Raw genomic sequence first — 72,089 nt, 5'->3', positions numbered from 1 at the left:
TATTCTTTTCCTAAATATTAATGATGTATCCTTAGGAATGTCTATCCTTGTGTAATTGGTAGCCGACAATCAGCTGAATGAAGGGACGCCATGTCTACCCTGGACACAATGTATCATTTTCCCTAACAAGATGCATAATTAGAGTAGAATTGCATCTTGTTCCATTGTTAAGCTGTTTGTAGAGGAGAGTTTTTATTCTGGGAATAAACTGGATATAATATAAATGATAAATGCTAGAAAGACTTAGTAAATAGAAAATCATGGACCTTTAAAACTGCTGATAAACACAGGCCTGTCAGCCAGGCTGATGATGTTACAGGTACCCATGTCACCTTTGACAGCCAGCCATGACACAGGTACCTCTGTAAAGTCATGTGACCTTTAGAATGTGGTGATGTCACAGATGCCTTTGTGATGTCATATAACAATTGATTCTAGCTTTCTGCAGCCTGACTTTCGGCCATATTTCTTCATCACTTGACGGGTGAAGGCGACTTTTACTTGCGTTCAGCAAATTTTGGTTTTGTTCAAAGACCAGAAAAGAGGGCCTGTAAGCCAAGCCGTTCCAAGTGTTATCATGGAACGCGCTGAAGGCGCACAGGACCATCCTCAACCCAGTGACATCTATGGGCTGAACATGGAGATTCCAAAGAATCTTCCCAAAAAAAGAAAAAGGAAGAGAAAGAGGAGAGTTCAGCCGCCAAATAAGAGGAGGAGAATAGAAACATCAGAGAAGGCGAAAGATGGCGGCAAAGAAAAAATGATCAAGGCTTCGAAAAGATCTGGAAGCCCTATACAGGAGAGTATCCTAAAAAAGAGGAAGAGGGGAGAAAAGACAGGGGGAAAAGCTGAAGATGGACCCAGCACATCCTATAACACTGAGATGGAACAGCTGTCAGGTTAGTGCAGATCTAAGACACCATAACGTAATTACTATTGGAGGCCAAACGCAGGAATATTAACTATAATGTCTCTTCTCTCTAACAGTGACAACCCCAGCAGAAACCCCCATCATTGTGACTGGACTGGAAAGCTTCACCTTCCATAAAATTCTTGGAGAGGGTGGTTTTGGTAAAGTAAGTATCAGGAGTTGTTGTCACTTTTTCCTTATGTGTAGTAATATGACTATAGCAAAATCAAGATTTCACGTCTTCTCATGGAAGGATGCGCCGTTCCTCAAGTTCTAATGTTCTGTCTCCTCTAGGTCATGCTGGCCACACATCCCGACTGCCAACAACAACTGGCAGTGAAGCTGGTGAAGAAGAGGGTCCTGCTTCAGAACTTTAGAAACAACGTTCTGATTGAGCGACAGGTCCTGGAGGTGACTGGGAAAAGTTCACTATTCACCCATGCTTATGCCACCTTCCAGACCAAGGTAAGAGTCTTATTCACTACTGGGTTTTGTGAGTAGGTCAGTTCTTTCCAACCCCATCCTACTTTTGCCAACATTGTTGTACTTAAATGAGTTCCAAGACTTGCACTATGATGGTAGGTCAACCTGAACCTCTGGCTTCTTCTACTTGAGAAGCATAAAATCTCCAAAGCAGGGTATATACAGCCAGGTCCATAAATATTGGGACATCGACACAATTCTAACATTTTTGGCTCTATACACCACCACAATGGATTTGAAATGAAGCAAACAAGATGTGCTTTAACTGCAGACCGTCAGCTTTAATTTGAGGATATTTACATCCAAATCAGGTGAACGGTGTAGGAATTACAACAGTTTGCATATGTGCCTCCCACTTGTTAAGGAACCAAAAGTAATGGGACAGAATAATAATCATAAATCAAACTTTCACTTTTTGATACTTGGTTGCAAATCCTTTGCAGTCAATTACAGCCTCAAGTCTGGAACGCATAGACATCAGCAGATGCTGGGTTTCATCCCTGGTGATGCTCTGCCAGGCCTCTACTGCAACTGTCTTCAGTTCCTGCTTGTTCTTGAGGCATTTTCCCTTTCAGTTTTGTCTTCAGCAAGTGAAATGCATGCTCAATTGGATTAAGGTCAGGTGATTGACTTGGCCATTGCATAACATTACACTTCTTTCCCTTAAAAAACTCTTTGGTTGCTTTTGCAGTATGCTTTGGGACATTGTCCATCTGCACTGTGAAGCGCCGTCCAATGAGTTCTGAAGCATTTGGCTAAATATGAGCAGATAATATTGCCCGAAACACTTCCGAATTCATCCTGCTGCTTTTGTCAGCAGTCACATCATCAATAAATACAAGAGAACCAGTTCCATTGGCAGCCATACATGCCCACACCATGACACTACCACTACCATGCTTCACTGATGAGGTGGTATGCTTAGGATCATGAGCAGTTCCTTTCCTTCTCCATACTCTTCACTCCCCATCACTCTGGTACAAGTTGATCTTGGTCTCATCTCTCCATAGGATGTTGTTCCAGAACTGTGAACACTTTTTTAGATGTTGTTTGGCAAACTGTAATCTGGCCTTCCTGTTTTTGAGGCTCACCAATGGTTTACATCTTGTGGTGAAACCTCTGTATTCACTCTGGTGAAGTCTTCTCTTGATTGTTGACTTTGACACACATACACCTACCTCCTGTAGAGTGTTCTTGATCTGGACAACTGTTGTGAAGGGTGTCTTCACCAGGGAAAGAATTCTTCGGTCATCCACCTCAGTTGTATTCCGTGGTCTTCCGGGTCTTTTGGTGTTGCTGAGCTCACCGGTGCATTCCTTCTTTTTAAGAATGTTCCAAACAGTTGTTTTGGCCACACCTAATGTTTGCTATCTCTGATGGGTTTGTTTAATTTTTTTTAGTATGATGATGGCTTGCTTCACTGATAGTGACAGCTCTTTGGATCTCATCTTGAGAGTTGACAGCAACAGATTCCAAATGCAAATAGCACATTTATCCTTTTATCTGCTCATTGTAATTGGAATAATGAGGAAATAACACACACCTGGCCATGGAACAGCTGAGAAGCTAATTGTCCCATTACTTTTGGTTCCTTAACAAGTGGGAGGCACATATGCAAACTGTTGTAATTCCTACACAGTTTAGCTGATTTGGATGTAAATACCCTCAAATTAAAGCTGACAGTCTGCAGTTAAAGCACATCTTGTTCGTTTCATTTCAAATCCAATGTGGTGGTGTATAGAGACAAAAATGTTACAATTGTGTCGATGTCCCAATATTTATGGACCTGACTGTATATGCACTCTAATATTCCATAGTTAAGTTTTTTGAAACTTACATGATATGCTCCATCTTTATCACAGGACTATGCCTTCTTCATCATGGAGTTTCTCAGCGGAGGAGACCTAGGTGACCTCATACATGCCAAAGCCCCATTCACCATTCCAGTCACCAGGTAAGGCAGAACATAGATATCTTAGATAAAGACAATAGTTGTCAGGAACATCCATCTTTATATCATTTATTGGTCTCAATGTTGATGTTTTCTCTTTTTTTGTGATCAGATTTTTTGCAGCTGAGATCATCTGTGGGCTGCAGTTTATCCATAACAGAGGCATCATACATAGAGACATAAAACCAGAAAACATCTTAATGGACAGCGCCGGTCACTTGAAGATTGGCGATTTCGGTCTTGCCGTGATGAACATCTTTGGGGAAAGGAAGATCTCACAATATGCCGGAACTCTTAGCTACATGGCACCCGAGGTGAGGAATCATCTATGTGCTTCTCATTGTGCATAGGGCTGGACATCTCCATGACTTCTGCTGCTCTGGACAATGCTCTTATTTTTTTATTGTCAACCTGATATTTCTACAGATTCTTCTGGAGAAGCCCTACAACACGGCAGTGGACTGGTTCTCAGCTGGTGTGACGATATATCAGATGGCCACTGGCAAATATCCATTCTCTGCCAGTATATTTCCTGAAAAAATTCAGAAGTCACTGATCAACGATGTTCCCACCTACCCAAAACGACTCGACCCACAAGCCAGAGACCTCATAGAGAGGGTGAGTATAAAAATATATAGCAGTACAACAGCGGCTAAATATGACATTAAAAACTAGGGACTACATTGGAAAGTGTGATCTACAATTCTGAAATGTCTTCAATATATTTTTTTCCAGCTCTTAATCAAGTCACCAGAGAGTCGCCAGTTAGCGGTATGTAACATCAGGGAACATCCATTTTTCATGGACATCAAGTGGACAGATATAGAGGAAGCAGCAGCTTGTCCACCATTCCAACCAGGACCAGTAAGTACAGGATCCAGGGAAGATGTGGGTAGTAGTAAAGTTCCATTGTGCCCTTTCTTGTTAAACACAGGATCTTGGGTCTTCTCTCCACAGCCACCAGTGATGACATCGAAAAAAATAAATGATGTCCTATCCTCCACCGAAGCCAATAAGCCACCAATGGCCGATAAAGATCAAAAGCTATTCTGTGGATTCACTTTTGCCAATGCCAGATGGCAGGTCATAAAGCCAATACAAGAACCTGTCATACGTCATCGCAGGTGGGTCATCGTAAGTGAGAGGGAAATATGGGGATTATTGAAAGTTCCCTCCATTACCTGTAATTCTATCAGCAGAGTGTGGTGTGGAGTCCATTCACTGATGGAAGCTTATAGTCTGCTGATGGGTCTACAGGGTAAAAGTGCAGGTGGTTACCACTATTACAATTCTATTTTATCTCTTGGCAGAACATTTGGCAGAATTGTGAGAGAGATCGTCCACAGGATCTGGAGGAGGATAAACCACTGGAAGTGAGCAGCTCCACTATATATACAGATGTCCACAATAGATCAGTGGGAGAAAACCATCATTTTATAGCAGAGCCTCTTGATGACATCACACTCACCAGGAAAATCCACTGAGAATTGCTGTCCTTGTATGAGCCTCAAATTCCAACCTCTGACCTCTATGTACTCTCCTGACGACTTATCGGTACTGTGATATAACAGTCCTGGTCCTTCAGTTTCATTTCCAACTGCCACTAGGAGTAACCTGAGGGTCATAACCTGCAGAGTAGCAGGAGCAGAGAAGCAGCAGGAAGTTGATGAAGATTCTTCCACGAATCAATGAATTGACCGCCAGCGCTTCTAGTCCACAAGCTGCCTCTTGTACCCAAGGGAAGGGTAGTCCTTACGCCATGGTTCCCTAGAGGTTTCCTCCACAGGGGGTTTTTCCTCTCCTGCGTGCCAACGGATAACAACATCAACAAGAAAATGGTAACTTGTTGGACTCTGCCCTCAGTGTTGATCACACCATCCACTAGTGGCATAGAGGGACCGAAGAGGACATTTACCACCAATAAACAATAAACAGTACTATTCACCATCATCTGGTAGTAGTGTGATTATCTTATATCTAACGAATCCTTAGACTCTACAGTCATTGGTTTATCTTTAATGGAGAGCATACAAGACTCGTCTCGATACAGTGTCTCTATGTTAAAACATGTCCCTTCCAGAAAACTCCATTAATGATACTGGACAACCCCTTTAAAAAAAATAAAAAGTAGCTTTAAAAAAAGTATAGAAATATATGCCAGGCATATTAACCCCTTCACGCATTTGGACACAACCCTACGTCCAAATGGCATGTATGGCATATAACCCATATCCGTTCACTTATAAGTTATTAAAAAATAAAAAAACTACAAATAATTGGTATCACTGCCTCCGTAACAACCTGATCTATAAAGGTATCAAGTTACTAATAATGCGCGGTGAACGCTGTAAAAATATTGTTAAAAACAATGATGGAATTGCTGTTTTAGTCACCTCACCTCCACAAAAAAATAAAATAACAAGTGGGGTGGGGGGTTGTCTGGACGCTTATGGCGCTGGCTGCTTATTTGAGGAGCTCCGCTTCCAGCACTACAATCCGGCTTAATCTCAGCCTTTCCTGCTACCAAATTTATGAGGATCTCTCCTCCTGCATCCTGTCCACATATGGGGCGAGTCAAGAAGCGCCAGGCTCCGGCGAAACTCACAGAGTTCTTTCACAAAACTCAGCCATTGCGCGTAAGCCCGAAGCTGCCCTCCACGCCATCTTGTGACGGCTTCTCCGCTTCCTCGCCGAGCGATGTTCGCGCCACATCCCGACAACTATCAGATAGCTCCTCAACGCTTACAGAGGAGCTGTTCCAGAGTATGCTGGACTCCCTACGATCTTCCATAAAAGAGGACTTCCACATCGTTCTCAGGGAAGTACAAGCTGAAATAACACAGCTGGGAGAACGCACTTCGCATCTAGAAGGCAAGATGGCGGAACTTACCACCTCACATAATCTGCTGATAGACACTAACGCTGCCCTTGAGGAGGAGGTAGGCAAGCTACCATCTAAAGTTGCCGACATGGAGGACCGGAGTCGACGAAACAATGTCAGACTCCGGGGTGTGCCTGAGACGGTGGGCCCTGATCAGCTACTCTCCCTGCTGCAAACCTTACTCAAAGAGGCCTGACCAAGTCTCTCAGAGATGGACCTTTCTATTGACCGCATTCACAGGATCCCCAAGCTGGCAAGCCTTACTCCAGTGGTCCCTCATGATGTCCTGTCGAGGATACACTTCTACCACGTCAAAGAAGCCTTTCTGAAAGCACTCCGGAAGGACCCGGAGCCCACCAGCTCCTTTGGCGGCATCTCGGTATTCCAGGATTTATCTGCGACAACCCTGGCCAAAAGGAAGGAGTTTGCCCCCCTCACTAGAATCCTGCGGGACAATCAAGTCAGCTACCGGTGGGGCTTTCCGGTGAAACTTATAGTTGCACATAACGGCACATTCCACGTGTGCACAACGCCGCGGGCTGCAGAGCAGAAATTGTCGGCCCTGAGCCTTCTACCTGCTGGCACTTCGCCAGCAGGTGATCTTCTTCGTGAACGAGCAAAGATTCCAGTGGACTGGAAACCGACCTGAGCAGGACTGCCCAATAGTATTTGGCACCCCCTTCTCTATGGGGCAAAAGCCCTTTCTACCACTATACCACTTTGAAGCACTGTAATACTGCTTCTACTCTTTATATGTTAACTTTTGCGTTCTATGTTTTCTTAGTTTTTTCAACTCTGACGTTTTTGGAGGCTCTACCTCCGGTTAAAATGTGTGATGATGTCTACTCCCCATATACGTCCCTATACCTTTGTCCGAACGGAGCAGGGTTAAGCTGGTATACTTACTATCTCGATGGGGGTTAAAATGTATTTGCTGAATGTTAGGGGATTGAACTCCCCATTTAAGAGGAAAATGTTATGGGCTGATGCTATGTCCTCACACTGTAATGTACTAATGGCTCAAGAAACCCATTTGCTGCTTAAAGATAATCATAGATGTACACATCCTGATTTCCCACATATCTTCTACTCTCCCGCGTTTAAGAAAAAGAAAGCAGGAGTTTTAATAGCGATAAAAAGGAATGTAGCGTTCACTTTGTCCTCTTTAACGACGGACAGCAAGGGCAGATATATTATAATAACGGGTCTATTAGATAACCTACCAGTGACGATAGCCACCTTCTATGCACCTAACAGCAAACAAATATCGTTCTTCCGCCGTTTTTTCCGCAAACTCAAAGCAGTGGCGTCAGGCTCCACTGTGATTGTGGGTGACTTTAATATACCGGCAAATGCAGATATGGATTGTAATAACTGCACCCTGACACACAGACGGGACCTCAAATCCCTCATAGATGAATTTCAGCTTCATGACATTTGGAGATACCTCTATGGCGGAGAACGTGACTATACTTTCCTCTCCCCTGCTCACTTATCACAATCCAGAATAGATTATTTTCTTATTTCTACTGATTTGCTATGGAAGGCCTCAGACTCAAGCATAGGTCTCACGGCTTGGTCTGATCATGCTCCCATAACTCTTGAGATCCAAACAGGTTTGCCAAGTCCCTCCCCTCCGCAGTGGAGACTGAATGCTTACTTGCTGAAACGGCTAGAAAGGGTTGAATATATAGACAAATCCATTGGTGAATTTATTGATATAAATGATAGTCCAGGGACCTCGGCATCTAACCTCTGGAACACACACAAGGCGTATATGAGAGGTATTCTACTCCAACTTGCTTCTCGTTTGAAAAAACAATGGCTCAAGCTCCTCTCAGAGGCACTAGAGTCACTTTCCAAAATTGACTCAGAATATAAACTGCACCCCAGCCCTTCACTCCAAAAACAACTATTTGATGCAAGGGCTAATCTTAGGACCATTCTGTTATACGACCATGAGCGCTCGCTTAGACGAATGAAGGCCATCTATTATAATATAGGCGACAAAGCGGGATCCCTACTCGATAGAAGGGTAAAACACAAAAATGCGACAAGCAGAATTGCCCATCTGAAATCAGAGAATTCCCAACTCATTACCCATCCCCAAAAGATTTCGGATACTTTTGCAGAATATTATGAAAACTTATATAACCTACGCAATAGAAGCTCCACTCCTCAGCCCCAGTCTGAAGGCATAGCAGCGTTCTTAGATCATTTATCTGTCCAACGCCTGTCAGAGTCTGATCTAAACACCCTAAATGCCCCTATTGAAGCCCTAGAAATTGAACGGGCGATACACTCAGCCAAATTACATTCTGCCCCTGGCCGAGACGGTTACATAAACTAATACTATAAAACTTTCCGGAATTCCCTGACCCCACTCCTGCAGAAGCTATTTAACACCTTCCTATGCACAGGCCACATCCCCCCTGAAATGTTAACCACGACGATAGTCACATTACCTAAGCTTGGTAAACCTGCAGATTCTCCTGGCAATTTTAGGCCCATATCCTTATTGAACACAGATATCAAACTTTTTTCAAAAACTTTAGCCTCTAGACTTCAAAAAGTTCTTCCAACTTTGGTGGATATTGACCAGGTGGGGTTTGTGGCCGGCAGGCAATGCAGAGATGGGACCAGGCGCATCATAGATCTCCTGCATATGGCAGAGCTTTCTAGGTCCCCCACAGTGTTCCTGTCTCTAGATGATGCGAAAGCATTTGATAGGGTGCACTGGAAAGAGTACTCCAAAAATGTGGCTTCTCGGGACCTATCGTGAGAGGTATCATGGGATTATACTCGAGCCCTTCAGCCAGAGTATTGGCCTTGGGGCTCCTCTCCAGGACATTCCACATAACAAACGGTACCCGACAGGGGTGCCCCCTGTCTCCTTTAATCTTTGCACTGGTAATGGAACCCCTTGCAGAAGCCATCAGTTCAAATAGTGCCATAGGGGGCATCCCTGTCGGTGCGCAACATCACAAGTTGACCTAATACGTTGATGATGTGATCTTAACCATGACTAATTCAGAAAAATCACTAGTAGCTGTGTGGGATGTCTTACAGACATCTGAAATCTCCTATTACAAAATGAATGTCTCAAAATCCAATATACTACCCCTGTTCATACCTGACTGTGTCCAAAACAACATCCAGAATAAGTTTCAGTTTAACTGGGAATTTGACCATATCACTTACCTAGGCATTATGCTAACCCCATCAACCCAACAACTGGCATCCACAAATCTTAAAGCTCTAAAGAATGATCTGCAAAAAGACTATGTGAACATGTCTTCTCACAATCTGTCCTGGATAGCTAGGATAAACATAGTTAAAATGCTAACCTTACCAAAGATTTTGTATAAACTCCAGTGTATTCCATTGCGGGTGCCCATAAATACACTCAACCAAATCCAGAGGGAGATGCTGAGATTTATATGGGGCAACACCAAACATAGGATTTGTAAATCGGCTCTATATCCAGCCATACGTAGGGGTGGTTTGGGTGTCCCGGACGTGAAGACGTACTATTGGGCCTCATTACTCTCTCAGGCCAAGGAGTGGTGGTGTCCGTCCGGTCCGTAGAGATGGCTACAACTTGAGGAAGCATTAATTAAAGGATCTTTTCTTAGTAGTTACCTCGCTGCTCAATCTCTGGGCCAGCTTCACATCAATTTACCCACAGGGCCTATGACCAGATGGGAGGAGGAACTTGACACTACGTTTCCACTGACAGCATGTCTAGACGCGTTGTTTTGGGCAGTCAAACCATCCAAATGCATTAACCATGCAGAACAAAACAGAAAAATTCAGTTAAGGTGGTACCTTACACCTGATAGGCTAGCACATGTATCAGCAGGTTATTCGCCAATTTGCTGGCGTGGTTGTGGCCAAACAGGTACTCCTGCTCACATGTGGTGGTTCTGCCCTCCTATTATTCCCTTATGGCGACAAGCACGTGATCTCATTGTCGAAGTTACTGATCTACCCATTGATTTAACCCCACAACTAGCTATACTGTGTATCGGGCTTAATGATGCTCCCTACGACCAGAAATGGGTGATTGCACACATACTTACGGCTACGCGCAAGGTGATAGCTCGTCACTGGAAACAAAACGTTACTCCCCCTCTTCTAGAAGTTAACCAGCTGGTAAACCAGCATATGCAACACAAAATTATCTACTCGCCTGCCCTGCAATCTAGAACCAGGTCCCTTAATCAATGGATGCCATGGCTCTTAAGTATACACGCTGTACCTCCCCCTGATGCTTTACTATAACCGAAAGGGAGTCTGTCACCTACATAACATGTTTTAAACTGATGATATAGCTCTGTGGGAGGCAGATCCATTACACTGATGGTACCCATGTTTTGTTTTTCAGAGCCTCCAAAGTACCTAAAATGAAGTTTTAAAAAAATATGCAAATTACCTATCGCAAATGCCCAGGGGCGGAGAGTGTGCTGCAAGTGCCCAGTGCTCCCCGCCTTACTTGCTCCTGACTCCTCCCCTCTGTATCATCCGGCCAGCCCTGTATCCTTGCTGGGTCATTTTCGTCTCCATTCATAATCCAGAGCCTGTGCGCTTTACCACCAGTGTACGTAACTGGCGCATGCGCATGGCATATCAGTATGCCTCTGCCCACAGTGGGCAATGTACTGCGCATGCCAGGACCTGGCGGTGAATCGAACAGGCACTAGATTATGAATGGAGATGAGAACGACGCCGCAAGGATACAGAGCTGGCCGGACGATACAGAGGGGAGGAGTCAGGAGCAAGTAAGGTGGGGAGCACTGGGCACTTGCAGCACACTCTTCGCCCCTGGGCACTTGCGATAGGTAATTTGCATATTTTTAAAACGTCATTTTAGGTACTTTGGAGGCTCTGAAAAACTAAACATGGGTACCATCAGTGTTATGGATCTGCCTCCCACAGAGCTGTATCATCAGTTTAAAACATGTTATGTAGGTGACAGACTCCCTTTAAGGTATTTATAGCTCTTGGACTCTCCCCACCCCCTCCCAATATGCGACATATGATCCTGGCTATTGTCACACACTGTCTATTGGTTAAGCCAACAACTTGGCTTATTGTTACCTTGTAATATTATTGTTTCTATATATACAATTGCACTTCTTATGTTCACATTGTAAATGTACTTAAAGGTGGCTGCGTCCGCCTCATCTGTGCTATTCTTGTGCATAAAAAACCTTTTAATAAAAATCTATTTAAACATAAAATAAAAAACAAGTGATCAAAAAGCCATAAGTACCACAAAATGATACCAATAAAATATACAGCATTGGTGAAAAAATAAAAAAGTTGTAAAATACATTTATTTTTAACACAAAAGTGATTTTATACTAAAAAAGTCATAAAACATAAAATAAAACTCTATAATTTTGGTATCGGCATAACCATATCAACCGACAGAATAAAATTATCATATCACTTTTACTGCAAGAGAAACCCCATAAAAAATAAAAATTAAAAACACTGATGGAATTGCCATTTTTGCCCACTTCACCTCCACAAAAAATTATTTACGGTTTACGACCACATATATGGTGTTGCCATATTCAGGACAAAATGCATAACAAATTGTGAGGTGCATTTTCCCCTTGTGAAAATGAAAAATTTGGGGATAAAGCAACGTTTTATTGGATATGAAAGTAAATTTTTCATTTTTATAGCCAAAGCATTCACTTCATCCTTTGATTTATTCTGTGAGGGTTGTAGTTTCCAAAATGGGGTCACTTTTTGGAGTTTTCTTTCTAGGTTTACCTAAAGGGTCTCTTCAAATGTGACATGGCACCTAAAAACCATTCCAGCAGAATCTGCCCTCCGTTAACAATATGGCGCTCCTTTCCTTCTGTGCCCTGCCCTGTGCCCATACAGCAGGTAACGACCACATATGGGGTTTTTCTGTAAACCGGGTAATAAATATTGCGGTTTCTTTGGCTGTTAACCCTTGCTGTGTTACTTGAAAAATTTTAACATTCTTTGGGGTGCACTTGGTGTTGTCATATACTTTGAGGTGCACTTGATGTTGTCATATACTTTGCGGTACACTGGGGGGCGTCACATACTTTGCGGTACATTGGGGAGCGTATCATACTTTGGGGGGGCACGTACTTTGGGGTGCACTTGGTGTTGTAACATACTTTGTGGTGCACTTGATGTTGTCATATACTTTGCGGTGCACTGGGGGGCGTCACATACTTTGCGGTACATTGGAGGGCATATCATACTTTGCGGGGGCACGTACTTTGGGGTGCACTTGGTGTTGTAACATACTTTGGGGTGCACTTGGTGTTGTAACATACTTTGGGGTGCACTTGGTGTTGTAACATACTTTGGGGTGCACATGGTAACATTACAGGTCTACACATACCCATGTTCTTTCGCTGGACCTTGCTTGCTTTCTCCCACTCCTCAGGATGCAGCTCCTTTGTTAGTTCCTCCCATGCCGCATCTTTTCGGACACGGTCATGGTAAAGTTGATGATGGCCATGATTCTCTTGCAGCCTCCTTTCTCTACTTCCTGGTCCTAGGTGCAGCCACATGTGACTGAAATGGGGTTTTCCTAGAATGTTTTCAGTCCAGGGGTCCGCAAAATACGGATGACATACGGATGCATTTCCGTGTGGTATCCGTTTTTCACGGACCCAATGACTTTCTATGGGGCCACGGACCGCAATTTGCGGCCAAGTATAGGACATGTTCTAAAATAAAAGGAACGGACTCACGGAACGGACAGCACACGGATGACAATTTTTTGTATATTTGAGGAAAAACTACGTATGAACATGGACACCACAAAAACAATATTAAAATATAGTGCAGATAGACCGATGATTGTATTGGCAATAATTGTGTCCAGAAGCATAAATTGCATAATCAAAGGTGATTATGAAACTCAAAAGAAACATCTAATGTTAGTGCAGAAGCACATGGCTTTATAATCTAAAAAAAATTATGTAGTAGTTTCAGTTCTGTTACCTTTACAGAAATAGAAGAAATAAACATATATGACCAGCAGGGGGCGCTAGTGTAAAGCACTGTACACACTTCTCTTGCTAGAAATTTTTTTATGTAGTCACAAGTAAATGGATTAAGGCCTGATTCACACGGCAGTAATTTCCATCCATGTGCTGTCCAGACTGCACCTGAATAGAACAAGGACCTGTTTATAGTAATGATGCAATTCCGTTTTTCAAGACAAACTGTTGGCCCATGCAGAGAGACTCTCAGCTTGCATCTTGTTTTCTGCTCAAGACTCCAAAAAAATAAATAAAATGGATGCACCCGGATGCCATGTGGATATTTCCATCGGAAAGGCCGTCTGAATCTGACCTTCCACTTTCATTTGAATGGCTTTAATACACAACCATTAGTGATAGTCATGCACAACATTGGGGAACTTTGTCCCACAGATACTCATTATGCCTGCAAAACATCTCAATGGAGGCATGAAAACCGCTGTATTATCATATGGTGGTGGAACCAGCATAAAAAATTGCAGTGTGGTTCATGAGATACTACAATTGCAAGAAAAAGTATGTGAACCCTTTGGAATGATATGGATTTCTGCACAAATTGGTCATAAAATGTGATCTGATCCTTATCTAAGTCACAACAATAGACAATCACAGTCTGCTTAAACTAATAACACACAAGGAATTAAATGTTACCATGTTTTTATTGAACACACCATGTAAACATTCACAGTGCAGGTGGAAAAAGTATGTAAACCCCTAGACCAGTGGTGGCGAACCTATGGCACGGGTGCCAGAATCGGCACTCAGAGTCCTCTCTGTGGGCACCCGCACCCTGGAAAAAGTCTATGGTGTACCAATATGACTTAGACTTTTCCTGCCATTCATCAGCACAGGGTGCACTATGAACGGCACAGGCAGCGCATTGAATGTAGGCAGGCTATTATAGCTACATGATACAGTACATGGTAGATATACTATATTGGTATTTAGGTTAACTTGCCGTATTGGCACTTTGCGATAAATAAGGAGGTTTTGTGTTGTAGTTTGGGCACTCTGTCTCTTAGAAGGTTCGCCATCATTGCCCTAGACTAATGACATCTCCAAGAGCTAGTTGGAGTGAGGTGTCAGCCAACTGGAGTCCAATCAATGAGATGAGATTGGAGGTGTTGGTTACAGCTGTCCTGCCCTATAAAACACACACACCAGTTCTGGGTTTGCTTTTCACAAAAAGCATTGCCTGATGTGAATGATGCCTCGCACAAAAGAGCTCTCAGAAGACCTACGATTAAGAATTGTTGACTTGCATAAAGCTGGAAAGGGTTATAAAAGTATCTCCAAAAGCCTTGCTGTTCATCAGTCCACGGTAAGACAAATTGTCTATAAATGGAGAAAGTTCAGCACTGCTGCTACTCTCCCTAGGAGTGGCCGTCCTGTAAAGATGACTGCAAGGGCACAGCGGAGACTGCTCAATGAGGTGAGGAAGAATCCTAGAGTGTCAGCTAAAGACTTACAAAAGTCTCTGGCATATGCTAACATCCCTGTTAGTAAATCTACGATACGTAAAACACTAAACAAGAATGGATTTCATGGGAGGATACCACAGAGGAAGCCACTGCTGTCCAAAAAAAACATTGCTGCACGTTAACAGTTTGCACAAGAGCACCTGGATGTTCCACAGCAGTACTGGCAAAATATTCTGTGGACAGATGAAACCAAAGTTGAGTTGTTTGGAAGAAACACACAACACTATGTGTGGAGAAAAAGAGGCACAGCACACCAACATCAAAACCTCATCCCAACTGTGAAGTATGGTGGTGGGGGCATCATGGTTTGGGGCTGCTTTGCTGTGTCAGGGCCTGGACGGATTGCTATCATCGACGGAAAAATGAATTCCCAAGTTTATCAAGACATTTTGCAGGAGAACTGAAGCTCAACAGAAGATGGGTGTTGCAACAGGACAACGACCCAAAGCATAGAAGTAAATCAACAACAGAATGGCTTAAACAGAAGAAAATACGCCTTCTGGAGTGGCCCAGTCAGAGTCCTGACCTCAACCCGATTGAGATGCTGAGGCATGACCTCAAGAAAGCGATTCACACCAGACATCCCAAGAATATTGCTGAACTGAAACAGTTCTGTAAAGAGTAATGGTCAAGAATTACTCCTGACCGTTGTGCACATCTGATCTACAACTACAGGAAACGTTTGGTTGAAGTTACTGCTGCCAAAGGAGGTTCAACCAATTATTAAATCCAAGGGTTCACATACTTTTTCCACCTGCACTTGCAATGTTTACATGGTGTGTTTAATAAAAACATGGTAACATTTAATTCTTTGTGTGTTATTAGTTTAAGCAGATTGTGATTGTCTATTGTTGTGACTTAGATCAGATCACATTTTATGACCAATTTGTGCAGAAATCCATATCATTCCAAAGGGTTCACATACTTTTTCTTACAACTGCATGTATTGGGCTGTATTTTACCTTAAAAAATGCTCTTTTAAGTACCTTGTTATAGCACTGATTGCAATACAAAGCACAACATGGTTCTGTATTGCGGACTAATGTGCAAATATTGTGCTCAGTTTTTAAAGGGGCTTTCCAGGAGTATAATATTGATGACCGATCCTGCTGGACTGTCCAACACCCCCCACATAATGCTCATACTGCTCTGTTTGGCCATGACCAAGGTCCGGGACGAACCAAAACAATAGTGTCGGCATCCATGTTTGTTTGCTGGAAAATTTCTCTACTTAAAGGGATGTCAGATCAGAAAGTCAGCAGATTTGTACTTATGAAACTGGCTGACCTGTTACATGTGCACTTGGCAGCTGAAGGCATCTGTGTTGGTTCCATGTTCATACAGTACAGACCAAAAGTTTGGACACACCTTCTCATTCAAAGAGTTTTTTTTATTTTCATGACTATGAAAATTGTAGATTCACACTGAAGGCATCAAAACTATGAATTAACCCATGTGGAATTATATACATAACAAACAAGTGTGAAACAACTGAAAATATGTCATATTCTAGGTTCTTCAAAGTAGCCACCTTTTGCTTTGATTACTGCTTTGCACACTCTTGGCATTCTCTTGATAAGCTTCAAGAGGTAGTCCCCTGAAATGGTTTTCACTTCACAGGTGTGCCCTGTCAGGTTTAATAAGTGGGATTTCTTGACTTATAAATGGGGTTGGGACCATCAGTTGCGTTGAGGAGAAGTCAGGTGGATACACAGCTGATAGTCCTACTGAATAGACTGTTAGAATTTGTATTATGGCAAGAAAAAAGCAGCTAAGTAAAAAAAACGAGTGGCCATCATTACTTTAAGAAATGAAGGTCAGTCAGTCAGCCGAAAAATTGGGAAAACTTTGAAAGTAAGGGCTATTTGACCATGAAGGAGAGTGATGGGGTGCTGCGCCAGATGACCTGGCCTCCACAGTCACCGGACCTGAACCCAATCGAGATGGTTTGGGATGAGCTGGACCGCAGAGTGAAGGCAAAAGGGCCAACAAGTGCTAAGCATCTCTGGGAACTCCTTCAAGACTGTTGGAAGACCATTTCAGGGGACTACCTCTTGAAGCTCATCAAGAGAATGCCAAGAGTGTGCAAACCAGTAATCAAAGCAAAAGGTGGCTACTTTGAAGAACCTAGAATATGACATATTTTCAGTTGTTTCACACTTGTTTGTTATGCATATAATTCCACATGTGTTAATTCATAGTTTTGATGCCTTCATAGTCATGAAAATAAAGAAAACTCTTTGAATGAGAAGGTGTGTCCAAACTTTTGGTCTGTACTGTATGTGCCCACATTGCTGAGAAAAATGATGTTTTCATATATGCAAATGAGCCTCTAGGAGCAACAGGGGCGTTGTCATTACACCTAGAGGCTCTGCTCTCTCTGCAACTGCTGTGCCCTCTGCACTTTGATTGACAGGGCCAGGTTGATGACATTTTCACTGTAGGTGCAGAGAGGGCTGAACTTCTAGGTGTAACGGCAACACCCCCATTGCTCCTAAAGGCTCATTTGCATATATTAATGAATAATTTTTTGCAGTAATGTGGACACATATGAACATGGGACCAACACAGATGCCTTCAGCTGCCAAGTGCACATGTAACAGCTCAGCCAGTTTCATAGGGACAAATCTGCTGACAGATGCCCTTTATAACCAGATAACAACATTTAGCTGTGCTTTACGACAGCCCTATAGACACAATAGTCAGGAGGGAACCTCATTTACTTCTATGGGAGAGTTTTCTAGGCATGTTCTGTGACCTGTGCGGAGGTCATTGTACAAGAAAAGGATAGATAGGATGTGACCACCACCTACTATGAATGATGGATCCTGTGTTATCTATACTGTTTATATAGGTGGTATCTGTCATTGTAACCTTGCCTGTCTGTGATTATAATGATAAAAAGTGATCTGTACAGACCAAGATATGTGGGGTCATTTATCAAACTGTCATTTTTCATAGCTCCTTTGGAAAATGAAAGGTGGAATCTGATTGGTTGCTATTGGCAACTAAGCCAGTTCTACTTTACACCAGTTTGGTTCCTATTATTAGGCTTAGTTGCCAGTGCAAAAACTGCATGATTTTAAGGCTTTTTTTTTTTTAAATAAATCGTCACATGTAAAATTAAAAACATCACCAGAAATTATTAAAAATCTGATTAACATAGAATCTACAAGTCATTTTCTGATGACCCTTTGGTACATTTTTAGAAGAAAAACTGAAGAACAGAACAACATAGAGATATATGAAGAGATGCTTATTACATGGGGAATGAGAGTAATTGCTAAAACAGACACACAGGTGAGATGGCATGTCTTCCTTAATAGGGTCATCCTGGAAAAGATAATGATGATTTATCTTTAGGATAAGATATCATTATCACATCAGCAGGGGTCCCGGCACCCCTGCCGATCGGATAGTGCCATACATCATATAGTGCCAGTGTTTGGTATTGCAGCTCAGCCCCATTGAGTTGAATGTGGCTGAGGTGTAACTAGGCCATGTGACCAAGGTACAGTGATGTCACTGGCCTATGTCGCACCCCCGCAGATCTGAGACTGATGACTTAGGCTAAGTTCACACGAACGTGTGTGATCCGTGGCCGTATTGCGGCCCGCAAATCGCAGGGGCCGCAATACACGGCCACAGTTCCGTGTGAATTCCGCATCACGGATGCGGACCCATTCACTTCAATGTGTCTGCTAATCCGGAATCGCGGAACGGCCGCACGGGACGGGACCCCTCGGAAGCACTACGGAGTGCCCTTCTGGGGTTACGTCCCGTTCTTCCGTTCCGCAAAAAGATAGAACAAGGCTATTTGCGGGCCGCTTCACAGGCACGGGTCACATACGTTCGTGTGAACCCGGCCTTATCCTGAGGATAAGTCATAAATATATTTTCCTGGATAACCCCTTTAAGATCTTTTTGGGCCTCAGAAACTATATACATTCAGGTAATTTATGTGATATTATTTAACATCTCCAGTCTTGAAGATTTACTAAGAAACATGGACTATCATAGTGGAAGATTCATACAGGCTGGCTTCTAATTGTCAGTGGGAACGAGAAGAAGACAGCTGCCGGTTTCTCATCTGCTATAGCGTAACACAGTTCTAAGCTTTCCTGTTCTCACAAAGACCACACAACAGGATGTGTGCTAAAGACCATCTCCTCCCTTTATAACCACAAAGGTGTTGAAATAACAAACTGAAATGGCAGCATTGTGAGCTCCTTCCTCACACATTTGTATAGGGGCGGGGGGAGCGAGAGATTCAGTTCTGCACACATTTTCAAGTGACGATTTAAAAAACCGTAAATGTACTGTACGCTAGGTGCAGAAATATCCAACATATACCTACAAAGTTGTTCACTCACAAACAACGACACGTGCCCAAAATAGTAAAAATATATAAATCCATTTTATTGCATAAAAAGTGCATATACATAGCATATCACAATATAAAAATAAGAATAAAGAATATCCTCCCCACTCCATGACTATAAAATAATTTTATGTTACCCTTGCTGTATTGTGCTTTGGGTTAGCATTACTTATCAGTGTTATTATACACTCTCTAGTTATGTATTCTATATGTGGATATACCTATATTGTGGGACATACCCATGTGGTATAACTGGCTTGCCACTGTGTGAGATTAATGCTTTATAGTGCACACATCTATATCTTGATCACGCTGGACATGTGTAACATCTGTTTGAGGGTAGTAGCAGCATAGGTTAGGTGATTCTGGCACCTTTATACGTCTGTTGTTTCCTTTTTATTCTTATTTTTAGATTGTGATATGCTATGTATATGGACTTTTTATGCAATAAAATGGATTTATATTTTTTGACTATTTTGGGCATGTGTCGTTGTTTGTGAGTGAACAACTTTGTAGGTATATGTTGGTTATTGCATTTATGCCCTTATTTAAGGTTGGTATATTGAGGCCTGTTTTGGTTTTGTGCAGAAATATCCAAGTCTCCTCTCTCCTGTCCCTGCCTCTACAAGTATAGAGGAACGTAGAGAGGGCGATCTTATACATACATGTAGTGGGAGTATAGTCACATTTCTCATTTGCCTCTGTTAATTTCTTAAATAATTCACGCTTTACTTATACATTCTTGGCACTTGCATTGGTTATTATTCTGACATACTCAATGTATTGAGATAAAGTCACCACATGCCCTGCTTACCAAAATAAGATAGACTTCAATGAGAAACTGTGGAAAATACAGTGTAGGCAGCTGGGTTTATTCACTTACTTTATTGATGATATAGAGGCAACATATTCATTAAAAGGGTTGTCGCACAAAAAATATTTTACAGTTTTCAACCCAGCTCCTGGATCTGATTACTTTTGTAATTGCATGCAATTAAATATTTAGCATAGTCAGAGAGTTATTTAATAAAATGTATCTTTATAGCGCCACCTATAGTTTTTTTCTTATTTCTTTGTCTTGCTCACCAAGAAGGCCGCTCACTAAGAAGGACTGGAGCAAGACACTCACCTTGCGCTGCAGCAGAAAAGACACGCCACCTTAGCTCAGCAAAAAAGACACTTCCCTTGAGCTGTCAGCTTGATATAAATCTAGCAGAGTAATTAATGGGGAGACCTCTGGATCCATGTGAGGTACAGGGCTGGTTCCAGGTTTGTTAGAAAGGGATTGTCATGTACTAATGTCTGATTTTCATTTTTTACATTAGTCATGTGTGGGTGAGGCCCACATTCAGGTCTGTTGATGCAGCTTTGGAAGCCAAATCCAGGAGTGAATTAAAAGAAGAAAAGTTGTATCTGTCTTTTATGCTTTCTCTACTTTTATCATCCACTCCTATTTTTTTGGCTTCCAAAACCACCTTAACCCCTTAAGGACTCGGCCCTATTTCACCTTACGGACTTCGCTATTTTTTGCAAATCTGACCAGTGTCACTTTAAGTGCTGATAACTTTAAAACGCTTTGACTTATCCAGGCCATTCTGAGATTGTTTTTTCATCACATATTGTACTTCATGACACTGGTAAAATGAAGGAAAAACAAGAAATCATTTTTATTTATAAAAAAAATAAAAAATTTACCAAAAATGTGTAAAAAATTGCAAATTTCCAAGTTTCAATTTCTCTACTTCTATAATACATAATAATACCTCCAAAAATAGTTATTACTTTACATTCCCCATATGTCTACTTCATGTTTGGATCATTTTGGGAATGATATTTTATTTTTTGGGTATGTTACAAGGCTTAGAAGTTTAGAAGCAAATCTTGAAATTTTTCTGAAATTTTCAAAAACCCAATCTTTAGGGACCAGTTCAGGTCTGAAGTCACTTTGCGAGGCTTACATAATAGAAACCATCCAAAAATGACCCCATTCTATAAACTACCCCCTTCAAGGTATTCAAAACTGATTTTACAAACTTTGTTAACCCTTTAGGTGTTCCACAAGAATTAATGGAAAATAGAGATACAATTTCAAAATGTAACTTTTTTGGCAGATTTTCCATTTAATTTTTTTTTTCAGTTACAAAGCAAGGGTTAACAGCCAAACCAAACTCAATATTTATGGCCCTGATTCTGTAGTTTACAGAAACACCCCATATGTGGTCGTAAACTACTGTACGGGCACACGGCAGGGCGCAGAAGGAAAGGAATGCCATACGGTTTTTGGAAGGCAGATTTTGCTGGACTGTTTTTTTTGACACCATGTCCTATTTAAAGCCCCCCTGATGCACCCCTAGAGTAGAAACTCCATAAAAGTGACCCCATCTAAGAAACTACACCCCTCAAGGTATTCAAAACGGATTTTACAAATGTCGTTAACCCTTTAGGTGTTCCACAAGAATTAATGGAAAATAGAGATACAATTTCATAATTTCACTTTTTTGGCAGATTTTCCATTTTAATAATTTTTTTCCAGTTACAAAGCAAGGGTTAACAGCCAAACCAAACTTAATATTTATGGCCCTGATTCTGTAGTTTACAGAAACACCCCATATGTGGTCGTAAACTACTGTACGGGCACACGGCAGGGCGCAGAAGGAAAGGAATGCCATACGGTTTTTGGAAGGGAGATTTTGCTGGACTGTTTTTTTTGACACCATGTCCCATTTGAAGCTCCCCTGATGCAACCCTAGAGTAAAAACTTCATAAAAGTGACCCCATTTTAGAAACTACGGGATAGGGTGGCAGTATTGTTGGTACTAGTTTAGGGTACATATGATTTTTGGTTGCTCTATATTACACTTTTTATTTACAACATTCATCTGACAGGTTAGATCATGTGATATTTTTATAGACCAGATTGTCACGGATGCGGCGATACCTATAGTATGTGTATACTTTTTTTTTATTTATGTAAGTTTTACACAATGATTTCTTTTTTGAAGCAAAAAAAATCATGTTTTAGTGTTTCCATAGTCTGAGAGCCATAATTTTTTCAGTTTTTGGGCGATTACCTTGGGTAGGGTATGGTTTTTGCGCGATGAGATGACAGTTTGATTGGCACTATTTTGGGGTGCGTGTGACTTTTTGATCGCTTGCTATTACACTTTTTGTGATGTAAGGTGACAAAAAATTGTTTATTTAGCACAGTTTTTATTTAACATTTTTTACGGTGTTCATCTGAGGGGTTAGGTCATGTGATATTTTTATAGAGCCGGTCGATACAGATGCGGCGATACCTAATACGTACACTTTTTTTTTTTTATGTAAGTTTTACACAATGATATCATTTTTGAAACAAAAAAAAATCATGTTTTACTGTCTCCATATTCTGAGAGCCATAGTTTTTTTCAGTTTTTGGGCGATTATCTTAGGTAGGGTCTCATTTTTTGCGGGATGAGATGACGGTTTGATTGGCACTATTTTGGGGTGCATATGACAGGTAGGGGCTCATTTTTTGCGGGATGAGGTGACGGTTAGATTGGTACTATTTTGGTGGGCAAACGCCTTTTTGATCTCTTGCTGTTGTACTTTTTGTGATGTAAGGTGACAAAAAAATGGTTTATTTAGCACATTTTTCATTTTTTACGGTGTTCATCTGAGGGGTTAGGTCATGTGATATGTTTATAGAGCCGGTCGATACGGACGCGACGATACCTAATATTTATACATTTTTTTTCCCCCTATTTTTTACCTATTTTTTTAAACTTTATTTGGGGAAAATTACGTTTTTGTTTATTTTTACTTGAAACTTAAAATTTTTTGGGGGGAAAACTTTATTTTTTAAACTTTTTTTCACTTTTTTTTGTCCCAATTGTCACATGCCCCCCCCCCCGGCATCCTGTTCCTATTAACCCCCGCCGTGCCGCAATCTACTTTTAAACGTAGGACGTACCGGTACGTCCTGAGTCCTTAAGGACTCGGAAAACATGGCGTACCGGTACGTCCTAAGTCCCTGAAAAAAAATATATATAACTGAAAATCTGATGGTCAGCGGTATATAACTAAGCTAAGCAAGTTTTAGGCAAAAAATATATATTTCCTCATTTGCCTGGTTCTCCTCCGGCCCTTTGTTTACCTGCAGTAGCAACAATCTCTGAGGTTTTCCTCATGAATATTTGTGCCCCTCCCCCTTCTCTGCAAAGGGAATAAATAAAAGTGCTGCCCTGAGTGCAATGTCTGACTACTGGGATGTTGTATGTGTAGGACTACAAGTTCTAGCTTTACAATGACACTGCTGATCTTCCCCCTACCTGTTCTTGTGCAATGCTCTGCAGAATTGCTCCAGTCTGTCAGCTCTGTGTCTGCAGGATGAGGAGCGAAGTTTCTGTGTCTTCTTACTCCCTGCAGCTACTTGGGAAAGTCTCCAGCCCTGAGTGTGTGCTGCTGAAGGGGTTAAAGTTTCCTGAAGAATCCAGGTAGAGGGAGACACAGGGCAGACAGTGCAAGTGGGCACAGTGAGGCTCTCGTGTACAGACACATATCTGCTTTCTCAGGCTTGTGCACGAAACATCATCAGAGCAGGGAGAGAAGCCGACATCACAGGTCATATGACCCTGAGATGAAATCTGAGAAAGTAGCCACTGCAGATAAAGTAAGTGCATTGTAAAACCCTTACATTTGCCTAATTAGAAACATACAAAGAACAAAAAAAAACTCGAACAACACCATTAAGGAAAAAGGAAATACTGTAGAATGAAAAACACTATTCATTTGCAATGGAAGCAATTAAAAGGATTTTTCAGGACTTTCTGATGACTTATCCATAGAATAGGTTATTATTATCAGATTAGAGGGGGTCTGACTCCAGCACCTCCGCCACTCTGGTTTCAGAAGCTATGGTGCTAGAATCAGGCACCAAAACTACACTGTGTAGTGGCTGGGCTTGGTTATTGCAGCACAGAAACCATTCAAGTGTAGTTCCAGTGCTTCATTCCAGCACTAGAACTTCTGAAAACAGTAGATAGTCATGGGTGTAGGGAGTCGGACCCCCACCAATCTGATATTAATGAGCTACATTAAGGATAGGTTCCCTTTAAAGGGGCTATCCCATGATAACTGTATAGTACATGACAATCTCTCTCTAGCAATGTTAAAACCAGCCCTGTACCTCACATGGATCCAGAAATCTCCCCATTCATGCTATATTTCATGCTATATTTGTTCTGTTAAATTTATTTCAGGCTGGCAGTTCAGAGGGTGGGCCCTTTCTCAGGGGGTGTGTCCTTACTTAGGGGATATGTGTCATGGCCATGGCTATGTCCGTGACTCCTTACCGCATGGGTTGCCTGCGGTTTTAGTTTGTGTGTTCAACCACAGGTGAGGGTCGCTGTGTGTGGCCTCACTTGTGGTTGCCGCGGGCAACTAGTTGTGTTCAGCATTGTCAGCTAAGCAGCCTGAGTGGTGCTAGGCAGCTTGCTGCTTTGGCATGCGGTTACACCTAGCAACCTTTATGTTAGGTGTGTGTGTATGGTGTACACTGTGTTTTATGTATTGTGTGCACTTCCCTTTTAGTGGTGTTTTTCCCTTCTGTGGTGCTGGAAGGGTTAACTCCCTTCCCAGTGTGTGTGTGTGTGTGTGTCACTGGGTGTGTCCGACTGTGGGGTGTGGCTTCTTGGCCTATAAAGCCTCACTGTTATCATGGCTCTGTGGGTTGTTTCAGCCATGCTTGCTGGAGCAGCCGCCTGTGTTACTATCTGCCAGTGAGAGCCACCCCTGTGGTCATAAAGATATTGTCCTTATGTTTATGTCTGATGTGTGTTGATGTTATGTTCTGTTGGGACCTTTCTATGTGTTTGGTGCAGCTTACGGTTCTGGATTCCTGTTTGCGCAGGGATCCAGTCAGCAAGGCTGTGACAGGTTGGTGGAACTAATAGTTCGCCTGTCATTCCCGTAAGGCTGTATGAGTTCCCCTTTTCCCAACAGCTTGGCCATTGAGACTCCTGCTCCTCTGTGCCTAGGAGGAGTAGGTCGTCTTACCCTGACTCCTAGCGCAGGGACCGGACGGAGGGTGAGTTAGGGATCCGAGGTTTCTGCGCATGGGTCCTCCTACCTTTAAGGTCGGCCCATGCAGTTAGGAGTTAGGGTCAGGGTAGGGACGCTGTAGGAGGTGACCTGCTCCCTATCCTGTTCTCCTGGCCGAGTAGGCCTACAGCACATGGTAGCGCACGGCTGAGGATTTCCCCCATCCTCAGCCGTGACAATATGTCCTTTCTGCTGCAGCTCTCCCCCGCCACAGCTCAGGGGTTGTGTCCTTTCTGCTGCAGCTTTCCCCCTGTAACTGTGATTGTTACTAACAGTAGATATTGCTGAAAGGATAAAGGATAGAATTGAGCATGTGCATCCACCTCAAGGAGGTGGACAGGGAGAAGAGGCAACCAATAAACTGCAAGCTGTGTGACAGAAAACATCTTTGTATAGATAAAACAGAATCCACCATTCACAGTAGGTGATATCACAGCTTATCAACGCCTTTTTGACCTCTGTACAGGTCATAGAACATGTACAGGACAGAAAAATCTCCCATACAAGTCAATGAGGTCATGTGGCTGCTGTCAAAGAACAGGAAGCCCTGACTTTATTTTGGCCTAGTGGCCAGAGTGAAAACTGCATGATTTTAGGATTAAAAATAAATAAATAATAATAATATATATATATATTTTTTTAAAGCGAACCTTTCACCTCATTTTCCCTTTATAAACTAGCAACAGTACCTTATAGATCATCTTCAGTGTGTTCTTATACATCCTTGTGCCGCTTTCATGCGCTGTATCTGCCTGAAAAAATCGTCTTATAAAGTTATAATTTCCTGCTCCAAAAGTCACGCTAGAAGTCAAGGGGGTAGGGCAGGGGAGGTACAGCCAGAGGTGAGGGAAGGGCTACCCCCTTGACTTCTAGCGTGACTGTTGGAGCAGGAAATCATAACTTTATAAGACGATTTTTTAATGCATATACAGCGCATGAAAGCAGCACAAGGATGTATAAGAACACACTGAAGATGATCTATAAGGTACTGTTGCTAGTTTATAAAGTGAAAATGAGGTGAAAGGTTCGCTTTAAACATGCATGGATTTTTTTAAACCACCAAAATTTCTAAAAAAATAAATAAAACAGGTTTAACATAAACACTTGATTTAAACAATGGGTAATTTCCCATTCAATTTCCTATGGTGAACGCTCACTGGTATGCAAATAAATGTGCCCCAGTCTGGCTATGCTTTACAACATGAAATGAGTATAGTGGCTATATCCTATTTCTACAGTGTACCATATTATTTCAGGTGACCTCAGCCTCTCTTTTACATTTTTAGTTTTTATTGATACCATTTTGGCATGTGTATGACTTTTCATTAAATTTTTTGGGAGGTAAAACGACAAAAAAAACGGCAAATCGGCAATTTTGATATTTTTTTCTTCTGTTACGCTTAATGTACAGGAATAAATACTTTTAGATTTTAATAGTACAGGCATTTTGGGATAATGATCTTTATTTTCTAGGGTTTATTTAGTTTTATTTTTAAAATGGTAAAACTTTAACATTTGATTGTCTGATCACTTATTCCATGGACAACAATGATTTACCATTGCAGCCTATGGGAGAATTACTTTGTTCCTATCAAGCCCTGCCATAGACAGAGGTTCATAGGAATTTTGGTTGCAGTCTCTGGTCTTCTGAAGGCTCAGAGGCCTGCCACAGCAAACAGCTCCTGTGATCTCTTTGTGGGGGAGCACTTTGGTCACTGGGAGTGCATTGCTCCAGATAACTGATTGCTTATATGGTCAATTGTGAGAGGTTAAAGTGATGATTGGTGTTATCGATGATCACAGACTGTGCCACCGAGTGTCTGCTGTGTACAGACCCAGAAAACATATCTTTTTAGAATTTTGTGTGAATTTTGATTTCATTTTACATGTCACTATCTATATTTTATTTCTCAAAATTCCTAAAATACTGCAGTTTTAGCACTGGCCACTAATAATATTTTCTATACAGGAAACCTTTCCGTAAACATCGGATTATCATCATGGGCACGATTACAATGACAGAAAACACCTTTGTATAGATAGCACAGCATCCACCATTCACAGTAGGTGAATATCACAGCTTATCAACGCCCTTTTGACCTCTGTACAGGTCACAGAACAGGACAGAAAAATCTCCCATACAATTCAATGAGGTCATGTGGCTGCTGTCAAAGAACAGGAAGCTCTGGCTTATTTTTGGCCTAGTGGCCAGAGTGAAAACTGCATGATTTTAGGATTTCTAATATATATATATATATATATATATATAACAAGGGACATGGATTTTTTTAAACCACCAAAATTTCTAAAAAATAAATAAAATAGGTTTAACATAAACACTTGATTTAAACAATGGGTCATTTCCTATTCAATTTCCCATGGTGAACGTTCACTTGAACGTTCACGTGAACGTTTAGAGGGGCATAGGTTTAAAAGTAATATAAGGAAGTATTACTTTACTGAGAGAGTAGTGGATTCATGGAATAGCCTTCCTGCAGAAGTGGTAGCTGCAAATACAGTGAAGGAGGTTAAGCATGCATGGGATAGGCATAAGGCTATCCTTCATATAAGATAGGGCCAGGGGCTATCCATAGTACTCAGTATATTGGGCAGACTAGATGGGGCAAATGGTTCTTATCTGCCGACACATTCTATGTTTCTATGTTTCTATGGTATGAAAATAAATATGCCCAGGTCTGTCTATGCTTTACAACATGAAATGAGTATAGTCGCTATATCCTATTTCTACAGCGTACCATATTATTTCAGGTGACCTCGGCCTCTCTTTTACATTATTTTTTTTTTACTCAGTCTACTTTATATTATTAGAAACAAGCCCGGCATCTGATTTTAGAAGGCCATGACTGACAGTCCTCCAATGAAGCATTCTCACTTTAGACCCCTGGCCTGGGGTAGGTGTAGACTGTTAAATAGGGTTGAATCTTTGGCACTCAAACCCCTGAAGCAGGAATGGCTGGCTGCTATAAATGCTCAAATGAGATGTTCCAGGTCTTGGCATTCAGAGGGCTGATGCATGCAAAGTTCAAATCTCCCAACCAACAGTCCAAACAATAGTGGGCCAGCTGAATGTGAAAGCTAATGAAATAATTCTACAACTCTGCTTCTTAAAACAATGCAGGTGGTGTATCAGCAGAGCTGGGTTTTCAACAGAGCAGTAATCCAGTATTATGGCTTTGCATCACGCTGGAACTATGTTGTAAATAGTCCTGGCACTATATTCCTGTCCCCGTTTAGTATAAATGTGACCCAGAGCTGTAGGCCCTTTACTGGAACAAGCGGGTACTGGCATACGGGTAAGATCTGCTTCATTCTTGGGTTTTTCTAATTTGGCTTCAAGTGACAAGGATTCCCACGTAGACCAGTTCTGTACATATGGAGATATGTCCCCTGAGGAAACCTGTATGCAATCAAATCGAAGTAGTGGTGAAAGAAGGAAGTATCTTATGCCAATACAATCAATAGAGGCAACATTTAGTCGTAGTAGATTATCCTCTCATAGAGGGCTGTGTTGGGACTGTCCTTAGGACTAGGATAGTCGTTTCATACTGGTGATTGTGATATTGATATTGCCAATAAAATGAATTCTAGCAGTCCCTTCATCCTAACGTGAGGTATGGCTATGTCTGATATATGGTGATATTGGTCTGCTCTAATTACGGGCACAAATCAAAGACCTGACTGTCATGTCTTCCATGGCCTTTGTAAAGAATCACTAGTGAAAGGTTTACTTACTGTGGCTGCATAGCACCTTCATTTTTTTTGGAGGGCTATTATGCTTTAAGTGGTTTTAATGATACAGCTTTATTCCAGACATTGCGCACTAATGTTACCTGGCAGATCGTAGTTACAATAGTCTATTAAAAAGCTTTATCATGGTCAAGAATGGCTATAGCCGGATGAATTCTGTGTATGTGAATGCAGCATTTATATAAGTTGAAAAATTGCTCAATTAACCAGAAATAAAACCTGAGAGGAAATATCTATGGAGGTATTTTAACTGTACCTTGACAGACCGAGCAATCTGTACTAGATCTCTGCAATGGGGTCACTTTTTTATTCTTTATGTTTTAAACAGATGTAAGGGATCATGGGACAATGTGTCCACTCTACTAATATTGTGTGGAACAACCCAGTGATACATTATATATTTACAAATAATTATATAATATAATAATTATATGTTTACGAAGCTGAGTTTCAACCTTTGCGTTATATATTTACTAAGTTGCATTTGCATATGTATTGTTTTTATATCATTGATGATGAACAATGAATACATTTGGGTCCTATTTATCTAGTTTTGGAGACTTTAGCTGGACTGCTCTATGAATTATTTTTATGTTTATTAGGCCCAGTATTGAGCCTATGCTATCAGTTCAGAGCAGACATCTGACTTACTTTATCAGAAAGATAAATTGTTAATTTGGCTCTTTTTTCAATAAGGACATATATTTTGCAGAGCATCAACCTATTGTATATGATTTTGAAGTTAAAGAGGATCTGTAATCTCTCTTGACTTACATGTTATGATAACTACTTACATTCCTCATGTAATAACAATTCTGGAGCATCTCTACTTATGGCTCTATGATGCACCATTCCTTTATTATTCCTGCTAGAATTTATGAATGAATTACTAGAAGTTAGCAATGAAGGTCCAAATGGCTATTACCAGTTGAGGTTATGTCCCTGCACAGTCTAGCACTGGCAGCACTGATTAGATAATGTCAGGCTGTGCAGGGGACCCCCCCCCCCCCCCACCGTGTAACACCCATCTGGACTTTCAGTGTAATCTGCTAGTAATTAATTCATGACTTCTAGCAGGAATAATAAAGGAACAGTGCATCCTGGAGTCATAAGAATAGATGGTCCAGAATTGTTATTACATTGGGAATGCAAGTAGTTACTAAAACAGACATGTCAGGAGATGGGTCAGGTCCTCTTTAAATCCATAGCTAAGAGAAGGTCAGGCTACTTGTTCTTTTACAGCATGAGTAATCCACCGCTCACTGACTAAGCTGTGAAGTCTGCTTATTGCAGTTTTCCACAGTTGTATCCAAAATGCTTCCAAATAAGAATTGGCCAGACAGCATTGATTGATACTAAATATCATTATTCCTCCCCTGATTGTGTGTCTTTCAGGAACAAAACACCAGCGAAACAATGGCATCTGACCATCAACCTCCAGCCACTAAACAACAACAACCTAACTCAAAGGTGCGTTCAAAACATATTTCTGGGCTCCTATACATAGCAGCAGTCATTGCATGAGATATTTTCATCTCTTACAACACCCACTATACATGACCATATTTTTCATATGAATGTTACATATTCTTTCCTTTAACAAAACAATGTTTTTTACCTGTCCCTTTACATAAATATCCATCTTTAGAGTTTAAAAGGGTTGTACGGCGGATTATTATTATTTTTTTTAAAGAACCATATAAAATAATAAAATAAGTAATACTCACCTAACCAATCCCCGGCCACTCGTTTTCCAGTGCTTCCAATTCCACTCCCAGTCTATGTTTACTGGTTCCTCTCGACACCAATGGCTGTCTGAGCTGGGTCACTGGTCAGCTGCGCCACCATTTCCTGCCTGTCGGGAAGCAAAGACTGTTGGGGGACCAGAAAGTTTTGTAAGGGGAAATTGATAAGGTGAATTTGACTTTCCATTATTTCACAGATATTAGCGCATTTAATCTTTAAACAGCATGCAGTAAGATCCTAAGCTGCCTCTAGTGGTGATTGCTGCTAGTCAAAATTGTATCATACAGCTGTGTCTCTACAGGAGAGATAAAGAGAACTGTGATACAAATATACAAAGAATATAATCACCACAAAATGTTATATTTATTCAGATTTAAATAGCCAAATGGTGTTCAATGGTGGCCATTCACTTTATACTTGTCTCCATCACCATTCATACATAGGATGTCTACATATACTTATTCACAAAAAAAACTAATTAACGCACCAAGAAGGAATTGTTGGAATTTAATGAAACTTTATATATGTGAGTGTAATGATGATATATGTAAGTGATTACAATATTAGAGCAAAAGAATACGTTTATTTGGAGAAAACCGTACAATTGAAAGGAGGCTTTTGTATCTTGTTAGGCTTTTGTATCTAGCCTGGATACAAGATGAGATATAGTTAGACATGGAGATATACAGGTTATGTACGATATTCTGCGGTACATTTGCCCACAGATATTGCATCTGGGTCTGTAGATCCTGCACACTCGTAGGTTGCAGAAGCTGGTGTTCCCACTGGCCCCACAAATGCTCAATTGGGGATAAATCTGGTGACCAGGCAGGCCAAGAAAGTGTTGCAATCTGGTGTGTGGGCGAGCATTGTCCTGCTGATAAATGCCAGTTGGAAGCCCTGCCATGAGAGACATCACATGTGGTGGCAGGATGTCCTGCACACATCTGAGCTGTTAGAGTCCCTTGTATTACCTCTAGGGGTAACTGACTGTTGTATGCGATGGCTCCCCAGATCATCACACCAGCATATGGGGCAGTGTGTCGCTCCACAGCAAAGGCAGGATTGCAGCACTCACCACAAGCCCTCATATTCGTACTCAACTTTCTCTGGCTCCCTCAAAGAACCTGGATTCGTCACTAAAGACAATACGGTTCCAGTCTATGGAAGTGCAGGTTACTTGTTACGACACTACTGCAAACAAAGGCGATGGTGGCTGGTTGTCAATGGCAGGACTTGTAGCGGGTGCCATGACACCAAATTTTCTTCTGCTAAGTTACTTGCAATGGTCTGGGCAGAGACAGGGTGTGTTATGAAGATGCCACCTGTGTCTGGATGGTAAACATGAAACTCTGGGAGCTGCTAATGCTTGGTGAATCAAACAATCCTTTCTACTGTTGGACAGCAGGGGAGGCACTTTTAAAGAGGGCCTTTCATCGGTCCAAACATTGTAAGATAACTGTCAGGCTGTGTAGAGCGGTGTCCCGGGAGCTCACTGCACTTACTATTATTTCGGGGCGCCGCTCCGTTTTCCCGCTATGTCCTTCGGTATTTTCACTGACTTGGTAACACTGGGAGGAGCCTGCCCTTTCTCTCCTGGGCGTCTCCTTCTCCCAGGCTGTAGAGCTGTCCAATCGTAGCGCAGATTCACAGCCAGGGAGAAAAAAACCTCCCAGGCTGTGAGCTCTGCGCTGTGATTGGACAGCGCTACAGCCTGGGAAAAGGAACGCCCAGGGAGAAACAGGGCAGACTCCTCCCAGTGTTACCAAGTCAGCGAAAATACCGGGGGACGTACCGGGAGAACGGAGCGGCGCCCCGGAATAATAGTAAGTGCAGTGAGCTCCCGGGGCGCCGCTCTACACAGCCTGATAGTTATCTTACAATGTTTGGACCGAGGAAAGGTCCTCTTTAAATCCTCTTGTGACAAGTCTCAGTGTGTAGTCTAACCACAACTGTAATCATTTACATAGCTGCCTGAGACATAGCTGCATGCTGAATTTTGCAGCAATCCAACATTTCTATCTGGGTGTGATATGTTTTTTTGTTAGTGAGTGTAGAAAGAGGCCACAGCATGGTTCCTGGGACCTCAAAGCTCAGTGCATCTGAGCTGACAGATGCCCTTTGTGTATGAATAATCTGCTATTTCTATAAACATAAAGTGGAGGTATGGGATTGGGAAAAAGGAATATGCTACAGCGCCTCTCTTGTATTTGGGCTGTGTCTGGTATTGCAGCTTCACCATTTATTTCTTTATTTTTTTTATTTTAAGACAACTTCTAGTTGAGTTCACTAGTTCACACTGTCTGTAGTGACTTGATGTGGCTATTAAAAAGCTAAGAGAAAAAAAAACAATCAACACTAAATATACGGTCCTATAAGGCCAATGGTAATATAAGAGGTTAAAAATACCATTTGACATTTCAGTAGAAATGATCCTCTACATAAGTTGCGTGTAGCAACAGTGCAAATCAAAACTGTAAAACCTTAAAAAGTTTCTCCAGGATTGATCTTTCATAGGAAAGGCAAGTATTTACTAAAGTAGACATGTCAGGAGAGATGACAGGTCCTCTTTAATCACAAATATGCATGCATGGTTTGGCTGAGTGTGCATGTTTTTTAGTGGAGGAGGACTCTGAGCCCATGCCAGACCCCTTTTCTGCTGGAACAAAGGATAAGGCATGCTGAAATTAAAAAAGCCCAATCTTTCTGCCCAACATCTGTCACCTGCACGCAGTCATGAGGCCCTCCACACATTAGATATTTGGCCAATTATGCCAAAATCATCAGTTTCTCCGACTGATTTGTAGTGCTATGTAGCTTAACAGATAAAGGTAATTTTTCATCATGCTAGCGAATCACTCCTATGAATACCAACTTGTGAATAAAACCTCCATTTATATCATGATACACTATAATTATCAATTCTAGAAATGTTTTCACAGCATTTAGCTCTCTATGGCAGAATTGTTGTGTGATTTTGCTTTATGTATTATGGTTCTTTGTGGTTTTTCAGCATGCTCCCTGCTTGCAGTGGTTTTGTTTCATACATATTCCAATAACGATGTTGTTTGCTGATAAAAAGCCAGGAAATGACAAGATAACCATGAGTTAACCATGAATCTTGTGACACTATCACTACATCGAAACTGTATAGAATGTAGTTTTTAGCCATTGCAGTGTCCCTTCACTTATTTTTTAACGAGAACCTCCACTAGTCCTCCTGCAAGCTGGACATACATATTTAGTACTGGTAGGGACAGGTAATAGGGTGATAAACATCTATACATTTGTTTTTGGTTCACTTGCTCTTTAAACATATCAAAAACATGCAGAATCATTAAACATTCTTATCATCTTAAGGGCACGTTCACATCAGCACTATTACTTCTGTTCTGCTGCATTATAGGAGCAGAACAATGAAAACAGGTGTAATGATGGTTTCCCTGCCTGGCCCTGTCAATCATAGTGGAGAGGGTCTGACAGTTGCAGAGAGAGCAGAGCCTCTAGGTGTAACGGCAACGCCCCTGTTGATCCTAGAGGCTCATTTACATATATTAAAACTAAATTTTTCACAGCAATTCAGGCACATATGAACATGGGACCAACACAGACGCCTTCAGCTGCCAAGTGCACATCTAACAGGTCAGCCAGTGTCATGGGTACAAATCTGCTGACAGGTGCCTTTTAAGCTTGCATGCCCTATCCTTCGATATAGTTAATGTCCTATTCCAGTTGGTATAATCAAATAAATTAGAATTTATACAGAATCTTTAAGACTGAAATGTCCAATTTTGTGCATTACATTTAAAGAGTACTTGTAAGTAGGATGAACTCTATTAAACCAAGCATACTGCCTGGTAGGGTTATTCCTGCTGGTTAAAATGATACCTGTCTTGTGAAAGTTGGTTGCAGCATTCCCAAGAAAAATACTTTTATTCTTTATGCAAAAGAAAAAAAAAGAAAAAAATAAATAAATAAATATATATATATATGTAAATGAATTATGCCTTTACTGTAGTTTTGTAATATTCCACTGGCTATCTCTGCTCACAGTTCAGAATCTTACATGATCCCAGAATTTTGCAACATTTTTCAGATGATGGACCATGTTGAAGACTATGGACCACCTATGGGGACATTTTTTTTATCATTGCATTTTACTCATTTTGGATGTGAAATAATTGTTTAATTTGGTCTTTATTAAAAAAAATGTCAACAGTTTTTCCTCTACGACTGTCACTTTCACTACATTTATGAATTATTGCTCTCTGCCTCACACTGAATCCGTCAGGGAGCTGCTTTGATAGCTCGATGTGTAGCCCTTAGGGCTCATGCACACGAGCGTATTTTCTTTCCGTGTCCATTCTGTTTTTTTTGCGGACCATATTCAAAATTATTTATTTCAATGGATCCGCAAAAAAAACGGAAGTTACTCCGTGTGCATTCTGTTTCCGTATGTCTTTATTTCCCTTCCGCAAAAAAAAATCGAACATGTCCTATTATTGTTCACATTAAGGACAAGGATAGGACTGTTCTATGAAGGGCCAGCTGTTCCGTTCCGCAAAATACAGAATGCACGCGGATGTAATCCGTATTTTTTGTGGATCCGCAAAATACATACAGTCGTGTACATGAGCCCTAATCTGTACTTTCCTGACAGCTCATAATCACTCAGGAAAATTCTTATCAAACTTATAATAATTGCATTTAATGAGTGTCTATGAGCTGTCAGGGGTTCAGAGATACAAATTTAGCAACAGTTTGGGCTTTCAGAGCAGCTCCCTGATGGATTCAGTCGTATACTGGCACATCCCTGCTGCAGTAAGTAAACAAGCTCTGGCCAGCGCTGCAGTGAATGGCACTGGAGAAAGAGGTGAATAGAATGCCATTGCAGGGCTTGTACATATTACAGGTTTTTTTCTGCGCTGTGTTATTTTGGGAAGGTTATCAGTAAATGCTTATAGGGCGCTTCAGTTGTGAAACTTCATATATATCTTCATTCTCAGTGTCTTACATCCTGACGTCTCATTTACAGATTATTATCTTTGAGCAAGAAAACTTCCAAGGCCGCTGCCATGAACTCAGTGGACCCTGTACAAATCTGAAAGAGGCTGGCATGGAAAAAGTCGCCTCAATCCTCGTGCACTCTGGACCGTATGTATCTGAATATAATTCAGTATACTCCCAGTTGTACTGTGAATATGAATCTTCTGCCACACATTTTGTATTATCCACAGTGTTCCTCAAGTAATTCTTGAACAAATAGCGTAGATCAGAGAGAGTGAATTGTAAAGGATTGTGTATTATAAATCCAGGTTTGGGGGTTTACTGTGACAGTGACAGTCCCCTAAATATTAGAACATTATATATAAAAAGGATATAAGGGACTTGCAGCTCAGTCTCATTCAAGTGAATGGAGATTGCAGTTGCAAAACCAGATATAGCCTGTTGACAGTTTTTGGAAGAAAGCACTACAATACAATCCAACCATTAGAGATGAGCGAATTTCATATTTTGAAATTCGTTCACGCTTCGTTTACTGGTAAAATATGAATTGCGTTATGGATTCCGTTACCACAGACCATAACGCAATTCTATGACGGAATGTATAAAGGAAAGCCTTTAGAGGCATTCCGTTATTCATTTCGTCATAAAAGTCTATGGGCTGCAAAATGGATCCATCCTGTTTCTGTTATGCAGAGGAGTCCTCTCCTGCATAACGGAAACGGGACGGATCCGTTTTGCAGCCCATAGACTTATATTATGACAGAATGAATAACGGAATGCCTCTAAAAGCATTCCGTTATGCATTCCGTCATAAAATTGCGCTATGGTTCATGGTAACGGAATCCATAACACAATTCACCTTTTACCAGTAAACGAAGCGTGAACGAATTTCAAAATATGAAATTCGCTCATCTCTAACAACCATATTTCCCCATAAAGCCTCATTCACACGTCAGTGTTCGGTCAGTGATTTCCATCAGCAATTTTGAGGTAAAACCAGGTGAAGCTCTAAACACAGAACAGGTGCAGATCTTTCCCTTAGGCCTCTTGCACACCCACGAACACCCACCGTGGGGCAGCCGCGGTGGATCGCGGACCCATTCACTTTAACGGGTCCGCGATCCGGCCGTTCCGCAAAAAGATAGGACAAGTTCTATCTTTTTGCGGAACGGAAGTACGGGGCGAAACCCCACGGAAGCACTCCGTAGTGCTTCAGGAGGGTTCCGATTCTTGCTTCCGTTCTGCACCATTCCGCATCTCTGGATTTGTGGACCCATTGAAGTAAATGCGGTCCGCAATATGGCCACGGAGCGCACACGTTCGTGGGCAATAAGCCTTATACCTTATCTCTGTGGAGGCTACAATCCTGGTTTTGGCTCACAATCACTGATGGAAATCACTGACCAAAACACTGACGTGTGAATGAGGCTTAACACTCTCTTCTGTGAAATTGTAAATTTTTCTATTCAGCCATTTCTAATGGTTATATAACACTAGCAGATAATAATGCAGATCATCGCTAACAAGTGTTCAATCAGCAATGATCTGGCAGTGTAAATACTCATTCACACGTCCGTGTCTGTTCTCAAATCTGTGAAAAGGTGGTCAGTGATGCATCCGTGTTGGGTCCGTGTGTCCGTTTATTGCTGTCCGTGTGCCATCCGTGTTTCACTGACACTGAACAGCTGTAAAATAATTTTCAAAGCATCTCTTCTTAATAATCTGTGGCAGCCGTGGTTTTCACAGACCCATAGACTATAATGGACGTGATGGATCCGTGAACACGGACAAAATAGAGCATGCATCCGTGCTAAAACACTGATGTCTGAATACACACACCGGCAATAGAAAATGCCTACAAGTAATGTGGACAAGAATACAACATGTTCTATTTTTTGGGGGGGAACGGAATTGCAGTCCCAGAAGTGCGGATCTGCATTTCCGGATCCGGGCAGCACATCGTGTGGCCCCATAGAAATGAATGGGTCCACATTTTTTTCTGGAGCCGTGGACCGGAAGATCAGGGGCGCGCTCCGGAAATGCGGATGCGGAGAGCACATAGTATGCTCTCCGCATTCATTACGTCCCCATAGAGAATGAAAGGGTCTGCACCCATTCCGCAATTTGCCTAAGGCTACATTCACATGACCATATGTGTTTTGCGGTACGCAAATTGCGGATCCACAAAAAAAAGGATGCCTTTCCATATAGCACCCATTTTTTTTGTGTCCGCAAAATGGACAAGAATAGGACATGTTTTATTTTTTTTGCGGGGCTACGGAACGGACATACAGTTGCGGATAGCACATAGTGTGCTGTCCGCATTTTTTGCGGACCCATTGAAATTAATGGGTCCACATCCTATCCGCAAAAAAACGGAATGGACACAGAAACAAAATTAGTTTTTGTGTGAATGTAGCCAAAATGATATCTGTTTCTGGGAAACTGGGTGCTAGTCATCATTAAACCACCAAACCAAAGAACAGAAAAAACATGGAGCTCATAAGTACCCATAAAAAAGTATTTTATTACATATTCAATATATAACAGACATCACACCGCTAAAAAAGAATAAAGTGACAGAAAAAGCACCATCCCGGCTCTACACAGACCGTACTAGTTGTTAAATACAATGTAGAAAAAATGCTGAGTAAAACAATATCAAGATGAATCAGCAGTAGCAGGATCATGAGCAGTAGTTACCATCACAATGACCAATTACGCATATGTACACACAGGCCCCAACAAGATAAAGGACATAATCCCAAATATAACATTATAATGATGTCAACTCACCAAACAACCGGGCTGTGAGGACCAGGATGGCGCTACCCCGATGCGCGTTTTGGCGTGCCTTCGTCCGGGGGTCACAGCTCTATAAAAATATCACATGACCTAACCCCTCAGCTGAACACCGTAAAAAATTTAAATAAAAACAGTGCCAAAAAAACTATTTTTTGTCACCTTACATCACAAAAATTTCAACACCAAGCGATCAAAAAGGTGTATGCCCCCAAAATGGTACAAATCGCGCCGTAACCTCATCCCGCAAAACATTAGACCCTACCTAAGACAATCAGTCAAAAAATAGAGACAATAAAAAAAATTTTTTGTTAAAAAAATGCTATTATTGTGTAAAGCTTAAATAAACAAGAAAAAGTATACATATTATGTATTGCCACATCCGTAATGATCTGCTCTATAAAAAATGTCACATGACCTAACTCCTCAGGTGAACACCGTAAAATAAATTAATAAAAACTGTTCCAAAACAACCAATTTTTTGTTCACCTTGCTTCATAAAGTGTAATACTGAATGATCAAAAACTCATCTGTACCCAAAAATGGTACCATCAAAAACATCAACTCTTCCTGCAAAAAATGAGCCCCAGCACAAGACGATCTGCAGAAAAATACAAAAAAGGCGTTCAGAAAATGGAGACACAAAAACTTTATTATGCTTTATTATGTAAAACTGAAACAAAGAAAGTAGTCATATTTGGTATTGTCGCGTCCGTAACAACCTGCTCTATAAAAATGGCACATGATCTACCCTGTCAGATAAATGTTGTAAAGAATAAAAATATAAAAACGGTGCCAAAACAGACATTTTTTGGTTACCTTGCCTCACAAAAAACGTAATATAAAGCAATTAAAACTCATATGTACCCCAAAATAGTACCAATAAAACTGGCACCTTATGCCCTAGTTTCCAAAATGGGGTAACTTTTTTGGAGTTTCTACTGTAAGGGTGCATCACTGGGGCTTCAAATGGGACATGACATCTAAAAACCAGTCCAGCAAAATCTGCCTTCCAAAAGCCATGTGGCGTTCCTTTTCTTCTGCGCCCTGCCGTGTGCCCTTATATCATTTTATGACCACATGTGGGGTGTTTCTGTAAACCGCAGAATCAGGGTAATAAATATTGAGTTTTGTTTGGCTGTTAACCCTCGATGTGTTAAAGAGAAAAATGGATTAAAATAGAAAATCTGCCAAAAAATAGAAATTTTGAAATTTAATCTCCATTTTCCTTTAACTCTTGTGGAACACCTAAAGGGTTAACAAAGTTTGTAAAATCCGTTTTGAGTAACTTGAGGAGTGTAGTTTCTACAATGGGGTCATTTATGGGGGATTTCCACTATGTAAGCCCCACAAAGTGACTTCTGACCTGAACTGGTCCTTAAAAAGTGGGTTTTGGAAATGTTCTTAAAAATTTTAATAATTGCTTCTAAAATTCTAAGCCTTCTAACGTCCTAAAAATATAAAATGACATTTACAAAATGATGCCAACATAAAGTAGACATATGGGGAATGTTAAGTAATAAATATTTTATTAGGTATCACTTTCTGTTTTAAAAGCAGAGAAATCGAAATTTAGAAAATTGCTAATTTTTCAACATCTTTGGTAAATTTGGGATTTTTTCATAAATAAAGGTGAAATATATTGACTCAACTTTATGACTATCATGAAGTACAATGTGTCACGAGAAAACAATCTCAGAATGGCTTGGATCGTGTCCGATTTGCTAAATTAGACGTGGTCATGGGGGCATTAATGACCCTTGGTCATGAAAGGGTTAAAGAGAACCTGTCACCACAAAATGCCATTTTTATTTCCAGTTTACTGGCCGTTTTTCGCGTTCCGTATATATGGTCCGTATACGGAACCATTCATTTCAATGGTTCCACAAAAAAAACTGAATGTACTCCGTATGCATTCCGTTTACGTATTTCCGTTTTTCCGTTCCGTTTTAACATAGAACATGTCCTATTATTGCCCGCAAATCACGTTCCGTGGCTCCATTCAAGTCAATGGGTCCGAAAAAAAAAGGAACACATACGGAAATGCATCCGTATGTCTTCCGTTTCCGTTCCATTTTTTGCTGAACCATCAATTGAAAATGTTATGCCCAGCCCAATTTTATCTATGTAATTACTGTATACTGGGTATGCCATACGGAAAAACGGAATGGAAAAACGGAACAGAAACGGAAACACAACTGAAACAATAAACGGAACAACGGATCCGTGAAAAACGGACCGCAAAACACTGAAAAAGCCATACGGTCGTGTGCAATAGGCCTTATACAGACAATGCTATCAATCACTGTCTAAAATTGTCAGATTAGACTGTCCCACAGTTTGGTATACAATGTTTTCATTGGATTATTTCAGGACACGCACTTTAAAAAATACTGCTTTGGATTATGGTGAAAAAGGCAGTGCAAAAAATTGAATAACCATATATATGTAAATGAATGGTTAATGGGACAGCATTGGTTAAATATCCATAAATATGAGACATAATACATCTAGTAATGAAATGAATTAGACCCCAAGGCCCTCAGGTGCAAGGCTACCATATGGGTGCATCCCATTGAATTTAGGTCACTCCACAGAGAAATCCCTTTATGTTATCAGCTTACTGTAGATTAGATGTAAGCAGTATATAATCAGCAAGCATTTATGACATCATCCATTGGTTTAGTACGTGATACTAATTGTAGCTTTGGACTTTGGAATATTTATAGCAGTCACATTTATTTTCAGTGGATAACAACAACAAATCTGCTACTAAATGTCATTTCAATTTCATTCATAAATGGAAAGTCAAGCGAGCGATAACACCACATGAAAAAAAAACAAAAAAAAAAAACTTTAGATCTATAGCTGCCCTTGTGATAACACACTGTATATTACACTTAAAAATGTGCAGTACAAATACAGTACATGTGGTCTGAAGATAATCATTGATCAATTCAGTTATGATACCAAGTTTCCTTTCTTGGTGATGCTACCCGACTCTCAGTTTGGCATGTTCCTGAGACATGTGAGGTCACCTAAAATCCAGAACTTAAAGGAGTTTTCTGGGAGTAAGATATTGATGATCTACCCTCAGGATATGTCATCGATATCTGATCATTGGGGCTCCGGCATTCGGCACTCCAACCGCCCAGCTGTTTAAACAGGCTGCAGCACTCTGGGGGGCGTCACAGCTTCTTCACAGCATACCAAGCACAGCCTCATTCATTGTATAGTGACCATGCTTGGGACTGAGCTGTGCCTATGCCATATGACTGATGAATGTGACGTCACTGGCCTAGGGAGTGGCTGCAGCACCCGCTGGATCAGATATTACCACTGATTAGATATTGACAACCTATTGTGAGGATAGGAAGTCAGTATTAGGGCTCATTCACACGACCGTTGCCCCTCCGTTGCCGTATTGCGGCCCGCATACTGCGGGTCCGCAATACGCGGGGCACCGGCTGTGTGCATTCTGCATTACAGATGCGGACCCATTCACCGGAGATGCGGTGCGGAACGGAACAACGGAACGGAACCCTACAGAAGCACTTCCATGCCTCCGCACCGCAAAAAGATACAACTTGCTCTATCTTTTTGCGGAATGGACGGATCGCAGACCCCATTCAAGTGGATGGGGTCACGATCCGCATGCCGCAGCCTCACGGCTGGTGCCCGCAATTTGCGGTCCACAGCACGGGCACAGAGGGGCACCGGTCATGTGAACAAGCCCTTAAACTGATCTGAAAACCCCTTTAGTATCTTCAATGCAATAGCTTGCTTCACAATAGAGAAAGACCAGCCATACACATTAGATAGCTGTCTCCCAACATCCCCATAATGCAGGGGTGGGCAACCTGTGGCACTCCAGCTGTTGGGAAACTACAATTCCCAGCATGCTCCATTTATTTCTATGAGAGTTCTGAGAAGAGTATACATGCTGGGAGATGTAGTTTCTCAACTTCGTGGAACAGGGGGTTTTGTGAATAGGGAAAGGAGAGAAAGCCTTCCTGTTAACAAAAGGATTGGGCATACTGTAATCCCTTCTTTCCTCCACATCTGCTGGAGAATGTGGAGACACAACCATACACATTAGATGGTTGGCTGGCCCAGCTGACATCGGTGGGCTTAGCTGACATTCATGTACATGACCAGCTTTAGTCTATAATTTGGATATTTGCTCTTCCGAATAAAACTCTGAGATGAGAGTCTTTTTGTTTTGTAGCTGGGTAGGATATGAACAACAAAACTGCAAAGGAGAACAATTTGTCTTTGAGAAGGGTGAATATCCCCGTTGGGACTCCTGGACAAATAGCCGAAAAAGTGACAGCATCTCTTCCCTGAGACCAATCAAAGTGGTAAGAAAGCAATAGAGCTTAAAAATACTGTTACCTGTACTATTACTTTTTTATATGATACTGGGTTGAGACACAGTCTTTTTTTAAAGGGGTTTTCCGAGACTTTAGAACTGATGACTTGTCCTCAGGATAGGTCATCAGTATCTGATCACCCAGGATCCCCGCCGATCAGCTTTTGAAGAAGGCAGCAGCACTCGCAGTAAAAATGCTGTATACATAAAAAAATGGTGGGATGTATGTATAATGCCCAAACTTGCATACCCCCCATACCCCAATAAGTAAGCTGTACACTCAGCAGTAATATGGATTTGTTTGTATGGATTCCTATGGAAAAATAACTGTATAATACCTTCTATTGTATGCAGTACTAGGCCTTATGCACACAACCGTATCTATTTTGCGGTCCAAAAATCGCGGATCCGCAAAATACAGATGTTGTCTGTGTGCCGTTGGCATTTTCTTTGCAGAGCCTTTGACTTCAATAGGTCAGTGCTCCGCATTTTGTGGACATAGTGTATATTTTTGCATATGGATGCAGAAAGCACGTGGATGATCCATTCCATATGTCAGTTCCAGAAAAGTCAATGGGTCTGCAAAACATGCGAATTTAGCATAGACGGTATCCGTATTTTGCAGATCTGCAATTTCTGGACCACAAAATACGTACGGTCATGTGCATGAAGCCTTAGAAGCCTTGCTGCTATGGGAGAATACTACTGAGGACTTCTAGTACAGCCAGCCAATGTACCGTTATATGGGTCAGTGTACACGGCATGGCCACAGATCAGTCTAACCGGCTTCATAATAAATCTTCTGATGCTGCTTAAAATATAAAATATACATAATACAGATTTGAAGGACTTTAAAAATTGTTTGCACAAGGTTTGGTACAAGGCTGATCTATTGAAGCAATTTTGTTCTAGATTTTGTAATTTTTTTAGTAATGTTGACTGCCACTCAATTTTGTTTCGTTGTATGAATACCTTTTTATGGGCCTCTGCATTTTCAGTTTAGCAATCCACTTATCATTGTGTTTGTGCATTGTCTGGTTACTATACCAAAGGGCTTCTAGACAGAATGCTTTTCCATTTATACAGCAGTTTATTATGCCTTGTAATGGTGGGGACAATGTTTCTATTGCTGGTCCTGAGCGTAGCTTTGTTTTGTCATTCAGTAGAACTAGAGTTACATTTATTTAGTCCCTCCGATTGCTGCTTATTACCATCCGAGCTGAAATGACCAGGGTGTTGATGGAACTCAATATGTATCTGCATTGATGAAATAAAGAAAGAGATGTTTTGGAGACAAAGAGCGTCCGCTGGGATTTTTTGCTACATTTGATGGAACCATGAGCATCTTGTAGGATGTGATGTGCTGTGATGACCAGGGGCCAATTCATTAGTAAATATGTCTGACACTTCCTAAACCATCTAATGATTTACAGACTTCTGTATGAAAGGAACCTGTGGTTCTTTACTATTTTTACATGAAAAAAACTAAAACTTATGAATTTTATTCTTTCAAACAAGGGCCCCAGAATAATTTTCAGCCACACAAAGCGTAGGTCCTGACTGAGATTTGGCTCCTTTGAATTCAGAGCTGCCCGGTAAAGTTTTCTGGCCTTTATAAAGATGAACTGATACCTACACATGGCACAATTTAGTAAAACAAACCTCATACTGACCTTCTAATCCAGTGCTGTATCAGCCCCTCTGGTCCACATTGCAAGGCTCTGATTACTTTGGCGAGAGCTGTGACATGCCATACTGGCACAGGACAACTCCAATCCATCAGTGACCACATCGGTGACTTTTATAAGTGCTACAGTCTAAATTGGCGTCTGTTCTGTGACTGGAATTAAAGCTTACTGGTTGCATTATAAAATGTTTGGCAAATTTGTATTAAAGGGGTTGTCCCGTGAATAATATTCTACATTTTTCAAACCAGCACCTGGATCTGAATCCTTTAGTATAGCCACTGAGTTATTCACTGATATCTATCTGTATAGCGCCACCTGCTGTTGTCTATTTTTGTAATATATCTGTCCTGTGCACTGATATGGAAGCACATGCTCAGTTCCAACCGTCAATTGCCACCAACTGTTAAACTGCCAGCTCAAAATAAATCTAGCAGAGCAATTGGAGCAATGAATGGGAAGATCTCTAGATCCATATGAGGTACAGAGCTGGTTCTTAGTTCATTAGAAATAGACTGCCATGTACTATATGCTATCGGATTTTCTTTTATTATTATTTTCTTTTTAATGATGGTCCCATTCCTTACTATTTTCAAGATCTGTGCTTGCAGTGTATGAAAGCCTTTGTGTAAAAGGCTAGATATTGGCTCTGATCAGTGTAAGTATAAGCAGTACTAAACAGGACTGAGATTTGTGCTGCTGCTGTGTTCACGGAGGATCGCCTAGCGAAATACAGATACCGGCTGTGTGGATCCAGCAAAATGGACAAGAATAGGGCACATTCTATAATGTGCAGCATGGCTGCGGACAGCACATAGATGACATCCTTGTGCTGCCTGTGTTTTTTGCGACCCCACAGAAATGAATGGGTTCACGTGCAATCTGCAAAAAACAAAGATCGGACGCGGACTGAAAATACGGCCATGTGCAGAAAGCCTTATAAATTGTGTATGGTGGAGGTGCATGACAAGTTTATGCTTGGATGTAAACAAGAATGCTTTCATTTGTTTTCAATCAGCAGGGATCTTGAAATGAGAAGCAATTGACGGACTGCTAATTGTCCTGACCATCCCGTATGCATGCTCGCTTGGCTTGGCCGACTGCTAATTGTCCTGACCATCCCGTATGCATGCTCGCTTGGCTTGGCTGAGCATGCATGTGTTTTCAATGGGGAGAAGAGAGTAAGCCACTGCTGTTGGCTTATATATTTTGAAAACAAAAGGATTGGGCACTGAAATTCAACACGCTGAGTCCTTTCCCCCACACCATCTGTCTAGGTGAAGTCGGGAGGCCCCCATACACAGAAGATTGTAAACTGATCCCATTGAAATTGGCTGGTTTGACAGATTTTTTTTGCCATGTATGTGGGGGCTTTACCTTTTACGTTTTTCAGCTTCACAAATGATACCAATGATTTTCATGTATGAATGATCAATTTTAATAATTAGTTAAAGATCGTTCAGTTTTTTTACGCTCGTCAACCCTCAATATTCTACGGCAAGGGACATGCTGTAACAATTATTGATACATTCAGGCTGGATTTATGCAAAGCACCTAGGGGGAGATTTATCAAAATTTGGCATTTTACGCCAGTCTTTGATGATGATCATCCGGCAGGCTTTGTGCTAGAATAAAATCTACGGTAGCGCGAGCTGCCATAGAGTTCTGTCTTCGTTTGGACCCGAAAACTGGCACAAATAAAGATAATTTGGCTGACCCAGTGGTCCTGCCCTTGTCACGCCCCCTTTTACGGCGTGGGCAGTGCAGAAATGCCAGCTGTGATAAAGTTTGGTAAAAAGATGCAAACATGGTATGTGTGACTTTTTATATCACAAAGTGGCACAGGGAGGTAACACATCTCCTCCATAGATCGGGTTTTTGGTCACTTTTTGCTTGCTAAAAAGATTATAGAGAAAATACATGGTTGCTGGGATGTCCCATTTTTCATCTTTTATTTATCTTGATATTTGTTCCTGAAAATATCTTTCAGTCTTAATATAGTCTTACGTCTGTAAATTACCAGGACAGCCAGGAGCACAAGATTGTCCTATATGAAAACCCAAACTTCACTGGGAAGAAGATTGAGATAATTGACGATGATGTCCCCAGCTTTCATGCTCATGGCTACCAGGAAAAAGTGTCTTCTGTGAGAGTACAAAGTGGAACGTAAGTTAATCTTGGCCAGCCCTGCCTTAACCTCTCTGTAAATAAAACTGGGTTGTCTTTTTACGAACAAAAATTAGAGCAGAAGGGAAATGTAGTCTCCTCACAGCTGTTTAAATCCAGTCGTGCAACATATGTCATGCATTTGGCCTCTAGGGAACATCTGAACATCACAGATAAGTCTTTAGCATAGGGTATAGCCCGAGATCAAACAGAACAGACTTGTATGCAATGTGTTCATCTAAAATAATGCTTGGGATCAAATAATACGTAGAACGTATTTTTAACTGAACTGTTAAAGTGCTCTTATACTGTGTCAGTGGAAAATTTGCAATATGTGCAGAACTGTAATTTATATTTTGTGATATAGGAGACAAATCATTTTGTGAATTCAAATAGATTTAAGGGTCCATCTGAATTGCTCATCCTGACAGTGGGGAGAAGAGACCCTGCCATGTGGTAAGAGACTTTCATGGAAGTGGCAAGAGGATGGAGAAAAGATGGGATGCACCATATCCAACTGTCTCAGGATACGTCACACGGTCAGGTTTCTGCATGCAGTTTTGGAAACCAAAACCAGAAGTGAATTCAAAAAGAGGAGAAATCGTATCTGTCCTTTATACTTTCTCTCCTTTTATGATTCACTTCTGATTTTGACTTTCATGCAGAAACGTGACCGTGTGGCCATACCCTTGTGACTTCATGGCTGTGTACTCCAACTGGTAGGCAATACAAAAAGAAAAACAAATGCACCTGACAAAGTTTAGCTTTTGGTTACATGGCCTGTGTTCAGAAATATTTTTTAGTGCCAGTCCTCCACCAACACCAACTAGAAATAGTGTAAAAGATTTTAGAGGAAGGGAGTGATGGTGGATGTAGTACATTCCCCATCCCTCCTACTGCAGCCTCCTACCATGGTAGACAGGAAACTGTAGTGCGTGTACTTGTTCCTCCGCTACTTTCATGTCTTAGAAGCACGTGAACCAGGAGTGGGAGAGGATGGGGTATGAACTGTGCAGAAGCATGGTCAGAAGAAAAACTTGACCTCATTCGAAAGCTATTTACACTTATAAAGCAATCATAATGCACACAGTGCAACTGCATGGGTCACACCTAAGGCTGGCTTTGCACAATACATATTAGGCTACAGTATTGGTCCAATAATGTTGCCTGAATGTCAGTCAGGTAGGCTTTATATTGTCTCCACACTCTTATCTTATCCAGCATTACAAGATTTTAAAGAGAACATGTCACTATGACAGTCCCCTTTAAACAGTATGATAAACTAAAAAAAGAAACAGAGAACTAAAAGCTCTTAGACGTCCAATGGTGAAAAAATATTATACTTTATTGAATATTCAGTCAGTGAATAATAAAATGCCATAAAAACAAGGGGAGTAGGGAGCACAGACGCCATCCCAGCTCTACAGTGTCAACATAAAGAATCACAAATAGATTAAGTATTAATGTAATTACAAATGAGTCCAAAATCTGAGGTATGGCTGGATTACTGAGATGATATGGGTAGTGACCAGAGGATAATCCACACACAAGTGTAGCCTGTGCAACAGGCGGTGATGTGACCTGACTGGACCTATATCCCATCTATGTAGCAAAAAGCCAGACCAAGAGATGATTTGTAAATGAATGAAGGGACTCACCAAGATAGATGCGACCTGGATGTCTGGGATGGCGTTACCCCGACGCGCAATTCGGCGTACCTTCGTCAGCCATCACTGTGAGTAGCTATTTAACAGCCCATTGGCCAATCATGTCCGCATGTTAATTCTAACCAGCTGAACACACGCTGGCGCACAGTGTGCGGCGGTCCGGGCTCCATGACCCCGCCCATGGGCGTCAAGCCATGACGCGGCAGATTACATGACGTAGTCACATGAAGTGCCGAGCCGGCATAGAGACGCACAGGGCGCGGCCCCGCAACACTGTACGCACCATGTCAGCAAGTAGAATCAGACACAGTACGTATGTAATGGTACAAACATGAAGTACAGGGGGAAACATCACAATGGATCAGCGCTGCCAGCGCCACTATATATATTGTTATAATGTATAGAAATGCAACAATATCATAAAATGCCCAATTAGTTTTTTGTTTTTTTAGTATGATAAACTAGTAGAGGTATGCTAGTGGGTGCAACTTTTTAAACTGAGGGATGTTACCTAAGCATAACTAACTTACCATAAAAATGCCCAGTTCTCATATTAATGGTACAGAACGCTCTAATATGCTAAACATTTCTTTACAGGTGGGTTGGCTATCAGTATCCAGGTTACAGAGGTTACCAGTACCTGTTTGAGAAGGGGGATTATAAGGACAGCACAGACTTTGGCGCCCAACACCCCCAGATCCAGTCTGTGAGGCGCATTCGTGACATGCAGTGGCACCAGAGGGGAGCCTTCCACCCTACCAGTTAAAATAAAGCCCACTTCCTCCAAGTGCCACTGACAGGAAAGAGATACCAAAAGGCTTTTACGTGATCTGCTGCTGTTTTTCCCATGGCATGGTTAACCCACATGCCACTGTGTGACTAAACCTGCTGAAGCAATTTAATAAAAGCTTTGAGTTCCAAACTCCTGCTGACTCCGTGTTTGTGTACTTTATGCATGTGACTATGACTTGCTGTTGGAAATAGATGTATTGGTTTATTATGAAAAGAAAACCAATTTAATTTGTATAGCCTTTACACTTTGTAATTTATATAGTCCTTTCACTTTCTAATATACCGTATCTACCTTTGTGGTCAGTATACATCTGACCTTCACTCACATGACTCCAGCCACTAAACAAGATGGTCCTTCCACCAGTGTCACATCCACTGCTCTTCTCTTCTGTCTTCTGGTCTAGACAGTTTCAGAGTGTCACCCACTCACTAATTTGCATGAGAGGTCAGTAGGTAGTGCCAGAACCCCAGTTATGGCTATGTGCCATCAGTGAGTATTTTGATCCATAGGTCACCAATGTCTTAATCGACAGGCACTACTTTGAGGTCTGTATAGATCTGATATCTGCGCACATGACCCCGTCCACTAAACAAGGTGGTCCTTCCACCGATGTCACACCTACTGTTCTCCTCTTCTGTCTTCCAGTCTGGAGATTTTCAGAGCGTCACCACCTTACTGATTTGCTTGGGTGGTCAGAAGCTGGTACTACAATCTTTCCTCCAGTTATGGCAAAGTGCCATCAGAGGGCATCTTGACAAGCACCACTGTTCATAAAGGTGACAGATGTATATAAATGGGAGCTGCTTATTAGAATACAAGAAGGACAAAAATATTAATTAGTGAACCTGAAGGACTTCCATTTGAATATTTGCCATGTTACCGTCCTGTACATGCTACACTTCTACATGTTTACAACCAAAGCGCCATAATTTTTTCATGGTTTAAGAACAGTTCATGCTTTTCAAAATGGTCTTGTTTGAATTCAAATTATTTTCAGCGTACATATTCCAGAAAAATATCCTGATATATACTCTAAATATATAGCCCTGAAGCTGTTTGACTGTTGTTGTTAAAGGCATCTTTATGTGGGGTTTCACCAAGACATACTATATACAGGGAGTGCAGAATTATTAGGCAAGTTGTATTTTTGAGGATTAATTTTATTATTGAACAACAACCATGTTCTCAATGAACCCAAAAAACTCATTAATATCAAAGCTGAATATTTTTGGAAGTAGTTTTTAGTTTGTTTTTAGTTTTAGCTATTTTAGGGGGATATCTGTGTGTGCAGGTGACTATTACTGTGCATAATTATTAGGCAACTTAACAAAAAATAAATATATACCCATTTCAATTATTTATTTTTACCAGTGAAACCAATATAACATCTTAACATTCACAAATATACATTTCTGACATTCAAAAACAAAACAAAAACAAATCAGTGACCAATATAGCCACCTTTCTTTGCAAGGACACTCAAAAGCCTGCCATCCATGGATTCTGTCAGTGTTTTGATCTGTTCACCATCAACATTGCGTGCAGCAGCAACCACAGCCTCCCAGACACTGTTCAGAGAGGTGTACTGTTTTCCCTCCTTGTAAATCTCACATTTGATGATGGACCACAGGTTCTCAATGGGGTTCAGATCAGGTGAACAAGGAGGCCATGTCATTAGATTTTCTTCTTTTATACCCTTTCTTGCCAGCCACGCTGTGGAGTACTTGGACGCGTGTGATGGAGCATTGTCCTGCATGAAAATCATGTTTTTCTTGAAGGATGCAGACTTCTTCCTGTACCACTGCTTGAAGAAGGTGTCTTCCAGAAACTGGCAGTAGGACTGGGAGTTGAGCTTGACTCCATCCTCAACCCGAAAAGTCCCCACAAGCTCATCTTTGATGATACCAGCCCAAACCAGTACTCCACCTCCACCTTGCTGGCGTCTGAGTCGGACTGGAGCTCTCTGCCCTTTACCAATCCAGCCACGGGCCCATCCATCTGGCCCATCAAGACTCACTCTCATTTCATCAGTCCATAAAACCTTTGAAAAATCAGTCTTGAGATATTTCTTGGCCCAGTCTTGACGTTTCAGCTTGTGTGTCTTGTTCAGTGGTGGTCGTCTTTCAGCCTTTCTTACCTTGGCCATGTCTCTGAGTATTGCACACCTTGTGCTTTTGGGCACTCCAGTGATGTTGCAGCTCTGAAATATGGCCAAACTGGTGGCAAGTGGCATCTTGGCAGCTGCACGCTTGACTTTTCTCAGTTCATGGGCAGTTATTTTGCGCCTTGGTTTTTCCACACGCTTCTTGCGACCCTGTTGACTATTTTGAATGAAACGCTTGATTGTTCGATGATCACGCTTCAGAAGCTTTGCAATTTTAAGAGTGCTGCATCCCTCTGCAAGATATCTCACTATTTCTGACTTTTCTGAGCCTGTCAAGTCCTTCTTTTGACCCATTTTGCCAAAGGAAAGGAAGTTGCCTAGTAATTATGCACACCTGATATAGGGTGTTGATGTCATTAGACCACACCCCTTCTCATTACAGAGATGCACATCACCTAATATGCTTAATTGGTAGTAGGCTTTCGAGCCTATACAGCTTGGAGTAAGACAACATGCATAAAGAGGATGATGTGGTCAAAATACTCATTTGCCTAATAATTCTGCACGCAGTGTACAGATAGGACACTCTTTGGGCTCATAGTGGGTTCTTAGTGGTCTTCATAAATGAAGAAAATATGTTGGTCCTCTCAAAAAGTCATATTATGTGAAAGCCAACTTATTAAATGGGTTTTTCAGCAGGAAGAACTTGGTGGCAGAAGCCGCAGAGTGTTTTAAAAAAATAAAAGAACTGATACCTCACTGATCCTGCTCCATTTCCTTTCCAATGCTGCCCGGGTCCACACAGGACCTTCCTGGTCTTATTTCAACACACAGGGAATGCCCACTTGGTTCCTTTATATTTTAACCCATATCACAATTTTTTTTCCATTGCTAAACCCCTGTAAATGCTTTCTACGTAGACACACAACTTAGGTGACATAAACCTTTTTGTGTTCTGCAGCAATTAAGGCTAAATGCACACGATCAGGATTGCGTGCAGATTTTCTGCACGGATTTGCGTGCGGAAAATCCGCACTGTAGGTCATGTACATTTTATTCTATGAGAATCTGAAATTCTCAGTGCACACGATGCAGATTTTTTCCACGCAGATTTTGACCTGTCAATTTATTTTATTTTTCCAGACCAGATTTTCTTCATTCACTTAGTAAAATCCGCATGCGGAAAATCCGCACCAAATCCGCACGCAAATCCGCATGCAAATCTGCACCAATTGATGCGGATTGACCGCACAGATTTGCCTGCGAACACCTGCGGATTTCAGTGCGGATGCTCTGCACATGAATCCTGAACGTGCGTATGTACCCTAAAGGGTTTTTTCGGGTCTGTGGAGAACAAGAAATATTGCTGCAATGGCTTATCATATGGCAGACTAAAGCTGAGTACCCTGAAGCAAGTTTTGATCAAGCTGAGCTTTCTCCACTGTCCCTCTGGAGCCTTTTCTTCCTGCTTGAATACCTCTTGGTTGGGGGAGTGTTAGTAGTGATGCAAGCAGCTCTTCTCAGCATCCACCCACTGTACCCTTGAGCAGCACTATTCTATGCCCCAAACTTCAATTTCTCTGGTTCGTTCCCACCCTTTACACCATGTCAACCCAATGGCTGCACTTGCTTAACACATTATGTCATCATTCGCAGCTCAGTATTCAAGTGTAGACACAGAGCAAAAAAAATACCTTCTTCGTTATTTATTTTTTCCTATTGGCTAAGCAACCTTATACAGCGGATGTACATTGTATACATTTAGACAAGACCTTATAGTTATAGTCCTGTAAGGGAAATAGTACATATTCCTGCCTGGTTACAAATTACAAAGAATATGTCAGCCATCACTGACAACACGACCATGGCCTGCCCCCTGTGTTCCTTGACCACAGCAAATGCGTGAGAAAAAATGAATCTGTGCTCAAGCCCATCCCCCAACCCAACCAGTTGGCCTGCATGATGTATGTAAAGACATCGGTGGCATGGTTATGGAGCTTTGAAAGCGCTAACGCAGATAATCATTCTTGCGCATGCTCTGTGGTCAAGGAGCGCAAGGGCAGACCATGAACGAGTCCTCAGTAATAATTGCTGCATTCATTGTGGATTGGAACCAGGTAGCCAGGATCACATGTACCATGAATGATCGCGATTACGTCATTGTGCCGCCTACACCGGTCTCTGATAGGCTACAGGCACTAGGCCTGCAGCCTATCAGAGGGACGGGGAAGAGAGACACCTCTCCCCTGCCCCGCCGCATCATTTATCTGTATTGCTGTCCTGAGGATGGCGATACAGATGAATATAGAGATGAGTGCTTCCACAATTGAAGAGCTTATCTCCACTCCTGCTGTCCTGCCGCTGCCGCCCCCACTTGCCACCAGGGCCGCGCCGCTGAGGTGATCTCCTCACCTCACCTAATTGGCGGTGCAGCCCTGAGCATACCTTGTGACTTGGAAGTCATATATAATGAATATAATTTAGAAAGTTAATACAGAAAACAAGAGGGGGACATGAAATCCAAATGTACAGTCTCAGAATACCCCTTTAAATAGGGCAGAGTCAGACCATTACTATATTCAGGTTCTCAATGGCAGGGTCTGCTTTGCAGGACTGGCAGATAGCAAATATACTATCTTGCTTTGTTAATATCTATAATACTGTATATGGAACATGACAATAGAGAAGCATTGTGAACTTTGTTGTATTTAGTTTTAAAATACATTGTCCTTTTCAGCATCTTCTATGTCACTGAAGAAGGTCAGGTCTTTTTGGAAGACATATACTGGAAGCTCTGAAGCAGTTTCCAGTTTCTTATATTTCTCTAAAAATGATATCACATTGTTAATATTCATGCTGATAATCTCTAATCATCTACAATGAGCAAGAGAAAAGTGGTTTTACAGGGCAAAAGGAAAACATTTATTACATGAGATGGGTGTTGTGGCAGGCATCCCAGAATCATGTGCCAGGATCCTGCACTACAGAACAATTTTTTTAATCTGTTGTTATTCCCATTATCGGTACGAGCAGAGCTGGCACTAAGAACTATGTGCTGAATAAAAGACTAGCCTGGCATCATTAAATACTGCAATAACTTCTGAAAAGTATACACTGTAAATAAAATAGCTTTTAAGTATACAACAATAGCAATACATTACAAAATAATATCAGGTTTTATGCCCCTTTCCAAAGTATTAAATATGAATCGAGTATGTAACGCTTTCTGGTAAGTTTGTGTTCGATACATGATTTTGATTCATTTGTAACTTGTACAACTGAAAGCTAGTGTAGGTGGATTATTATGTTTTATAGATTTATAACTATTACCATTTCATGCATGTCCGGTACATTACTAGCACAGTATCTGTTCATCTCTCAAACCAAATCATAATATAAGCAGAGCCCCCATGGGCCTAGAGTAGTCTTAGTTCCTGGTCACACTTTGAAGCTGGGGTGGCACAGCTACAATCCGTCTGATTACAGGGACATACTGGAGGTGGTCTGCAACAATTTACAGGATGCAAAGGGTCTTATTCTCACCAATCTCAGAGGACCCTTCATAGCAGACCCAAGTAAAATCAGAAGTTTCGTAGGATTAAGGTACTGAAAGCTCAGTAGGGACATCAGGGTCTCTGCCTTTTGCAGCAATAAATGCTGGCAGGGCCCTAATGTCAGAGATCCACAGATCTCCTCCAGTTGTCAACTGCAGCGCAACGCTCCTGACTATGCACACATGACCAGTGTTCTGTCTTCATACACATTCACACAGTGTGCAGTCCGACATTCAGAATAAACCATTCCTGTCTTCCAAATAAGAGGACTGTTCTTTGTAGTCTAACTTGTTTATTGGTCAACAGGTCATACATATGTGATTGATTATATATGATTGATGTATTAAGCATGAATAACATGACAGTGAAAGCACATGGTAAAATGGCTGTCTATACATAGGATTATATGTCTAGCTAACAGTAGTAACAACTCCCTGAGTAGCAATTACAACTAACTGAACAGCTCTGCATAACATGATGTTTCTGAAACAAAGGAAGATCTCTCACCAGATATGCTTTTACAAGGATGGTGAAGTTTGAGGAGGAGGCATGCATAAAACAGCTCTGAACTGTGTCCTGGAGACTTCTCTTTCCCAGAATGCTTTGCACTCCCACAAAGCAGTGCACCACCCACAATGCAGTAGTCTTTGTAACAGGAAAAACTAAGCGTATTATAACTTAACACCGCTAGATGGTGCTATAACCACACTAAACACTTCAGAAATACCAAGACTGGGGCAGACGTGATCTGTAATGATTCTCTAACCCAGCTGGGCAGAACAACCAGAGACCATCCTATCCACTGTGCCCACCATAAATGGTAAAAATCATAACATTAACACATTAAAGGCACAGTCCTCTGGATAGGTCATCAGTATCTGATAGGTGGGGGTCCAACACTCGATACCTCTGCCTATACCTTCAAACTTTTGTATGGTCAAAGAGGGACACATAGTTTATTGAGGGAAAGACCCGTTTTTTCTGCATCTTTATACACTTTAACAGTTTTCTTTTACACAATAGCGCAAAAATTATCCAAATATATAAATTTCTAAAAGCCAAATAGCATCAAATAATGAAATAATATACAAGACAGGCTCAAATATACAGAGAGGAATCAGACAAATACTTTCTGGATCAAAATTGTAAATGTAATGATGCAAATCTGTACCTCAGATCAAAAAGAGGGACATTTAAGGAGCAAAGAGGGACTTGGCTCAAAAAAGAGGGGCTGTCCCTTCAAAAGAAGGACACTTGGAGGTCTGCCAGCTGTTTGAGAAGGCACTGGTGCTCACAGTAGTGCCAGGGCCTTCTCTCAGCACACCAAGCACAGCACTGTACATTGTATAGTGGCTGTATTTGGTATCTCAACTCAGCACCATTCAATTCAATTGGGCTGAGCTGTGTCCAGGCCATATGACCAATGAGCGTGACATCACAGGGCCTAGGCTAAGTTGCGAGTAGGCTGGTGCCTTCTCAAACAGCTGATCAGCAGGGTCCCAGTTTTCGGACCCCACAGATTATATAATATAAAAGTCTCAGAAAACAACTTTAAAGACACGTTTACATCACATAACATAATATTGCAACAAAGCATAAATGTCCAGTTGCCTACACTGGCATATCAATAGTACAAGTGCACAATGCAAGAGGTCAGTTTGAGTGCACTATTTTGTAAGGGGTGATGATCAGTGCTATGCAGAATCACCCCTTTACAAGCCTGGTCATTTGATGACCTAATAATATCTGAAACTATTCACACTCCAGCAGTTGTTTTGTCCGTCTGCTCTTCCATGAGACATGTGTAGGAAGGAGACTACCTCTTCTCTCACTCTCTGACTCTCTTACGTTCTTCAGCTGCTGGCGCTAACCCCCAGTGAGGGACTGTAAGCACACCAAAATTTTGCTGAATGACGCTTTTCAGGCCACTGCTCCCTTGTCCTTTTTGTCACTGCTTGCATCAGAGAGAGGGTCAACACCTCGTCCCTGTAGCTTTAGAGTAAGGGGGTCAGGGGTTGACTGTTAACTTAAAATGACCCTGAAAAAAAAATGAAAAGTGGCCCCATATTGTAAGCGGGTCCAAATTGACAGAAGGCAGGGCCAGCAATACAACAGTGCAGTACAAAATGCTACCTCGGCAGAACCAGATACCACAGTGCAGCACAAAAAGCTGCCTAAATTAATTAATGCTGACAGCATTAGATATTTACAGTGCATTGCAAAAGTATTCACCCCCTTGACTTTTTCGTATTTTGGTACATTACAGCCTTAAGTTCAATGTTTTGTTAATCTGAATTTTATGTGATGGATCAGAACACAATAGTCTAAGTTGGTGAAGTGAAATGAGAAAAATATACAGGGAGTGCAGAATTATTAGGCAAGTTGTATTTTTGAGGATTAATTTTATTATTGAACAACAACCATGTTCTCAATGAACCCAAAAAACTCATTAATATCAAAGCTGAATATTTTTGGACGTAGTTTTTAGTTTGTTTTTAGTTTTAGCTATTTTAGGGGGATATCTGTGTGTGCAGGTGACTATTACTGTGCATAATTATTAGGCAACTTAACAAAAAACAAATATATACCCATTTCAATTATTTATTTTTACCAGTGAAACCAATATAACATCTCAACATTCACAAATATACATTTCAAAAACAAAACAAAAACAAATCAGTGACCAATATAGCCACCTTTCTTTGCAAGGACACTCAAAAGCCTGCCATCCATGGATTCTGTCAGTGTTTTGATCTGTTCACCATCAACATTGCGTGCAGCAGCAACCACAGCCTCCCAGACACTGTTCAGAGAGGTGTACTGTTTTCCCTCCTTGTAAATCTCACATTTGATGATGGACCACGGGTTCTCAATGGAGTTCAGATCAGGTGAACAAGGAGGCCATGTCATTAGATTTTCTTCTTTTATACCCTTTCTTGCCAGCCACGCTGTGGAGTACTTGGACGTGTGTGATGGAGCATTGTCCTGCATGAAAATAATGTTTTTCTTGAAGGATGCAGACTTCTTCCTGTACCACTGCTTGAAGAAGGTGTCTTCCAGAAACTGGCAGTAGGACTGGGAGTTGAGCTTGACTCCATCCTCAACCCGAAAAGGCCCCACAAGCTCATCTTTGATGATACCAGCCCAAACCAGTACTCCACCTCCACCTTGCTGGTGTCTGAGTCGGACTGGAGCTCTCTGCCCTTTACCAATCCAGCCACGGGCCCATCCATCTGGCCCATCAAGACTCACTCTCATTTCATCAGTCCATAAAACCTTTGAAAAATCAGTCTTGATGTTTCAGCTTGTGTGTCTTGTTCAGTGGTGGTCGTCTTTCAGCCTTTCTTACCTTGGCCATGTCTCTGAGTATTGCACACCTTGTGCTTTTGGGCACTCCAGTGATGTTGCAGCTCTGAAATATGGCCAAACTGGTGGCAAGTGGCATCTTGGCAGCTGCATGCTTGACTTTTCTCAGTTCATGGGCAGTTATTTTGCGCCTTGGTTTTTCCACACGCTTCTTGCGACCCTGTTGACTATTTTGAATGAAACGCTTGATTGTTCGATGATCACGCTTCAGAAGCTTTGCAATTTTAAGAGTGCTGCATCCCTCTGCAAGATATCTCACTATTTTTGACTTTTCTGAGCCTGTCAAGTCCTTCTTTTGACCCATTTTGACCCATTTTGCCAAAGGAAAGGAAGTTGCCTAATAATTATGCACACCTAATATAGGGTGTTGATGTCATTAGACCACACCCCTTCTCATTACATCACCTAATATGCTTAATTGGTAGTAGGCTTTCGAGCCTATACAGCTTGGAGTAAGACAACATGCATAAAGAGGATGATGTGGTCAAAATACTCATTTGCCTAATAATTCTGCACGCAGTGTATAAATAAAACTATTGTTTAGAAATAGAAAACTAAAAATTGGCACGTGTGCATGTATTCACCCCCTTTGTTAGGAAGCCCATAAAAAGCTCCGGTGCAACCAATTACCTTCAGAAGTCACATAATTAGTGAACTGATGTCACCTGTGTGCAATCTAAGTGTCACATGATCTGTCATTACATATACACACCTTTTTTGAAAGGCCCCAAAGGCTGCAACACCTAAGCAAGAGGCATCACTAACCAAACACTGCCATGAAGACCAAGGCACTCTCCAAACAAGTAAGAGACAATGTTGTTGTGAAGTGCAAGTCAGGGTTAGGTTATACAAAAATATCCAAATCTTTGATAATCCCCAGGAGCACCATCAAATCTATCATAACCAAATGGAAAGAACATGGCACAACAGCAAACCTGCCAAGAGACGGCAGCCCACCAAAACTCATGGACCGGGCAAGGAGGGCATTAATCAGAGAGGCAGCACAGAGACCTAAGGTAACCCTGGAGGAGCTACAGAGTTCCACAGCAGAGACTGGAGTATTTGTACATAGGGCGACAATAAGCCATACGCTCCATAGAGTTGGGCTTTATGGCACAGTGGCCAGAAGAAAGCCATTACTTTCAGCTAAAAACAGGCACGTTGTGAGTTTGCGAAAAGGCATGTGGAAGACTCCCAAAATGTATGGAGGAAGGTGCTCTGGTCTGATGAGACTAAAATTTAACTTTTCATCCATCAAAGAAAACGCTATGTCTGGCGCAAACCCAACACATCACATCACCCAAAGAACACCATCCCCACAGTGAAAAACGGTGGTGGCAGCATCATGCTGCGGTGTTGTTTTTCTACAGCCGAGACTGAGAAACTGGTCAGAGTTGAGGGAAAGATGGATGGTGCTAAATACAGGGATATTCTTGAGCAAGACCTGTACCACTCTGTGCGTGATTTGAGGCTAGGACAGAGGTTCACCTTCCAGCAGGACAATGACCCCAAACACACTGCTAAAGCAACACTTGAGTGGTTTAAGGGGAAACATGTAAATGTGTTGGAATGGCCTAGTCAAAGCCCAGATCTCAATCCAATAGAAAATCTGTGGTCAGACTTAAAGATTGCTGTTAACAAGCGCAAACCATCCAACTTGAAGGAGCTGGAGTAGTTTTGCAAGGAGGAATGGGCAAAAATCCCAGTGGTAAGATATGGCAAGTAGTGATGATCGAGCATGCTCGGCCGAACACCTGTTCGGCTCGAGCATCTCGATGCTCGGCACATGGCGGTACTCAGCCGAGAACCGCGTGTGCTCGAGTGCAATGCTCAAGTCTCCACCCCGCACGTTTCTTGCCTGCTACGCAGCTAATAAACTTTCAGCGAGGTACTGGCACGCACTGTAATGCCGTAGCCATGTTGGCTACTGGCATTACAGTGATTGACTGGCCGGAATGCGTCATCGGGTGCTATAAAGCACTCGATGACACGTGTTTGGCTCAGTCTTAGTCAGGGAGAGCTAAGCATAGGAAGGGAAAGACAGCGTAGGGAGTGTTATTGGAAGATTTTTATTGCAAAAACTTTTCAGAGACCCAAAAGTCCTTTTAAGGACTTCTGTTTGTGACAGCAGCAATATAAGTTTGTAGCGCAACCTGCGCTAAATTGCTCAGTCTTAGGGAGAGCTGTGCATAGGAAGGAATAGACAGTGTAGGGAGTGCTATTGGAAGATTTTTATTAGAGACCCAAAAGTCATTTTAAGGACTATTGTGTGTGACAGCAGCAATATATATTTTTAGTGCATCCTGCGCTAAATAGCGTCTAATAGGCCGCTTCTGACAGTGACATTAACTGCACCACATCTCCTGTGTAAAGTGTGTGCATCCCTAAAATATCAGTGACATCCAGTGTACTTTTTCCGTAGACGGTGTCTGCTGCGGACAATTAAATTATCCGTGCCACATCTCCTGTGTAAAGTCTGCACATCCAAAATATATCTGTGACATCCAGTTAACTTTTTCAATAGACGGTGTCCGCTGCTGACAGTAACATTAGCTGCGCCACATTTCCAGTGTAAAGTGTGCGCATCCAAAAAATATCTGTGACATCCAGTGTACTTTTTTAATAGACGTTGTCCGCTGCGGACAGTGAGATTAGCTGCACCACATCTCCAGTGTAAAGTGTGCACATCCAAAAAATATCTGTGACATCCAGTGTACTTTTTCAATAGACGGTGTCCACTGCGGACAGTGAGATTAGCTCCGCCACAACTCCAGTGTAAAGTGTGCGCATCCCAAAAATATCTGTGACATCCAGTGTACTTTTTTAATAGACGGTGTCCACTGCGGGCAGTGAGATTAGCTGCGCCACATCTCCAGTGTAAAGTGTGCGCATGCAAAAAATATTTGTGACATCCAGTGTACTTTTTCAATAGAAGGTGTCCGCTGCAGACAGTGAGATTAGCTGCGCCACATCTCCAGTGTGAAGTGTGAGCATCCCAAAAATATCAGTGACATCCAGTGTACTTGATAGTGTACAGGGTCCCCTGTTGGCCTCGGAGCGCTCACAGCGTATGCCCCCAGGTAGCACTCCAGCGTCTCGGCGTGTGCGTCCTCGCTCTCTAGGGCGCGCGCCGGGACTCTTAGATTTAAAGGACCAGTGCACCAGTGATTGGTGCCTGGTCCAAAGGGGTTATTAAGGGTTAAGGTTGTGAGAGGCAGTGCTGACTTAATTAGGCTGCACCTGTGCACTGTCCATTTATACCTTCTCCTCCCACAGCCTTCTGCCGGATCTTTGTGCCTTGTGCCTCAGAGAAAGCGTTCCTTACTATGTTAGTTTGCCTTACCTGTTGCCGTACCCGTCACTACCGTCCACTCGCCTTTGAACCTTTGCCGCCTGCCCTGACCGCTGCTTCGTCCGACTACGCTCTTGCCTTCTCCCTGTGTACCACGCCTTATCACTAGCCAGAGAGGTCGAGTTGTTACTAGGGGACACGACCTGGTAGTTACCGCCGCACCAAATCCATCCCGCTTTGCGGCGGGCTCTGGTGAAGACTAGTAACTGTTTAGAACCGGTCCTCTAGTACAACCTGCGCCATCGCCTCTCTGGTCCAGAGGATCCACCACCTGTCCTGCCGGTTCGTGACAGTAAGATCCGGCCATGGATCCCGGTGATGTTCCCCTGCCAAGCCTGGAGGACCTCACCACCATTGTGGCCCAGCAGGGTCAACAGCTGGCCCAGTTGACCGCTATGTTGCAGCAGCTCCTGCCTTCTCTGCAACAGCCAGCTCCTCCATCTGCTCCTGCTGCATCACCTCCACCAGCAGTTACCACCGGTTCCAGAATCTGTTTGTCCCTACCAGACAAATATGACGGAGATCCTAAGCAGTGCCGTGGGTTCTTGTCGCAGTGCTCTCTCCACCTCGAGCTCCTGTCCGACCAGTTTCCTTCTGAGCGAGCCAAGGTAGCCTTCATTCTCAGTTTACTGTCCGGGAAGGCCCTGGCCTGGGCTACACCACTATGGGACCGCGCAGATCCTGCCACCACTTCCGTCCAGAGCTTCTGCCTAGAGTTCCGGAATGTTTTTGAGGAGCCTGCCGGGTTACCTCCGCAGAGACTGCCTTACAAAATTTGACCCAAGGAGGTTCTTCCGTGGGTGACTATGCCATTCAGTTCCGCACCCTGGCCTCTGAGCTGAACTGGAACAATGAAGCCCTTTGCGCCACCTTCAAGAAAGGACTTAACAGTGAAGTAAAGGACATTCTGGCTGCACGTGAGCTTCCTTCCACTCTTAGTGACCTCATCTTGCTGGCCACTAGGATAGACAAACGTTTCGCCGAAAGACAAGAGGAACTCCTCCTTGAAAAGGAAAAAGCTCGTCCTAGACGCTTTCCTCGTCTGGCTCCCGTTTTTTCCGCATCCACCTCAACCCGCTACTGGGTTTTCCGCCGTGGAAGCCATGCAGGTGGATCGGTCACGCTTGACTCCGCAAGAACGAAGCCGCCGCAGAAACGAGAACCTGTGTCTGTACTGTGCCAGTACCGAGCACTTCCTTAGAGATTGTCCTCTCCGTCCACCGCGTTCAGGAAACGCTCGCACCTAGTGAGCGTGGGAGAGGCGTTGCTAGGTGTGGATTCTTCCTCTCCACGTCTCATCATACCCGTGCAGTTGATCATCTCTTCCAAGTCCTCTTTCTCCGCAGCCGCCTTCTTGGATTCCGGTTCAGCTGGCAACTTCATTCACGCCTCCTTGGTTGACAAGTACCGTATTCCAGTAATCCATCTACCCAAGCCGTTTTTCATCTCTACTGTTAACGGTGAGAGACTCTCAGCCACCGTGCAGTTCCGTACCCAGCCTCTACAGATGGACATCGGAATATTTCATACCGAGACTTTAGAGTTCTTTGTCCTTCCCTTCTGTTCCTCCGAACTCCTCCTGGGTCTGCCGTGGCTTCAACGTCATAGTCCTGTCCTGAATTGGTCCACCGGTGAGATCCTGCGTTGGGGCTCCTCCTGTTCGGACCGCTGTCTCAAGCCTGCTCTGGTCAAACAGAACCCGCAAGTTTCTCCGCCTTCTGGGCTGCCCAAGCCATACCATTCCTTCACGGATGTCTTCTGCAAGAAACAAGCTGAGGTTCTTCCTCCTTACCGATCCTATGATTGCCCGATCGACCTGATACTCGGTTCTACTCCACCTCGGGGAAGAATTTATCCTCTCTCACCTCCTGAGACTCTTGCCATGTCCGACTATATACGTGAGAACCTACAGAGAGGATTTATAAGAAAATCTTCTTCTCCTGCTGGGGCCGGTTTTTTCTTCGTGACAAAAAAAGACGGCTCCCTCCGCCCCTGCATTGACTACAGATGTCTTAATAAAATTACCATCAAGAACCGTTACCCTCTGCCTCTAATCTCTGAGCTATTTGATCGTCTCCGAGGGGCTAAGATCTTCACTAAATTGGACCTTCGAGGGGCCTATAATCTGATCCGTATCCGTGAGGGAGACGAATGGAAGACCGCCTTTAACACAAGGGACGGTCATTTTGAGTATTTGGTGATGCCCTTCGGCCTCTGCAACGCACCTGCTGTCTTCCAGGAATTCGTCAATGATATTTTCAGGGACTTACTTTACACCTGCGTGGTCGTATACCTGGATGATATCCTCATCTTTTCCTCCAATTTGGATCAACACCGGGTCCATGTGCAACAAGTTCTTACTTGTCTTAGGAGAAATCGCCTGTACGCTAAACTTGAAAAATGTCTTTTTGAACGGACCTCCCTGCCTTTCCTGGGATACATTATCTCAGCCCAAGGACTTCAAATGGACCCAGCCAAACTCTCGGCGGTTCTGGATTGGCCACGCCCCTCTGGTCTCCGAGCCATACAAAGATTTCTGGGCTTTGCGAATTACTACAGGCAATTCATCCCTCACTATTCCACTCTGGTAGCTCCTATCGTGGCCCTCACTAGAAAAGGAGCTAACCCCAAATCCTGGCCTTCCCAAGCCGAGGAAGCCTTCCAGTCCCTGAAATCCGCCTTTGCCTCTGCACCCGTTCTCTCTAGACCAGATTCCACCAAGCCCTTCTCTCTTGAAGTGGATGCCTCCTCGGTGGGAGCCAGAGCTGTCCTCACCCAGAAGTCTTCCCGGGGCAAGACTTCAACTTGTGGCTTCTTTTCAAAAACATTCTCTTCCGCAGAGAGAAATTACTCCATTGGGGACAGGGAACTGCTGGCTATTAAATTGGCACTGGAGGAATGGAGACATTTACTCGAGGGCGCCACACATCCTGTGTACATCTTCACGGGCCACAAGAACCTGGCTTATCTCCAGTCTGCTCAGAGATTAAATCCTCATCAGGCTCGTTGGTCTCTGTTCTTCGCCCGCTTTAACTTTGAGATCCATTTCCGTCCGGCTTGTAAGAACCTGTCTCGCTCCTCTGATGTGGTGGGTGATGAGTTAACACCTCGATATATTATCCCTCCAGAACGCCTTATTACAGTCGCTCCCGTGGATCTGTGCCTTCTTCCTCCTGGCAAATCCTACGTACCTCCATGTCAGCGGCTGCGAATCCTCAAGTGGGGCCACGCCTCCCCTTTTGCCGGTCATCCAGGGGTACTAAAGTCTCTCCAACTAATCTCCCAAAGGTACTGGTGGCCTTCTCTGGAGAAAGATGTCTCGGACTTCGTCCAGGCCTGTATGATTTGCGCCATGGACTTTATTACAATGGCAAGTCCGTTATTTGGGTCGTGGTGGATCGCTTCTCCAAGATGGCTCACTTTGTACCCCTGCCCGGTCTACCCTCTGCACCCATGTTGGCCAAACAATTTTTCCAACACATCTTCCGTCTCCATGGCCTTCCCAAACATATTGTCTCGGATCGTGGGGTACAATTCGTCTCCAAATTCTGGAGGGCTCTATGTGCTCAGCTCGGGATCAAATTGGACTTTTCTTCTTCGTACCATCCTCAGTCTAACGGCCAAGTAGAACAGGTGAACCAGATTTTGGGTGACTATCTGCGTCACTTTGTATCCTCACGCCATGACGACTGGGCTGATCTACTTCCCTGGGCGGAGTTCTCCTACAACTACAAACAATCCTCTGCCTCTAACAAGTCTCCTTTCTTTGTAGTTTTCGGCCGTCATCCTCTTCCACCTCTGCCGCAGTCTCCCACTCCTTCTTCTGTACCTGCCGTTGACAGTCTTGTACAGGATTTTTCCTCCATCTGGCGAGAAACCCATGCTGCTCTCCTCAGGGCTTCCGCCCGTATGAAGGTTCAAGCTGACAAGAGACGCAGATCTCCACCGGAATTTCGCCCGGGTGACAAGGTGTAGCTCTCCTCTAGGTACATCCGATTTAGGGTCCCAAGTTACAAGTTGGGCCCTCGTTTCTTGGGACCCTATAAAATCAAGAGTCGTATCAATCAAGTTTCTTATCAGCTCCATCTTCCTCCCTCCCTCCGAATCCATAACTCCTTTCATGTCTCCCTTCTTAAACCTGCTGTCTTTAACCGTTTTTCTCCCAAGCTTGTTTCTCCCACCCCTGTCGCCGGTACCTCCGATATATTCTCTGTCAAGGAGATCTTGGCGACCAAGATCTCCCGGGGGAAAAGATTTTTTTTGGTCGACTGGGAGGGCTGCGGTCCTGAGGAGAGGTCATGGGAGCCGGAGGAGAACATCCTGGACCGCAGTCTCATCCGCAAGTTCTTCGGTACCAAAAAGGGAGGGAGACCAAAGGGGGGGGGGGGGGGGTACTGTTACGCTGAGCGCTCTGGGTCCCCTGTTGGCCTCGGAGCGCTCAGAGCATATGCCCCCAGGCAGCACTCCAGCGTCTCGGCGTGTGCGTCCTCGCTCTCTAGGGCGCGCGCGCGCCGGGACTCTTAGATTCAAAGGACCAGTGCACCAGTGATTGGTGCCTGGTCCAAAGGGGTTATTAAGGGTTAAGGTTGTGAGAGGCAGTGCTGACTTAATTAGGCTGCACCTGTGCACTGTCCATTTATACCTTCTCCTCCCACAGCCTTCTGCCGGATCTTTGTGCCTTGTGCCTCAGAGAAAGCGTTCCTTACTATGTTAGTTTGCCTTACCTTTTGCCGTACCCGTTGCTACCGTCCACTCGCCTTTGAACCTTTGCCGCCTGCCCTGACCGCTGCTTCGTCCGACTACGCTCTTGCCTTCTCCCTGTGTACCACGCCTTATCACCAGCCAGAGAGGTCGAGTTGTTACTAGGGGACACGACCTGGTAGTTACCGCCGCAGCAATTCCATCCCGCTTTGCGGCGGGCTCTGGTGAAGACCAGTAACTGCTTAGAACCGGTCCTCTAGTACAACCCGCGCCATCGCCTCTCTGGTCCAGAGGATCCACCACCTGTCCTGCCGTTCCGTGACAGTACTTTTTCCGTAGACGGTGTCTGCTGCGGACAGTTAAATTATCCGTGCCACATCTCCTGTGTAAAGTGTGTGCATCCAAAAAATATCTGTGACATCCAGTGTAATTTCTCAATAGATGGTGTCCGCTGCGGACAGTGACATTAGCTGCGCCACATCTCCAGTGTAAAGTGTGCGCATGCAAAAAATATTTGTGACATCCAGTGTACTTTTTCAATAGAAGGTGTCCGCTGCAGACAGTGAGATTATCTGCGCCACATCTCCTGTGTAAAGTGTGTGCATCCAAAAAATATCTGTGACATCCAGTGTAATTTCTCAATAGACGGTGTCCGCTGCGGACAGTGACATTAGCTGCGCCACATCTCCAGTGTAAAGTGTGCGCATCCCAAAAATATCAGTGACATCCAGTGTACTTTTTCTGTAGACGGTGTCTGCTGCGGATAGTTAAATTATCCGTGCCACATCTCCTGTGTAAAGTGTGTGCATCCAAAAAATATCTGTGACATCCAGTGTAATTTCTCAATAGACGGTGTCCACTGCGGACAGTGAGATTAGCTGCGCCACATCTCCAGTGTAAAGTGTGCGCATCCAAAAAATATCTGTGACATCCAGTGTACTTTTTCAATAGACGGTTTCCGCTGCGGACAGTGACATTACCAGTGCCACATCTCCAGTGTAAAGTGTGCGCCAATTTTTTTTATCTGTGACATACAGTGTACTTTTTACATAGACGCTTTGGACAGTGACATTACCGGTGGTACATCTCCTGTATAACGTTTGCTCATCCCAAATACCTGTGACATTCCCTGTAATTTTTTATTAGCCGCTGGTGACAGCATTGACATCATCTGCGGGATATCTCCTGTGTGACGTTTCCACATCCCAAACACCTTTTTAAATTTTTTTGCGCATACACTTCCAAATCCTACGCTACTGTACCTGTGACATACTTTCAAGCATACACTACGTGCAGAATTATTAGGCAAATTAGTATTTTGACCACATCATCCTCTTTATGCATGTTGTCTTACTCCAAGCTGTATAGGCTCGAAAGCCTACTACCAATTAAGCATATTAGGTGATGTGCATCTCTGTAATGAGAAGGGGTGTGGTCTAATGACATCAACACCCTATATCAGGTGTGCATAATTATTAGGCAACTTCCTTTCCTTTGGCAAAAGAAGGACTTGACAGGCTCAGAAAAGTCAAAAATAGTGGGATATCTTGCAGAGGGATGCAGCACTCTTAAAATTGCAAAGCTTCTGAAGCATGATCATCGAACAATCAAGCGTTTCATTCAAAATAGTCAACAGGGTCGCAAGAAGCGTGTGGAAAAACCAAGGCGCAAAATAACTGCCCATGAACTGAGAAAAGTCAAGCGTGCAGCTGCCAAGATGCCACTTGCCACCAGTTTGGCCATATTTCAGAGCTGCAACATCACTGGAGTGCCCAAAAGCACAAGGTGTGCAATACTCAGAGACATGGCCAAGGTAAGAAAGGCTGAAAGACGACCACCACTGAACAAGACACACAAGCTGAAACGTCAAGACTGGGTCAAGAAAAACATGATTTTCATGCAGGACAATGCTCCATCACACGCGTCCAAGTACTCCACAGCGTGGCTGGCAAGAAAGGGTAAAAAAGAAGAAAATCTAATGACATGGCCTCCTTGTTCACCTGATCTGAACCCCATTGAGAACCTGTGGTCCATCATCAAATGTGAGATTTACAAGGAGGGAAAACAGTACATCTCTCTGAACAGTGTCTGGGAGGCTGTGGTTGCTGCTGCATGCAATGTTGATGGTGAACAGATCAAAACACTGACAGAATCCATGGATGGCAGGCTTTTGAGTGTCCTTGCAAAGAAAGGTGGCTATATTGGTCACTGATTTGTTTTTGTTTTGTTTTTGAATGTCAGAAATGTATATTTGTGAATGTTGAGATGTTATATTGGTTTCACTGGTAAAAATAAATAATTGAAATGGGTATATATTTGTTTTTTGTTAAGTTGCCTAATAATTATGCACAGTAATAGTCACCTGCACACACAGATATCCCGCTAAAATAGCTAAAACTAAAAACAAACTAAAAACTACTTCCAAAAATATTCAGCTTTGATATTAATGAGTTTTTTGGGTTCATTGAGAACATGGTTGTTGTTCAATAATAAAATTAATCCTCAAAAATACAACTTGCCTAATAATTCTGCACTCCCTGTATATCACATTTAAAATGAAGAAGGCGAGCAGTAAGGGACGGGAAAGTGGCCATGATGCTGATGGTGCACGCAGAGGCCGTGGCCCTGGGCGCGTTGAAACTGTGCCTGCTGCCAGAGCACAAGAAAAACAGTCATCCACGATACCTAGCTTCATGTCCGAGTTTGCAGGGTGGCGCAGGACACCACTCTTGAAGTCAGGCCAGTGCGACCAGGTGGTCGGTTGGATTGCAGTAGATAATGCTTCCAGTCAGTTAAGCACCACCCTGTCTTCCACCAAGTCCAGTCTTGATACTCCTTCCTCCCACCATGGAGAGTCTGGCCAAACAAGTGATCCCACACACGGATATTCCGAGGACCTATTTTCCTCACCATTCCTTGATTTAGCCCCCTCGCCAAGCACGCTTGAAGAGGGACAGATCTTATTTCCTGATTCCCAAACTCTTGAGCATCCACAGTCACAAACATCCACAGTCACAAGAAGATGATGGTGGGGAATGGCAATTACAGTTTAATGAGGTGGATGATTATGAGACAAAGTTGCCAATAACTAAACAGCAATTACTGTCTCAAGAGGTTGAGGAAGAGGATGAGACACAGTTCTCAATCACTGAGGTTGTGGTTAGGTCAACAAGTCAGGAGGATAAGCAGAGTGAGGAAGTGGAAGAGGAGGTGGTGGACGATGAAGTCACTGACCCCACCTGGGAAGGTGTAAAGCTGAGCGAGGACAGCAGTACAGAGAGGGAGGGATCTGCAGCACCGCAACAGGCTGGAAGAGGCAGTGGGGTGGCAAAAGGGAAAAGGCGGGCCACACCAAACAGGCCCGCAACTGTTCCACGGAGCACCCCCTTGTGGAAATCTCTCTTGCCAAGGGGTAGGTGTTCCGCAGTCTGGTGCTTTTTTGAGGAAAGTGCAGACGACAAAAGAATTGTAATTTGCAACCTGTCATGCACACCTGACCAGTCAATCTGTCCTGGAGGCTGGTTTTAAAGTCAGTATAAAACTGAGTCTGCTTATATAGAACCTACCAGTAGCCATTTGGCTCCAGGAGAAGTATATGGTGGGTTCAGCGTGCATGTTGGTACTTGCATCCCTGGATCAGATGAAAGCTGTAATGGCACAGGACGGGGTTAAAAGCAGAGTGTGCTTGGCTTGCATGCTGACCTGCATTCCCTGGACTTTGTGTGGCTGTCATGGCCCATAAGCAGGTAGGAACTAGTGTTAGGGACCACTCAAATGAGGCGACCTTGACGTGGTGAGTGGCTTATTACGCTTTGGCCAAAATGTACACCAATGTCTCATCCAGCATGGAGGCAGGGCAGAATGCTGGATGTAGAGTGCGATCACATTTGCATCTTCCGTTTGTATATGTATTTCGCCATAGTGATGTGCACCTACATACAGGTTGTGCTGACCCAATCCCCCACATTTTTTCTTTGTAGTATATATTGGAGGCGTGGCGATCTCCTTTGAGTCATGCACACCTGACCAGTCAATCTGTCCTGGAGGCTAGTTTTAAAGTCAGTATAAAACTGAGTCTGCTTATATAGAACCTACCAGTAGCCATTTGGCTCCAGGAGAAGTATATGGTGGGCTCAGCGTGCATGTTGGTACTTGCATCCCTGGATCCGATGAAAGCTGTAATGGCACCGGACGGGGTTAAAAGCAGAGTGTGCTTGGCTTGCATGCTGACCTGCATTCCCTGGACTTTGTGTGGCTGTCATGGCCCATAAGGAGGTAGGAACTAGTGTTAGGGACCACTCAAATGAGGCGACCTTGACGTGGTGAGTGGCTTATTACGCTTTGGCCAAAATGTACACCAATGTCTCATCCAGCATGGAGGCAGGGCAGAATGCTGGATGTAGAGTGCGATCACATTTGCATCTTCTGTTTGTATATGTATTTCGCCATAGTGATGTGCACCTACATACAGGTTGTGCTGACCCAATCCCCCACATTTTTTCTTTGAAGTATATATTGGAGGCGTGGCGATCTCCTTTGAGTCATGCACACCTGACCAGTCAATCTGTCCTGGAGGCTAGTTTTAAAGTCAGTATAAAACTGAGTCTGCTTATATAGAACCTACCAGTAGCCATTTGGCTCCAGGAGAAGTATATGGTGGGCTCAGCGTGCATGTTGGTACTTGCATCCCTGGATCCGATGAAAGCTGTAATGACACCGGACGGGGTTAAAAGCAGAGTGTGCTTGGCTTGCATGCTGACCTGCATTCCCTGGACTTTGTGTGGCTGTCATGGCCCATAAGCAGGTAGGAACTAGTGTTAGGGACCACTCAAATGAGGCAACCTTGACGTGGTGAGTGGCTTATTACGCTTTGGCCAAAATGTACACCAATATCTCATCCAGCATGGAGGCAGGGCAGAATGCTGGATGTAGAGTGCAATCACATTTGCATCTTCCGTTTGAATTTGCAACCTGTGCCATACAAAAATGAGCAGGGGCGTGAACACTAGCAACCTCACCACCAACAGCATGATCCGCCACATGGCATCAAAGCACCGTAATAGGTGGGCCGAACGCCTGGGTCCACAATCTGTGTCTGCGGGTCACACCACTGCCCCCTCTTCCCCAGTTTTACGTGCTGGCCAATCCCCTGTCCAAGATGCAGGCCCGGATGCCTCCCGACCTGCACCTGGACCTTCGCAAGCACCATCAGCGACCACATCCACTTCCGTGTCCCAGCGCAGCGTCCAAATGTCCTTACCCCAGGCCTTTGAACGCAAGCGCAAATACCCAGCCACCCACCCACCCACCCACAGGCCATAGCACTAAATGCGCAGCTTTCCAAATTACTGGCCCTGGAAATGTTTACATTTAGGCTTGTAGACACTGAGGCCTTCCGGAGCTTGATGTCGGCGGCCGTCCCGCATTACGCAGTCTCCAGCTGCCACTATTTTTCAAGGTGTTCCCTGCCCGCCTTACACCAACATGTTTCTCGTAACATCACACGTGCCCTGACCAACACAGTTACTGGGAAGGTCCACTTAACCACGGACACATGGACAAGTGCGTTCTGCCAGGGACGCTACATTTCCCTGATGGCACACTGGGTGAATGTTGTGGAGGCCGGGAGCGAGTCTTACCCTTGGATGGCACAGGTGCTACCGACGCCAAAGATTGCGTGCCCTACATCGATCAGGGTTTCCACCAGCACAAACTTCATTCAGATAAACAGAAGTTCCAGCAGGAAGGGGATAAAATCTTGCATGTTCTTTATTGAATATTCAAAACGTACA

At 42.8% G+C, this 72,089-nt stretch overlaps 1 protein-coding gene across 1 annotated transcript; it reads left to right on the top strand.

The window, feature by feature from the left end:
• Positions 1-28,506: 28,506 nt before the first annotated feature.
• CRYBB2 (crystallin beta B2) lies at positions 28,507-49,193 on the top strand. Its single transcript, XM_040416569.1, has 6 exons — positions 28,507-28,528; positions 30,378-30,452; positions 35,764-35,882; positions 42,766-42,898; positions 46,618-46,760; positions 49,025-49,193. Exons 2-6 carry the CDS (start codon positions 30,399-30,401, stop codon positions 49,191-49,193), a joined length of 618 nt encoding a protein of 205 aa, XP_040272503.1. The 5' UTR covers positions 28,507-28,528; positions 30,378-30,398.
• Positions 49,194-72,089: the final 22,896 nt, after the last annotated feature.

This window comes from Bufo bufo, chromosome 2, assembly GCF_905171765.1.
Source record: "Bufo bufo chromosome 2, aBufBuf1.1, whole genome shotgun sequence".
In the NCBI taxonomy this organism is placed as follows: domain Eukaryota; kingdom Metazoa; phylum Chordata; class Amphibia; order Anura; family Bufonidae; genus Bufo; species Bufo bufo.
The sequence above is the reverse complement of the archived record's forward strand: the minus strand, read 5'-3'. Positions and strand labels throughout refer to the sequence as shown.

What these genes read in the sequence shown, in the direction of transcription:
- CRYBB2 (XM_040416569.1), top strand. Translation starts at nt 30,399, where the DNA reads ATGGCATCTGACCATCAACCTCCAGCCACTAAACAACAACAACCTAAC. An exon ending in AACAACAACCTAACTCAAAG is followed by an intron (nt 30,453 to 35,763) that starts GTGCGTTCAAAA and finishes TCTCATTTACAG; the next exon opens with ATTATTATCTTTGAGCAAGA. An exon ending in CCCTGAGACCAATCAAAGTG is followed by an intron (nt 42,899 to 46,617) that starts GTAAGAAAGCAA and finishes GTAAATTACCAG; the next exon opens with GACAGCCAGGAGCACAAGAT.